Source organism: Sinohyriopsis cumingii, chromosome 5, assembly GCF_028554795.1.
Source record: "Sinohyriopsis cumingii isolate HCF-2022 chromosome 5, ASM2855479v2, whole genome shotgun sequence".
Taxonomy (NCBI): Eukaryota; Metazoa; Mollusca; class Bivalvia; order Unionida; family Unionidae; genus Sinohyriopsis; species Sinohyriopsis cumingii.
The window spans coordinates 26993968-27066056 of record NC_142965.1 but is presented as its reverse complement, the minus strand read 5'-3'; the positions used below and the strand labels follow the sequence as shown (position 1 = coordinate 27066056).

At 38.3% G+C, this 72089-nt stretch overlaps 1 protein-coding gene across 1 annotated transcript; it reads left to right on the top strand.

Annotated features, from left to right (window-relative positions):
• Nucleotides 1-39108: 39108 nt before the first annotated feature.
• Nucleotides 39109-70627, top strand: LOC149798837 (uncharacterized). Its single transcript, XM_089958095.1, has 5 exons — nt 39109-39237; nt 39940-40074; nt 62524-62659; nt 63885-63971; nt 70184-70627. Exons 1-5 carry the CDS (start codon nt 39109-39111, stop codon nt 70354-70356), a joined length of 660 nt encoding a protein of 219 aa, XP_089814221.1. The 3' UTR covers nt 70357-70627.
• Nucleotides 70628-72089: the final 1462 nt, after the last annotated feature.

Genomic DNA, 72089 nt, shown 5'->3' with positions numbered 1-72089 from the left:
TACCGGCATCCACAGTGAAAGTTTCGATAATATTACTTTACCAGCATCACCAACAGGTCTCCACAGAGCGTCGTTATCATTAACTTTTCTTACAAGAACAACCGTGTGTCTAGCTCCAAAAATAACCCTTTTAACATTCCTGCAAAATCCAAAAATGTGCGATAGTGGAATTGTACATGAAAAACCTCTATTATCTCCTGACAACATATTTCTACGCGTTGCAAATCCCAAGTTGAAATTTTCATTAGAACCATGAACCACTGGCCACACAGGAGCATCAGCGGTATCGGCATCGTTTCTTGGTCGTCTTATATTATACGGATTGCTTTCAGGGTGATTGGAGTTATCTTTCACAAACATCATTGTGGGACCTGCTGATCTTGTATAATCATCAGAATATCTCGCTAGACCAATTATTGTTGTAGCAACATCGACATCTTTCTCAATCGATTCAATATTTTTTCCATCAATCATATACGTGGCACTATCAAATAATGCCATGATCCCGTTGTTGACAAAACCAACTTTTACTGCACCTGCGTAATTAGTATCATCCGTTTTTATAATTGTACCTTCTACCTCAATAAAGGCCTCAGCGGGTAAAAAGTATCAACTTGTGTCATGAACTTGCAGTTCAATTCTTCCACGTTGATCTGGTACTCGTGCGTCATAAGAAAAAAACTGATAATCACGTACCGATTCATCTTTAAGGACAGGTGCTTCCATGTCAAATGCTGTGTCGGATACGCGCTTGAACATTTTATTATAATTATTTCGTCTAACACGTTGATTACCGCGTTCGGAAAATTCCACCTCGGGAAGTTCCACTTCCGGATATCAAACTTGAGATATTATTTCCCGATTCACCGAGTCCCTGATCTGCTAACGCCGCTAGTTTTTGATTTGCAGCCTGATTTATTATTTTACTTACGTCTGCGGGCATAATTTCAGTACTTGCCAGTTTCACTGGTGGTTGTCGTTTTCGTCGCAATAATCGTGCTAGTCTATCTTTGATCGCCGAGAATGCCTTACCAGCAACATTGATAATTGCTCCAGGAGCTTTTTCACGAACAATATCGATAGCTTTCATCGATAATTGTTTTGCAATAGGTGCTGCTTTTGGAGCTATCCTTGTGAATAATCCCCGAATGACATCACCAAGTCCATCCCCGTAAATAACACTATAGATTGGTAATCGTGAGTTTACCGCTCTGACCTGTACGGATTTACGATGATTATTATGTATGATCATCTTATTTTATTTACCATTTATCTAATCGCGGTGACTAATCATCAACGAGCTCATCAATAAGCTCTCGGTAAACGCCGATATCCATGATACCACCTTGAAATAGTCGCCGGCAAATATCAGCTGCTTCATTGGTTATTTCTGTTGAGATATTTCCTGCACGTTTCCCCCTATAAGAACTTCCAACCGTGAGACGTCATTGAGGATATTATCAGGACATAAACCAGATCCTGTTTTAGGTTCATCTTGAGGTGTTTTAAATGCTGGTGGTTGCATTGCCGGAGAAAATACTTCAGTGAAGACCGGGGAGTCACTTCTTCGAAATCCATGTGGTGAATCTGTCGGTGTAAATGTCATTTCCGGCGCGGAAATTTTACGTAAAGATGGAGGAAGTTTCCACTGGGAGGGTTATTCTTGTCCTAGTTGTTTTATTCTCTCTTTATAAAGTCTTTTTACTTCTTCATGAAGACTTTTGTATTCTGGACCTCTAGCTTGTTTTTTGTTGTAATATACGCGATATATCCATTTAATGAAATTATCATCATTTACTTTTTCATGACGTGGTTTTAAAATACTAGATTTATTAAATATACCAAATAATATCATCTCAGGTAATTTTTCTCTTTTAGTATTTATAATATCATCAACAACCCCTTCGTTAAATCTTGCAATCAATTCTGAGTTTTCTTCTACTGGTTTGGATTCAGATGTATGTTTTTTTCTCACGTCGGCGACTTCAGTACGAATTTTTTCAATACCTTCAAGTATTTCCTCACCGACAGGTGGAGGCTGAGCTGCAGCTATTTCCCTGGCTATGCCAGGTGGAAGATCTCGTAAAATCTTTTTTGTCTGTTTAGTTCTTCTTGCTATTTTTTCAGTCTGCGCCGCAATTTGTTTTGATACCGGAAGAAGATCTTCTTTGATGGCTGTTGTAACTTTCTCAGTAGCTGCAGTGACGGGCTTAAACAGTTTTTTAGTTTCTTCTTCGTACTCAACTTGTGCTTCTTGCTGCGCTTGTAGATTTTTTCTAAATGAATCTCTAACAGGAAGAAATTTTTTAATTGCTTGTAATCGTTCTCGAGCTATCCTTGCAGTATAAGATTCCGGATATACCATTTTATTATAACATAATGATTTAATTATTATAACAAGGTGATGATAAAATCATTAACATAATGAACAATTGTACGTGGCTGCGTCAAGGAACCACTAACAAATGCAACAAAAAATGTCGTGGAGAATATTGCAAGAAACATAATTATCTTATAAAGAAAAATCTTCATGCTGGTCCACGAAAATGTGTTGGTTGTAACAACGGCGTTAGAGGATTATATCAGATTTGCAAAAATTGCGGTGGAGATCGATACAGAAGTTTGATGATATATTACAAAAAAAGAAAGAACATAAATCCAAAAATAGAAAAACCACCATCAGAACTTGAATATTACTTGAAACATAAAACAGATGAAGATTCCCCATGAAAAGAAAAATATTCATCAAACTTAAAATTTCTTTACAACATGGATAGCAGCAGAGAGGGGCGTCTACGGTTCTGTTTGGGACAAACAATAATCGTAGACGTGGTATTGACCTCTATGAAGGGTCACTATTTTTTTTGGGTCCAAACACAAGGGTGACCACTCCCTTAAGTGGTCTGTTCACCCTCTCTGCTGCTAGAAGGAACAGACACAGAAGATTACACACAGACAGATGCTTCGGAGGAGGAGATGGAGATCACTCCCCTACTTAGAAACAGAACACAATCCACTTCGCCAGCAACCTCACCTATACATACAGATACAGAGACTCTAGAAAACATACAAACCTTCACAAATTCAACAATTAACACAATGGAACTTGAAGAAACTTTACCCAAACAACTAGTGTATGCCATAACACAGACTACATCAACTGTAGAAACAAAATATGCACAACCATGCTTAGCAACACCTGCTAAAAAAACAAGAAGAAAAGAAAAGCCAACACTCTTAGAGCAAACTTGTCTAAGAAAAAACAACCTGACACCCTAAATAAGGATAAACTTAGTACCAAGATTGTTAAAAACATCTTCCAGGGACACAAGAACACGCATATAGAAGAAACATAATCCACTCTTTACCTAAATGTTTATTATGTAATACTGCTACGGATAGGAAAGAACAAATAATATTAGAATGTATACATTTAAATAATGAGAGAACTGAAGTAATAAATCAAATAACCAACAATTTAGGTATTTTCAATCCTCTAAACTTACTATATACAGCATATATTAATGATAAAAAAAAAAACATACCAAATAGTTATTAATTTCATTTACTATGCAATTAATGAAAGAAATAGTAAAATATGGAGCACTGAAGCTGAATAATGTCTGGAAAGCCAACTGGCTAGTTAAACACACCCGATATTAACTTTAATTCTACTTTTACGATAAGAAATTTTCCTCCTGGAGAGCATATAGGCTAATGAAAACACACCAGGAGAGAGAGAAGAAGGTGTTTGTTTGCAAACACGGAATTAATATTATAAAACCAAGTGGCTACCACGTGACCGCTCTATAATGAGAAACAAACTTATGTTGGCACCCCATGACCCCGTTCCAGCAGATACTGGTAAAGAGTTGGAGGTGTCACCCTGTTTTTCGTTTCTAAAAGTCATGGTTTGTGATTTATGTGTCCCCCGTCCTCCCATATGTAGATTCCATATGTGATATTGCTTTATTTGTATTCATTTTGTTTTATATAAACTTTTTAATTTTATTATTTTTTTAATTATATTTTTAATTATTTTTTTTTTCGTTTGTTTGTTTGTTTTTGTTTTTTTACTTATTTATTTATCTATTTTTTCGTCAGGGTTGATCTTTGTTTCGTTTCGCCATATATCTCGAGTTGTCCCTGCATGCGGGTTCTGAGTTGTACCCCGTTCCCACTCGGTAGGCAGGCCGGTTTCCATTCTCAGGTCAATACTTGCAAACACTAGTGCTTGTGATTGTTTTCTTGCCTTGAACCCGACATGTATGAAACTTAGGATCGTACTCGTTTTCCCTTTACGAAAGTTCAGGGTAAAAGTTTCCGCTCCCATCCCCATTTCGTTATCGTTATTATTTTTGAGTGACTTGCCATAGTCATTTAAGTCCGGTGTGGTGCTGTTTGTGTGTGTTGTGTTGTAAACGCATCTGATTTTGTGTATAGACTGGCAATATCTAGATCATATCTTAAGAGTTTTGGGTTAACTATCTAGTTTTCAGTAGTGGCACGGTAGACTTGGTTTTAGTCCCTGGGGTGTAGTTCTATCTGTACTTGGAGAATTGTTTGATTGATATCCGGGCTGGGTTGTAATTAATCATTGGTAGTCATTGTTCCAAGATTCGTGTGAACATAAGCTGGAAAAGATTTGAATGGGATAGTTTGGATTCAGGTTCGTTATATGATGTGTTGTTTAGGAGGTTAATCATATTTAGTTGTAATTTCTTCCTTTTTTTTGTTTGTTTCTCTTATATTAAAAAAATGAAAATAGATGCATTTTTTAAAAAAATTGACTTTTTATTTTTGTTTTATTTTGTGTGGATTTGTGTGTTTGTGTATGCATGTACGCAGTTTACTTTGCTGTTGTGCATACTTATCTGCTTATTGTTGGGTTCCTATAGATAGAAATTATGTGTGTGGGCTGGTTAGGTTATTGTATTGTTGTTTTCGGTGGGATTTTGTACAGACAGGACCTTCATGGACTCTATTTAGACAGTCTCTTCCCTCGACTTTATCAACATTAAAGAGTTTATCCCAACGGAAACCCCAAAACCCCATCCTGCGATCACAAACTAACCAAACCAGGACTGTCTACCATTATATATAAAATTCACAACCACAACCAATTATCAAACAATTACGAAATTAAACAACACAGAAACAGTACACAGAGGAGGCGGTAGGCAAAAGCCCTATTAAGGAGTTTATCCCAATGGAAACACCCCCACCCCCCGTCTGTGACTGTATTAATTTGTGCAGATCCAATCCCTCCACCTATACATGTACGGTAAACCTGACCATACTACAAAACCAACTATTTCATCCCGACTAGTGAATATAGCTATAGGAATATAACAGAAACAGATGTGAGGGCAAGGGTTATATATATACTGGTTTGGTTTTCTCCTTAAACATAAGCCCGATATATATCTGAATAACAATCTCACAAAACAAATTGCACCCCCAAAGGGAAGTTACCGCGTAACAAATGCAATAAAAACATATAGAGATCAACCCGAAATATGGAAAGAAGAAAATAAAGAAAAAATCCAAACCATATTACAAAACACTACACCAAAAACAACCACACAAAATAGAAACAAAACTACTGCACCTACAATGGAGTAAAATCTGGAAAAAATGGGCAGGGATAAAAAATCCCCAAAACCAAAGCAAAATATTAGAATACATACACGATGCATGGTGGACAGGGGAAAAAGCCTACATGAGGAAAATAATAAAATCCATCCCCCCCCCCCCGTTCAATCTGTAAAGAAGGAAGAGACACAAAAAAACACAATACTAGAATGTAAAACACTCGCTCCACAGAGAGAACAAATAAAACAAAAAATCATAGCCACAAATGGACTTTATAATGAAAACAACTTATTATACACAGACGGGATACAAGACAGTACCCTCTACCAAGAGACTATAAATTATATCCTATTGGCAATTAAAACAAGACGGAAAAATACTTGGATCACAGAAAACTAACTTCCAAAACCCAAATAAACATAGCCTCATTAACTATATTACAAACAGACTACCCCCGCAAGGCAAATGCCACTACAGTCACAAATTAGACAAACATCAGCGGGATGCCGTCAAGACGGGGAAACCAAAATTAACGACCCAAACAAAGACTGCATACAGCCAGTAAACAACCCCCCCCCCCCCGAGGGAAAAAGAGTAAATACACCCAGCAAAATGGCGTCTAACAAAATGAGAAAAAAGACAAAATACCCCCATGCCAAAGATAACACAAAGAAATACCTAGCAAAAAGGCAACATGGAGGGAAATACCCAGAAAAACACAAGAAATTTTCAAAAATCGGAAAACAACGAACCACACAAAACACGGTTAAAATGACTCTCATGCAAATGGTACAAAAATACCTAGCAAAAAAGCAGCAAGAAAGTCCTTTTCAAAATGTTTTCAAAAAATCGACAAATAACACAAATGAAAAATATTGCGACTATGCTCCCATGCAAAAGGTACAATACAAACTACCTAGCCACACGGCAGCAAGGAGTTAGATAGACTATTTATTTATTTTATTAATAATCGAAGGAAAACAACAAACCACATAAAACACGGTTAAAATTACTCTCATGCAAATGGTACAAAAATACCTAGCAAAAAAGCAGCAAGAAAGTCTTTTTCAAAATGCTTTCAAAAAAAATCGACAAATAACACAAATGAAAAATATTGCGACTATGCTCCCGTACAAAAGGTACAATACAAACTACCTAGCCATACGGCAGCAGGGAGTTTAGATAGACTATCTACTAGATCCAACACTGAGATTCATTAATTATATAAAACGACAGAAATCACATCAACTCAATTTTATTACGCGAAATACACGAATCGCAATAAACTAACCACCATTTTCTTTTCACATGAACACAACAAACAATCGTTACAAGTCAAATATGCTTCCTTCTCTCTTTACACTCTAAATGTCAATTATTCCAACATTCCTCAGAACGGACGACACAATTCGGGTTAACAGCCACCGGCACCCACGGGCATTTAGATGTACACCATCAACATCCATATATAAGGAGCGGAAGCCTCGAATATTACAGAAGCACACATTGAAGTAACCTTCGAAAACACGGCCCAACTCAGCATTTACTTGACGGATATCAATCGACGAAGGGGAAATGAAGCAATAAAAACTTAAAAACCCCAACCATATGCCCCAATAAACTTATGATCCCCTATACGCACTCACACAAGCAAAACCAAGAACCACTCCAAACTAGTGACAAAACAGATATAACATACCTTTGGAAATTAAAACCAAATTGAACACTAGGAAATAGGAAAACTCGAGAATGGAATTTGAAATACAGTCCTTACAAACTTATCTACATGACAACAATATAGCACAACACAAAGCACCACACAAGGACAAAACTGACTATACCAGGTCACTTCGCGAAAAAAAAAAAAAAAAAGGGGAGAGAAACCACCCCACGGACCTAACGGTCTAGTGGGATGGGAGTACAAACCCAAGTTCCGGGTATGCTTGGACCAACCACGCCCCTCAAGGACAGCCTAAACTTGAGGGAAACGGGGAGGAAAAAACATACTCACAACCAAACAACAGAATTCGATGAACAGAGCAAAGATCAACCCTTTATAAACAGCTTAGAGTAAGAAAATATAACAAACAAGAAAACTCTAGGGGGAAAAAAAAAATTTAAAAATTTAAATTTAAAAAAAAAAAAAAAAAAAAAAAAAACCCACACCACGCATACCAATTATAGCAAATACTACACGTAACCAAAAAAAACATACCAGTAGAAGGGTGCCACATATCTGTGTCCTTCCTAGCTTTCATAGACAGGAACGGAACCAGGCTGTGCCAACACTTGAGGGCTAGAGAATTAACTCTCTTCAAGAGTTTATCCCAAGGGAATCTCAGTCAACACTTCTGTAACTGATACCCCCTGCCCACAAAACACAAAATAAACGAAGACCCACCAGAATATGCAACGCTCGCTAAACAGATATGGCCTGCTGGATAAAGTCGAGGAAAGAGACTGTCTAAATAGAGTCCATGCAGGTCCTGTCTGTACAAAATCCCACCGAAAACAACAATACAATAACCTAACTCCCACACACACACAATCTCTATCTATAGGAATTATCTCATCATATAAGTTTTTATCCTCTATGTTGTCTGTGTACAATACTTGTTTTGTCTGGAAATTCCCTATTGAATTTTTTATTTCCTGTTTAATGGCATCCCTTTGTGTTTTTGTATTTGGACAATATAAAATTAGATGTCGTTTGCTATCGTATTGAGTGTTGCATAAGATACATTGTGGTATGGATGGGATGATTTCCCTAAAGAAGGCTTTTTCTCCTGTCCACCATGCATCATGTAGGTATAGACATAATCTTGTTTGAGTGTTGGTGTTTTTTATTTTACCCCATTTCTCTCAGATTGGTTTCCAGTTTAGGTCTGGGTGTAGATGTTTTATTTGTGTTTTGTGTTGGTTTGTATAAATGTTATGTAAGTATCTGTATGTTTTTTCTTCATGTAAGCTCCATATTTCTTTGTTAGTTCTGTATTCTATGATTGTGTTTTTTATTTTATATGCGATGTTTGGGGGTTTGAGTTTCTTTGTTAGTTTGTTTTTTTATATATATTTCTGGGAAATTGTTTAAGATATATCCAAAGAAATAAACATATATGTTTTTCCATAGTCTTCCGTCCAGGTTTTGTAATTTTTGTATTCTGTTAATGATGTTTGCTGTTTGTTTGATAGCAAGAATAGGGATGGTAAGCCCCCCTTTCTTGTTTTCCCTTTGCAGTGTCTGTTTACTTAGTTTATGTATTTTCCCATTCCATATGAATTGGTATATTACCTTCTCGAATTTCCTAATGTACTGCATATCGAAGTCTATAACACTAAACTCATACCATATGTTACTAAAAAGGTATGTTTTAGCTATGTGGGCTCTATCGATAAGGTTAAAATACAGCGAGCTCGACAAAAGTAATTGTCTTTTTAGTTTGTTTAGTACATTTAGGTAGTTTAAGTGTTTCTCGTTTTCACCAAAAAAAAAAAAAAAAAATGCCGAGTGTTTTAACGTGTTTCTTTATTTTTTCCGGTGGTAAACCTGGAAAGTTTCCACGCCAGTTCCCAAGTAACAAGATTTCGGTTTTCCCATCGTTTGTTTGTGATCCGGATGCTTTTAAATAGTTATAGTATTCTTGCATTAGATGTTTATATGAGGTTATGTCTTTTATAAACTTGGTACAGTCATCCGCGTGCTGTAGCATCTTTATTTCCTCTTTTAGGTTAGGTATATGTATCCCTCTGATGTTTTCATTGCTCTGTATTTTGATTCTTAGCGCTTCGATTCCCATTACATAGAGTAACATGGATAAAGGGCATCCCTGTCTCACCGATCTCTCTATCGGGAATTTGTTTGTAATCGCGCCATTAGTTTGTACTACTGCTGATATGTTGTTGTATAGGATTTCTATCCACTCTTTATAAATCGGTCCAAAATTAAAAAGCTTTGGGATTTCAGTTATGTAATTTTTTTCAACCCTATCGAAGGCCTTTTCTTGATCTATTAGGATCATCGCTCCGGTATCATTTTGGCTCTCAATAAAGTCTATAATGGTTTTGATTGATAAGGTGTTGTCTAGAATATTTTTGTCATCACCTCCGCATGTTTGATTTATATTGATTATATCGTTAAGTGTGGTGGTGTTTCTACTGGCCAGTATTTTACTTAGTACTTTATAATCAATGTTTAGTAGAGTGATTGGTCGCCAATTTGTTAATTCATTTGCATTCCCTTTGTTTTTGTAGATTAGCGTGATTAGTCCTTGTTTCATGCTTTGGGACATTTCTTTTTGTTTGAATATTTCCTTGAAGATCTTACATAATAATGGTGCTAGTAGTTTTTGAAAAGTCTTATAGAATTCAGCGGTTAGGCCGTCTAATCCCGGGGATTTATCCTTGTTTAGTTGGTTGATTGCGTTTATTATTTCTTGTTCCGTGATGGGGTTCTCGCATAGGTCTGTATTCTCTTGGCTTAGTTTCGGAAAGCTTACATTTTCCATGTAATGTGCTATATTTGATGTTGGTATCTTTTGTGATTGGTATAGATTTGCATAAAATTTATGTATATAGTCTAGTATTTCTGTTTTATGTTTTAGGACTTTTTCTCCTTCTTTTAATTCTGTGATGCTTCGTTCCAAACCTTTTCTAATCTCCTCTTTCCTATCTAGGTGTCTCCCTTCTTTGTAAATGTAGTGGAATTTACCTGCTCTGAGTCTATTTCCTACTTCTTCTTTTTCTTTCAGTGTATGTAGGACGCTTTTTGCCGTTTGTATATCTTCGTTTGTGGATTCAGGGTGGTGGATAATATAATGACATTCCCTCTTAATGTACATTTTGTTTTTTGCTATGGAGAGTGCATATGATTGGGAGATTTTCTTAATGTCCTTTTTTTTCTGTTCCCATTCTTCTATTATATTACTGCAGTGTATATCGTGGCTGGTCAAAATATGAGCAATTTCTTGCTGGTATGTTTCCAGCTATAGTAATTGATTGTTTAATTTCCATTGTCCCCTTCCCCACTTGTGTGGGTTTCGGGTTTTTATTACTACAGAAGTAGCATTATGGTCCGCTCGTTTAAAAGGTAGGATTTCGGAGTTTATTATATTTTCCTTGTTTTGGTCATCTACATACATTCTGTCTAGTCTCGAGGCTCCATCGTTTTTATAGTGATATGTAAATTGATTCCCTTTTGGATTTTTGAATCTGTATGAATCTGTTAGTGAGTGTTCCTCTGTCAGCTTGGATACGGTGGGGGCAAGGTCTTTGTCAGATTCAGACATTCCTCCCTTCCGGTCCAGGTCTGATATAGTGCAGTTAAAATCTCCAGCTATCAACATGTGTTCGAGGTTGAATTCTCTTAGGTATTCTTGTAGGGTTTGGTAGTAGTGTCTCCTATGTGTTTTATTTCCTGGTGCATATATGTTAATTATGTGTATGCTGTTAATAAAAATGTGTAATACCCTACCATTTAGTGTGTCGGGTATGTTGTAGTTTTTCCATTTATTATTTTTTATGTTCTTATTTAATATAACAGCTACCCCTGATCTTGGGTTAATTAAATCATTTTGTACTATGAGTGTAGCATCCAAATTGTTTTCCAGGTATTGTATTACGTGAATGTTTATGTCGTGTATTTCCTGTAATAGGATAATGTGATAATTTCTTGCAAAATGTACGAGTTGTTTGGCTTTATCATGGCTTAGTCCATTACAATTTAGAGATAGAATGCGTAGTTCTTGCTCCATTTCCATAGATAAAGTATATAAGGGTTACTGAGTGTTTATTCTGCATTATGAGTTTTGTCAGTGGTTGTGTGTGGTGGCTTGTTAGCGGTTATGGTTTTTGGTTGGTGTTTTAGTTATTGTTTTGTATTTTGCTTGTGTAGTGTTTGGGTGATCCTTGTTTTTGGTGGTTGTTGTATTTATGTGCTTGGTTGATAGTGCTGCTTCTTGTTGTTGGTGCTGCTTCTTGCTCTTATGCGGGCATATGAGTTTTGCTGGTTGTTGCACGCTGATACAATGAGAAACAAACAGACATTCTCTTCTCACATACATGAAGGATACTACGACTGCGGATAAGTCTGTCCGCCGTTGTAGCTTCATTGACCAGTACAAAAGGATTTGACCTACATCATAACAAGCTGTAGTGGGGCTCCAAGAGGGACAGATCATATCTGACTCTTTAACAAGACCCCCCAGGACTCTTCCACATCCAACTCAAGCAAAACAAATATGATTGTGGAGGTGTAGTGGTTGTCTAGGGGTGGGGTTCTTCTTATAGACTTTAACGAATTATGAGAAGTTCCCCTGGTCCTTATTCAGAAGGTTAATTCTGGACACTATATTATTTATTGACTAAATATATTTATGGCTACGAGCCCCCAGTCAGCAATGCCGACAGTTAAATTAAAAGAAATACAAAGATGAAATTTAAACAATAACAATTTAATAAATGAAATTTAAAAGAATTTAAAGTAATCAATGTCTCTCTTTCACCCAATGATCCCTTTGATCATCATTTGAGTTCACAGTGTGAGGAGATTTTTCCCTTCTTGAGTGCTACTCATCTAAATCTCTTCGTTCCCTTGTCTTTCTCTCCTTTCGTGATCTCCACTTCCGCTTCCTCTTCTATAATCCTTGTTCCTTGCCGTTATCTTGACTTCCGGTTCCTCTTCTAGTATCCGGAACCCTTGACGGTATCCCTTGAGGTCACCCGAAATTCACTCGGTATCTCTCACCGTCACCCGAAATTCTCTGAACTTCTCTCGTCCCCCGAAATTCTCTGAAATTCTTTCGTCCCCCGAAAGCTTCCTGTTGAAAGGTATAATGCATTAGCATAGGGTTATAAAAATCTTCCCTCACACTACGTCACTGAACTGAACCATCAGTTTAAGGCGGGACATTTGGGTCGCGCATGCGCACACATCGAAATTCCCATACACCTCCGCCGCTTACAAAAATGGCGCCATAACACAATCACACAAAGGATTCAAATATCTACATACTGAGCCCTATCAGTATATACATACAAAATATTTCAAATATGATTGTACTAAAATATTACTACGATTAGTAATATGACTATCTATATATTTATATATATTTCCTACACAAGCGTACCAAATCCACAATATTCACATTCAAATGGTGATAAACGGCAATCCGTTACTCAATGGCAAAATCTATCATTACGTAAACAAATTTCTTGTCTACCAAAATATAACTACGCAAAGAATTACAATATTAATTCTTATAGCGGCTAGCGAGCAATACAATTCTTCACAAATACAAATCGTCCTTTCAAAAGGGCGTAAACGTAATAATCCACGAAATAATATGCACACATATTACTAGCGAAAGAAGAGAACATTTTCGCCTCACAAATAAGGTGTACATAGTAACATTATGAATAATGATGCAACGAATCAACATCGTAATCAATCGTAAACAAAAGTACTAGCTAAAGTCATGAAAAAAATGCAAAATATTAAGGTCATAATTAACTATTCATACTTCAATACAAGTAAAATGTATACATACGACAAATTCTCTTCAATTAACAGCAGTCGTATCAAGCAGAATCAACGTAACATCAAACTTACCTGATCGAAGCTATTTCATGAATTTCCTAAATTCCGCCAATTTTTACGAATGGCTAACGGAGTGTGTGTCACTGCGACTCTTAAACACCAACTGACGAATTTCAGGCTTGTACAAGTCTTATGCCAGTTTCTCGAATCAAGTCCCACCTACAACGCATCCCGATTGGATGGCGACGGACTCTGGTCATTTGATCGAACTGTCAATCATAAAAATGTCAGTCTGTGTGTCCCTATGTACTGTCCAGCCTACCATTGTCGGCTTCCGGCTCTTTGAAGTTGTCTACGTCACGTGTTCCCATGTACAAAGATTCCCGCCAGATTTCCACTCAAGAGCTCAAACAAAGACTGGGTTACGTAAGAGGATTAGCCAACTTAGGTACTTGGAAAAACAAAGCTTACCTGGCTCCACTTACAGACTTATAAATACATGTATAATACAAGGGGTTGGGGTAAAACATCACATCCCCCCACGCTTGAGAATAAAATCAGGATTTTATTCACTCAACTAAAAAAGCAAAAGGGTTACACGATATAAAGAACAAAATCAGCAAAATGAACTAAATGCTAAACTGAGTATGAACACGAAAATATAACAAATGATCTATATCATTTCGGCGCTTCTACTCATGAAATCTGCGCCTACGTTTTCAGATCCTTTCACGTATCTGATCTGCATCTGGTACTGCTGTAAAAACAGCGACCATCGCATCAATCGACCATTGGACAACTTTGCCTGCGCCAGATAGGCGAGTGGTTGGTGGTCGGTCTCCAATATGAACTTACGTCCATATAGGTATCGCTCGAACCGTGATATGCCGAACACGATTCCGAGACATTCCCTCTCCGATACTGAGTTATTCTTCTCGGCAGCAGACAACTTCCGGCTGCCGTATGCGACAGGAAAAAGCGTCTTGTCATGCTCCTGGAGCAGTACTGCTCCCAGTCCCGTGTCGCATGCATCGGTGCGCAGAACGAATTCTTTATCCAAGTCCGGTAGACGAACAACTGCGTCGGATGTAAGTCTATCCTTTAGCGTTTGGAATGCGTGCTCACACGCATCTGTCCAAACGAACTTACTCGGGGTCCGTTTCTTGGTTAGGTCAGACAACGGGCCCGCAATCGCGCTGAAATTAGCGACATACCTCCGGTAATATCCGGCCAGTCCCAGGAATGACCTCACTTCCGTTTTCGTGGTGGGGCGTGCGGCGTTTCTCAACTGCTCCACCTTCGACTTCTCTGGAGACAGCGTGCCTTGGCTCAGGGTATGTCCTAAATAGTCTAATGTCCTGAAACCAAGGTGACATTTGGAAGGGCGGGCTGTCAAGCCCTCCTGACGTAGCCGCTCCAAAACGTCAGCTAACAGAGCGAGGTGTTCACCCCATGTCTCTGTAGCTAACAAGAGGTCATCCATGAAGTTGTGGACACCCCTATCGCGCAAGGGCTCCAACAACTTCCGCATCATTCTGGTAAAGACGCTGGGCTCGTTTTGTACCCCGAACGGCATCACCAACCATTGGTATGTCCCGTCGGGAGTAGCAAAAGCAAGCTTCGGTCGGTCTTCTTTCCTTACCGGAATTTGCCAATACCCCTTGGACAAATCCAGTTTGGAAAAATATTTCGCTTTCGAGACCGAAGCGAAGATATGTTCGGGGTCAGGTAGCATTTCAACTTGAAATTCTGTCACCTGATTCAGCTTCCGGTAGTCGACGCAGAACCGATGGGTGCCGTCCTTCTTCTGCACTAAGACTACTGGTGAGCTGTACGGAGAGTCGGCAGGTTCGATTACTCCCAGAGCAATCATCTGCTCGATTTCTTCCCTTACAACTTGTCGTTTCGCGTGGGGCAAGGGGTAGGGTTTACGCTGAACTGGTCGGTCGTCCACCATCTTTAACTCGAACTCGACAAGCGTCGTCCTCCCGGGTTTTTCTGTTAGCACGTCGGAATATCCGGCCAGCAAGGTCTCTATCTCGTTCCGCTGCCCTTCAGTTAACATGGGGTCACACTCCACGTCCGACGGAGTCTCGGCCCTCGTTAATGGACAGCTCGGGACAGTGTTAGCACCTTCCGTATCGCCTTCGATATCCTCGGTGACTATCGCTGCGACAACAAAATCGCTGGTGGTCTCCCTTTCCCGGTACCTCTTGAGCAAATTGGCATGGTACAATTTCTCTTTCGTCGGTAGCTGTATCCGGTAGGTTTGACCTCCGACCTTCTTGGTGACGACGTATGGACCCCTCCAGGAAACTTGCAACTTGTTGTGTTCCTGGGGCAACAACAACAACACTTTGTCCCCTACCTCAAACTGACGTGGTTTTGCGCGCTTATTGTAATTTTTCGCCTGTTGCGCCTTAGCTCGTTTGAGATTTTCTTGCGCGAGAGAACAAACCTCTTCCAGTTTGTTGCGCAAGTCCGCGACGTACTGGTAGGTAGTGCGTACTTCCTCTACAGCGTGGTCGTCTGTCCACAGCTGTCTCAGTACGGCGATTGGGCCGCATACGGTTCTCCCGTACAAGAGTTCAAAGGGAGAGAACCCCAAACTCGCTTGCGGTACTTCCCGATATGAAAAAAGCATGGCCGGAATATACCGGTCCCAATCCTTGGGGCGGCCTTCGCACAATTTCTTGAGCGTGTTTTTCAAGGTCCCATTAAACCGTTCGACCAATCCGTTACATTGGGGGTGATACGGTGTAGTCGTGAGGTGTTTAATCGACATGAGACGATTCACCTCCGCCATCACACGACTCATAAATTGTGTTCCTTGATCGGTCAAGATCTCGTCGGGCACTCCGACTCTTGACCAGATCGCAAACAGAGCTTCCGCGACGGTTTCCGTGTCAATGTTACGCAACGCAACGGCCTCCGGATAGCGTGTAGCATAATCGACAACCGTTAAAATATATCGATTTCCGTGCGCAGACGCGGGTTTTATCGGTCCGATTAAATCCATGGCAACACGTCTAAATGGTTCATCGATAAGGGGCGTACTCCCCAAAGGGATGGGTCGCTGATCCGTTTTCGGTGCCATTCTCTGGCATTTGTCACAGGAGAGACAGAACCGTTTTACGTCTCCCTGGACCCCTGGCCAGTAAAACTCTTTTAGAAGACGGTCACGCGTCTTAGCAATTCCCATGTGTCCACCCATGAGACTCTCGTGTGCAAGTTTCAGTACTTCGTAACGCTTTTCCTTTGGCACGACGACTTGCTTGAAGTGTTCGTTGTGTTTCCTGGCGTGGCGATACAAGATTCCCTTCTTGTAGACAAACTTCACCGCGCCGTTCGGAGTTTCCCTTTCTGTTCCCGCTTCTGCGTGTTTGTGCAACTGCGCCAGAGTTGCGTCCTCCTGTTGCAGCTTCCTTAACTCCGCTGGAATAACATTACTAACCGGTGTCGATGTGACTTGGATTGGCTTTTGTTTCGGCTGTCGACTCATGGCCCTGGTTTCAACAGCACTCACTGGCATAGGTGTGCAGGTTTCGGGGTTCGGCTGGGGTAACACATAACGGCAACCCAATATGACGTCATGTGATAGCCCCTCCAAGCAAGCAGCTTCAATTTTCCCCTTCACGTGTGGTGAATCGAGGTCAATGACAGCTACTGGTAATGAGTCACGCGCGCAGTTCGCGTACTGAACTTCTATTACCTCCCCTGTATAGTCCTCCGACTTGACATATTTCTTGTCGACAAGCGCAGTGACGCTGCACCCAGTGTCATACAAGATGGTGGCGCCTTCACCATTGACAGTTGCGGCCGCAAGGTTGGCGAGGATTCGACTCGCTTCCGGCACACATTCCTTCTTAGCTACGACATTCACCTGGGTCTGCCTGCCCTTGGGACAGTCCCTGGCAAAATGCCCCAGGCGCTTGCAATTAAAACATGTCGGCGGCCCTCGCCGACTTGCAAGTCCTGGTTTCGTGGGTGAGGCCTGTCCAGGTCGATAGGCGGCAGCCCTACCTGTAGGTGCCCCTCCGACCTTCCCGTCGCCCTGACGGTTACGGACAGCCGGCTCAACCTCCCCCATACGACGCGACTCAGAGGGTCGGGGTCGGTCAGCAACCCCGGAACCTCCACTCTTCGAGTGCGCCTGCTCGTATCGCTCCGCCATGTTAGCGATCTCTTCGAGCGTCCGGTGTTCTCTTTCTGCTAAGAAAACTGTCAACTCGCGACGGTAAGTACCCAGGACATGTTCCTTGAGTATTACCTCGCGTAGCCCTTCGTACGTGCGTTCGACTTCGGCCATTTTCATCCACCTCTCAAATAAACCTCGAACACGGTTGTGGAATTGAGAGTGGGTCTCTGTTACCTTTTTCACCGAGTCCCGGAAAAGTTTCCGGTAAGTCTCGGCGGTCAGCCGGTAATGGCAGAGAAGCGCCTTCTTGAGGGCAGTGTAGTCATCAGCCTCTTCTGCAGTTAAGCCGTGGTAGACTTCCCGAGCTGCACCTTGCAAAAAGGCTGAGACATTAATGGCCCAGTGCTGTTCAGGGACCTGATGAGCGCGTGCGAGTTTCTCAAACTGGACGAGAAAATCGTCAATAGCCTCCTCCCTATCATTGAAGCGTGACATGTTGATCTGGACTATCCGGTGGTCGATGAAAGGTCGGCCGGTTGTTCCAGAGCTTGTACTGGCGTCGTCCCGTCCGTTGGTCCTAGCTTCAACTCTGACCTTTTCCATCTCCAGAGTGTGAGCGAGTCTGGCTAGCTCTTGGTCCGCTGCTATCTTGGCTAGTTCTCTCTGGGCTTCTCTTTCCGCTGCTTTTTCGGCCTTCCATTCCTTGATCCTTTCTTCTATAAAGGTTGCCAGGCGATCTCCCTCGTATCCAAGATCTTCCGACCCCATGGCGCGGTATTCCTTTATCATTTGTCGTTCGGTAGCCATTATACTAATGTAAAGTGATACCTTGTCTCAAAATTCAAACAATATACAGATATTTGTAATACCCGTTTAAATACTTACCTGTCGACAACAACTAGTTTCGTTCAGGTAAGATATTTGTTCGATATCTGCTTCACACGTACTGCTATGAATGGAAGATCTACAAAGCCTGCACATATGACAATAAAAATACAAGATGAGAAAATCACAAAATTTTCAAATACAAAGAATGGAAAATATCTCACACTGTTCACTAATACTTCTACCAATAACTTTAAGTCCCAAAATAATATATATGTCTAATTCATATCCCGGACGAAGCGCCCACTGTGGGGGTGTAGTGGTTGTCTAGGGGTGGGGTTCTTCTTATAGACTTTAACGAATTATTAGAAGTTCCCCTGGTCCTTATTCAGAAGGTTAATTCTGGACACTATATTATTTATTGACTAAATATATTTATGGCTACGAGCCCCCAGTCAGCAATGCCGACAGTTAAATTAAAAGAAATACAAAGATGAAATTTAAACAATAACAATTTAATAAATGAAATTTAAAAGAATTTAAAGTAATCAATGTCTCTCTTTCACCCAATGATCCCTTTGATCATCATTTGAGTTCACAGTGTGAGGAGATTTTTCCCTTCTTGAGTGCTACTCATCTAAATCTCTTCGTTCCCTTGTCTTTCTCTCCTTTCGTGATCTCCACTTCCGCTTCCTCTTCTATAATCCTTGTTCCTTGCCGTTATCTTGACTTCCGGTTCCTCTTCTAGTATCCGGAACCCTTGACGGTATCCCTTGAGGTCACCCGAAATTCACTCGGTATCTCTCACCGTCACCCGAAATTCTCTGAACTTCTCTCGTCCCCCGAAATTCTCTGAAATTCTTTCGTCCCCCGAAAGCTTCCTGTTGAAAGGTATAATGCATTAGCATAGGGTTATAAAAATCTTCCCTCACACTACGTCACTGAACTGAACCATCAGTTTAAGGCGGGACATTTGGGTCGCGCATGCGCACACATCGAAATTCCCATACACCTCCGCCGCTTACAAAAATGGCGCCATAACACAATCACACAAAGGATTCAAATATCTACATACTGAGCCCTATCAGTATATACATACAAAATATTTCAAATATGATTGTACTAAAATATTATTACGATTAGTAATATGACTATCTATATATTTATATATATTTATATATATTTCCTACACAAGCGTACCAAATCCACAATATTCACATTCAAATGGTGATAAACGGCAATCCGTTACTCAATGGCAAAATCTATCATTACGTAAACAAAATTCTTGTCTACCAAAATATAACTACGCAAAGAATTACAATATTAATTCTTATAGCGGCTAGCGAGCAATACAATTCTTCACAAATACAAATCGTCCTTTCAAAAGGGCGTAAACGTAATAATCCACGAAATAATATGCACACATATTACTAGCGAAAGAAGAGAACATTTTCGCCTCACAAATAAGGTGTACATAGTAACATTATGAATAATGATGCAACGAATCAACATCGTAATCAATCGTAAACAAAAGTACTAGCTAAAGTCATGAAAAAAATGCAAAATATTAAGGTCATAATTAACTATTCATACTTCAATACAAGTAAAATGTATACATACGACAAATTCTCTTCAATTAACAGCAGTCGTATCAAGCAGAATCAACGTAACATCAAACTTACCTGATCGAAGCTATTTCATGAATTTCCTAAATTCCGCCAATTTTTACGAATGGCTAACGGAGTGTGTGTCACTGCGACTCTTAAACACCAACTGACGAATTTCAGGCTTGTACAAGTCTTATGCCAGTTTCTCGAATCAAGTCCCACCTACAACGCATCCCGATTGGATGGCGACGGACTCTGGTCATTTGATCGAACTGTCAATCATAAAAATGTCAGTCTGTGTGTCCCTATGTACTGTCCAGCCTACCATTGTCGGCTTCCGGCTCTTTGAAGTTGTCTACGTCACGTGTTCCCATGTACAAAGATTCCCGCCAGATTTCCACTCAAGAGCTCAAACAAAGACTGGGTTACGTAAGAGGATTAGCCAACTTAGGTACTTGGAAAAACAAAGCTTACCTGGCTCCACTTACAGACTTATAAATACATGTATAATACAAGGGGTTGGGGTAAAACATCACAATGATTGAATACAAAATTTCAATTTATCATCTTATATGAAGAATCTAGTAGAGGGATCAAAACAGGAGATCATCATGATCCCCAAACGGGGCCTGCAGAGATCCCTCTGCTATAATAAATGGAAAAACATTTTCCTGTAATTTAACTTAATTTCAAATTTCAAATTATAAATAAGGGCGGGATGCCATATGAGAGATCATATAAGTGACACCCGAAAGTGACTCATAATTGCTGCCCCTCCTTTATATTTTAAATACATAAATACAAATTATTTAATTTTAGACCATTGTGACTTGAAGATTTATATATAAGTAAAGACGAGGCATGGGATGGAAAATCATACGAGAAAAGATACCCGAAAGGGATTTCATCCACTACCCTCTTCCTTATAATTAATACAATAAAATTGAATATAACCAAAAATAATGGAAATTTCCATTAAGATACTATTGATTTAACCTTAAAATTATAACTTGATAATGAGATATCACAGTTTAATAGAACTTTCAAATTTGGAAAGTAATTAAAATAGATGAACAATGAATGTGACAGAGAGTTCATCTCAGCCTGTTTTTAAAGTTTCTGATGATGGAATCTCTGCCACAGTTGTATAACCATCTTATTCCAAATTCAACTCACTAAAACGTCTCCATATAAATGAAGAAGCCTGATGTAATACCAGCGACGTCCAGACGGATTCAGACGGACTTTTTCCATCTGGACATAGATTCAAGAACCAATTATTCCATTACAAAGAATCCCGCTGTTTGTTGGCAGAAAACGCTCGATTCAGTTCTAAATTGATTTTTCGCGCCATGCGGCAATTTTGCCCACGGGTCATTCCATGAAGATGGGTCCGAAGCAAAATTTTCCCAGTGGTATACACTGAAATCCGTTCTTGAGGAAAATAATACACAATTGAATGCATTTAACATACTAAGACCTATCACATGTATATATGTTCTACGAACGTAAACAATTTGACTCAACCGAAATAGAATCTAATGAATATGTAACACTACATAACGTATACATAACGATTAGACGCACAAAGTACTACGGTACATCAATCAAAACTTAATACATCTCAACTCCCTGTTTGACAAACGGGGAAGGGAGAATTACCCCGAATTAAGATATGCGCACTAAAATGTGCCAATGTTTTGAACTATAAAAAAAAACCTCACCCTTTAAAAAATCCAATAATATACAGTATGCTATGGCATACTATAAAACCCCTTACACCACATACAAACATACAAACATATATACACACTTATTATTCTTATATACTTACTTAAGAAAAGACTGGAACCATTTGATATAGATAAGCCAATATAAAAATACACACGTGAAAAAAAACAAAAATAAAACAACCCCCCCCGCCAAAAAAAACCCCAAACGTATATAATAAAAAAAATAATGATAAAAAAGGAGAAAGGAGAACAAGATAATAAAATAATAATAAATGGGACTAAATGACTCTGGCAAAGTCAACTAAATAAAAACATAATAAAAGGAAAAAAGGGAGAGGAAATTGGCCCATGACATTAACATGTCGCTGGGACAATAGTACGACCCTAAATCGGAAGTCCAAACTTATGGAACTCGGACCTCTAAAAGTCCTAATGGAGTTCGGAAAGTACATAAGATTTTGGATTCATGGGATTAAAAAAAACTTACAAATATGATGATAGAAAAGAAATTAACCCTGCAAAATTTATAATTGACGTTATTGTTTTATCCAATGAACATATACAGATGTATTATGGGAGGACAGGGTCAACCCACACTAAATACACTTTTAGATATAATCAGGGTGTCACTTCTAAGTTCTAACCAGCTCTATGTGCTGGGATGGGGCTAAGATGTGTCAACAATAGTAAGCTTTTCGAACCCGAATACTAATACTTAACGCTATTCAACACAAGACACGACCCAAATGCTTAACACAACTAATTAATCCTATGTCAAATTACAAAACAAGTATTCCTATCAATATCCTAAACAATTCCTACATATAGTCAGCTATCTGTCCATATTTAGCTTCATATAGTATTCTACAATCAGGTTAGAATTACACCACTGCATGCCCTAAAAAGCTTTCATCTGCATTAACTACGTGGTAACCAATTACACAATGAATTGGGAATAATGAATAAAAAAAGAAACCGTGTGAATAAGGAATAAGTATTAAAATGTATGTGAAAATATTTGAATCGGGAATAAGTAACTGGTTACTTATTCCTTATTGAATCGGTAACTGGTTACTTATTCCTTATTGAATCGGGAATAAGGAATAAGGAATAAGTAACCAACTTGATTTCGCTCTGAATTAGTTACACCAACTGTGACACTCTGCACTGATTTTGGACTAATAACTAATTATACTGAGATATATGCTTGATGCGGAGATATTTACATCGCTGACAGTGCGCACGGAGATAATTTCATATAGGCCACAAATCGGATCTGGCTGCCAGAGAATGACGATATATCGTTTGCAAAAGAAATGAGTCGAACAGTTATTGACATTTTTACCCATTGAGACTCATCTGATAACACGCGCCGCTGCACAAGGTTAATTATGTACCAAGCAGAACTTGAATTTATGATAGCAGATATGGCAGTGAAGGGCTTATTAACATCCAGGGAGTGTGGAAACTTACCAAATAGAACTGCAATTGGTACCTCCCTCAGAAACTACGACTATAATTTGCCCCACGGACTCATTGTATACCGTTAGCCCTCGTCGTTATTGCTTTTAGCGCAGTTGTATCCGTGACCTCCTTGTATCAAACACAATATAGACTCATGATTATAAATGAAACATATATCTACAATATAAAAGTGATTGACTTTCAGCGACACGCGAGCAAGCACACGTCAATCATCATCCAGCTTTACCAAATTGTATTCGAGTAGTTATTATTGGTCCGTCTGGATTTGGTAAAGCTCAGTTATTGCACAACCTGATAATGAGATGGTTCAAATGGGACAAACTTTATTTAGTAACGCCATCCGCAAACGGCCAACGATGGTATGATGTCATCGAGGAATTCAACTTAGCTACAAATGATTCCTCGTCATCTGATACAGATGTTGAATTTATCACAAATGAATCCAGCCATAATATTTCCACAAGGCAGACATAAAAACACAGATGTCATTTAGGTTACACATTATGTTAAGATCCCCAAAGTGACCAGAGATAACCATACTTTTTTTTGGTTACCGTTAACAGCGTTGAAAAACATACACTGCAAAATATTGATCAGACTTGGTGTCCCGGCGACATGGAAATTAATAAGTTTAAAACCACTTCTTTACACTTGCTCAGAGATCCCCACATGCATTTATTACAATCAGTTTGCACGATCAAGCAACGTGATATTGCATTGGTCTCGATAAAATCCTCGGCTGAAACATGTGGGGTCTTCTTTTATTAAAGAAATATGTTTACTATACAATGATTACATATCGTTGCGTAACATGAATGACGTTTTGTGATAAAAATGTTAATACAATTATCTCTGAGATTAAGAAATTATAAGAGGACGGTCTAGCTGTTCATCTTGATTTTGAAAACATCAATGGCGATTTTGAGATGATACAGCAGGGACGGGAAGAGGGTAGATATACACTAGCGGGGAAATATAGATCTATCAAATTACTTCAACGCGAAATGGAATGGTCCCTGGTTGTTTTACCCACCGGTGTTAACAATGATAGCGAGATTGTTAAATTTGTTCAGCTGGTGCAATTGACAAAATTAGATCAGAGCTGTCTCGCCGATATGAAACTCGAGCTACTGTAGTTGTACGTGCGAGACAGCTAAAAAGACTTGTGGCGGAATCCCTGGATTCCGAATTCATATCGTGATGTAAACAACACAATGGTGCAGAAAAAAACTGGCTCGAAACGCCTCTACAAAAAGAAAAATATGTTTTATTTTTTCTTATTTTATTGGCGGCGGAATGTGCTATTTGTTTTCTCGGACAATATTATGGTGGGCTGTTAGGAATGCTAGCGTCTAGGGTCTGTCACGTACATACAAATTTACAGTTAATTCTTCCCCGTGAGTGTAAAACAGATGCACAGCTTGGTCTTTCAGACGAAAACGTATTTATGACAATGATGGATTATGACATCTTAAATAAATAGGATTAGCAGGCACTGATACAATGAAATGACGTAGGAGAACATCTGAAGAAAAACTATCAAGGACAGTTCATTGGGTTGCTTGCATCCTCGTCCCCTCCCCCCCCCCCCCCCCCCGCCATCCGCATGCGGTATAGCTTAACCCACTGCGTCAAAGACACGATTTACAGAAATCGTGGACGTGATATTAACTACACCATGCGATAATTGACTACCATCACCTGCCGTATCGTTGTTATGTTGAAGAATATCTGGAGAGTCACTTATTTTCGGAAATATTCGTCAATTATATCATAGAGATATTGCTTCATTTTATCGATGTTCGATCCAGGTAGTTTGAACGTAGGCAGTTAATCTTCCGTGACCCTAATAAAAGCAAAGAAAATGCATTTTATATTGTGTGGTTTCTACTCTCAAAATCTCCCCAAGGCGAATTACTGATTTTATCACAGTATTTTGACAGAATTCAACATCAGACCTCACGTGGTTCAGATGCTGTACTGCTACAATGATTTTCTGTTTAAGATCATCATTCGGATATTCAAGCATATACTGCTCAAGAAGCCTTGTTAGATATTTTAGTGCATTGTTATGTTCCTTCGCTGTTTCAGCGATAACTATTTTATCAGTACAACCCAGTTCACACACTGACCTTAACGTAAATTCTCTTATTATTCTGTCATCTTCATGATTTAAAAACCAATCTCGGGGATCTCTGCTACCACGTGAGACTAATAATTGCTTTCCAGTAGAGAAAAGTTCCAGTCGCACCATATTTGGTGTCCTCTACACTCAGGAGTTTTCATGAGTGTATGTTTGTCTGAAAAAATCAGAATGTTTGTGGTTGTGGTGGTCCAACATAAATTAGCTCTTTCAGCGGCCATCGCAGCACCGTTCTGATAGACGACTTGTATATATATATATATATATATATATATATATATATATATATATATATATATATATATATATATATATATATATATCAACATCGTTATCAGGCGTTGATATCTCATTGGCCGCGCCCACTGTTAGCAAATGTACTTTGATAGCGATCATTGATACTTTTCCTGTTATGGAATTAATTAAACACTGAAGTTCGCCATTGATTTCTTCGATTTGATATGATCCTGCTGGAATGCTGCCTACGCTCAAGTCTGGGATGGTCTGGCCACTTTCATCAAGCTTGGCTTCATGCGTGAGAAACTATGAGTTATCAGCGTCTAATCCACCAAATGATTTTGGTTCTGATTTATGGCCAACTATAATAAAGTTGTAATTGTGACAGTGCGATCTCAAATGCCCGACTGGACCCTATAGGTCTCATTGGCGCTTTTATTGGTGTTGTGCTAGTGATACTCTGTTCCAGTCGCATATTTATTTCTGCGGTCATTATTATCTGTGCAGATTATAAACGTTGTGTTTGAAACGTTGTCCCCCGCAAAGTATCTTCGCTGATGTATATCTTATGATACCGAAAACGAATATCACCATTGCAGTAAATTCACTATCTGATATTACACTTTCGTTGACAGTATCGATGATATATTTATACCTGATTTGTCGCCGCCCACTTTATTTATCTGTGTTGATGTAATTTCTTAATTGATATTTGTTTGCGACAATATTAAAAATATCAGCAACGCCGAAAAAGCAGCGACACAGCGACTTGGACCTTACCGTGGAGTTTATGTTGTCGACGTATTTCATCGTTACAGCGTCATATTCATAATCTGGCTGTCTCAGATTAGCCTATTTTTTGGTTCATGCTGAACTCACCTAGCATTGTATCACCAGTTCTAATAATATATTTGCTGATAGAATTTCTAATCCCGGTGCTTTTGCTGTCCATGTATTTTTTCGTTGCGGAGTCTTCGTCGGATTCAGGTTCTTTCAAGACAACAATTTTATTTTCGCTCACACTGAGTGTATATCGTAGCATCGCTGCTCATCAACTGACGGAGCTACTAGGGGCCCCGAGTGGCCGAGTGGTCTAAAGCGCTCTCCGTTACGGATCACTGCCATCTCACTTCTGTCTGCGTGGGTTCGATTCTCGGATTCGGCTAATGTGGGCATGTGAGAAAGCTTGCCAGTAGCTTCTCGTGGGTCGGTGGTTCTTTCTGAGGTTTTCCCGGGTTCTTCATCCACCATTAATACTGGCCGCCATGTATAGCCTATCGTGTGCTGAAAAATTGCGTTAAACCCTGCTACAACAAAAATGATCCTAATAAACATCAACCTCGTCCTAATCAACCCTGTTGAGAGTCGCAGGATCAGTAATTTCATCTCATGTTGCATATTTTAACAATTCAATATAGACGGGAGCCTAGTTTTAGTAGATCTTTGGTACATGTCTACCACTGATAGATTACAGCATTTATATGGGAAAATATGAACAAGTTTTTCGGATGAATATACTGCACGACCTAGGGAGTGCAGTATATCCATCCGACAAAACGACTTCATATTTTCCAATACAAACGCAGTACCCTTTTTATTGTATGCTCATTTTCTTATTTTACCTAAGGCTTAAGTATATAAACAAAAATACACTACAAGAAACAACGTAAATGAATGTATGCTGTATTCCAAACTAAATATACATGCGCAGATTCATCAGTACACAACAACAACATTATTAAGTCGCACATAACTCGGCCAATACCAATTTGAACTTAGTCGAGCGCAAGACATCACTTTCGAAAGAAAATGGCGTTTTCGTCGACTTAAAATTGAAAATTAGATTCAGAGCATTGCAACAACTTTTCCATTTAGATTGAAATGAATAGATTCTGGTATTTTTGTTGATTCTGCTAAAATTCGTGATAATGACTGCATTTATTCGTGTCAATTCTGCATTAAGTACATCTGATTTCAAAAGCGAGGGAGCAGCATGTTGACGTCTGCAAGAGTGTTTCTGTTCTGTCATTGAATGTTTGAAATCATAATGTGTGAAAATATGAAGTCTTTCAATTGCAATTATCAAAAAGACGCTATGAATATAATGTTTATTTCATTTTGAATGCAGTAAGGAGGATGTAATAGCACTTGGAATATAGTCGAAATTACAGTACAATTTCGAAATGTGTTTTCAAGCTTGAGAAACCATGACATGGCTCATGTAATTCGCATTTGCAGAACTAAGAAAGTACATTTTCAGGAAATTCAGGATGTAAAACAGTAAGTATATTTTTGGCCAGTCTTATTACAAGCTAAAGAAGACAGTCTATGCCTTGTCACGTGCATGTTATTTGTAAATACCCAGCAGTTTTACGAAAGCTGGCGTCTATTGCCCACCTAAATCCGAAACAATGTATTAAAAACGTAGACGCTGAATGTGGCAACGCAGGTAGTTGTGGGAGTCCACGAAAAATATGCTTTAGTTCATTCAGAAACAAATTTAATCAAACAAAACATGAAGCATATACTACGTGAGTGTCATGATTTATTTACAAAGTAGTTCCTAATACACTATTGGGCACATGTGCCTTGCACGTTAGTGCAATATGAAGTACACTTGCGTGCAATATCGTAAAGTACTGCATAATTCTGAAATATAAACTTAATGGAGCACAAAATGATGCTATAATAATATAAATTATTTTCCTGTTTAAAACAACGTGCCATGCATTTGTGCAAGACTTTATGTGGCGGCGCTGATGACCTTGGCACACCATTTAGTTCACCAAGTACTTCTGAACCACATATGGGTGGATATGTGTCGGTAATGTTGATCGGAATGCCATTTAGTCCACTGATATACTTTTTAAAAAATCTCTCGGTGGCACAAGTCTTTATGAATAATAATAAACAGCACCACACGGATCAACCGAGTATGCAACCTTGTGGGTACCGGAACCAGAACGGCCATAGAGATTAATCATACCAATTTCAACACGACCACTGATCATGCATGAAAAGATGTCTGAAGGTTTTGATGTTTAATCGCCGCGCAGCATTACGTAAATCAATATATATGGGAAGTTTCAGCTTAACGTCCCTGGTAGTCGCAAAACTTGATCACACGGCATTCCTAGTAATCTTGGACCCCGTCCTTGGTTTTTATATTTTTAACCCGTGTACATTCGCTCTTTTCAATGACATGCCGCAGCAGTTCCTACGGCACCAAGTGCGGCTGCTTTTGCAACAGCTAGAGCTGTAGCGGCAATCAGAGTTGATATCGAGGCTAGAACTGGAAATATGCCCCCTATCTTCGCATTCACGGAAAGATCAAGTCGCAAGCCAGTCTTTGATTTCTTAGCGTCGTTTTTGAGCTGACATACAATCAACGAGAGTACATTCAGGCTTTGCAACGCCGTTGATTTCAGCACTATCATTTTTTTACAATTATTTTTTTCCGATTTCAGATTTTTAATCTGTCCAGGTGTCAGGGTAACATTGACATATTAATATGACATTATGATATTATGAATAATTTAATTACAATGTGGACGGCATAATCACATTTTTTTCTATGGGTGCATCTGCGACCCTCATTCGTCCACCAACGCCATCAGGCTCCATTGTTTTGCCTGATAATATGACAGCAATGGATCTGTAACCACCAGGACCAGCCGATATCTCATTAACAATATCTCGCAGGTGCATTTATAAATCAAGGTGATCGAATGAGAAATAGTAGTTGTGATACCACGATGAAAAATAGCTCTTATACATTTGCAGACCAGTTTCAACGTTTTGATCAAGCCCCATAAATTTCATCAAACTATCATATACCCGTGCTACGTTGTTTTGTTCGAAAGTCGGTATTATGTCTTCTGATTGTTCCAGGTGTCCGTTTATTCTTAGTGAAACTGTAGACATCCTTAAACCGTAAAACACCATGGGGATTCTTTCTTGACTTTCCAATTTTGCGTTAGCTACATAATTGTCATAACATCCGTGTGCACTTGGGGGCGATCACATCCATAGTTATCTTAGAGAGGACTATTGCACTCGAAAGAGCCATTGCATTTAGAAAGGATTATTGCACTCGAATAAAACCAGTCATGAATGGCATTTGTAAAATAAATTCGTATTTACATCGGCAAGAATTCAGGTGGACAATTATTTGTTTTTGTCGTCTTCGGTGTTATTTGTTTTGTATACCACTTATTTTCCCTTTCATCTTAAAAGTCTGCGTGTCCTAAACGGTTAGCGCATTGTACTCCTAATCGAGACAATAAAGATTTAAATCATGTTAACATAAGATATATATTTTTAACTAAGAAAACGTCGCGCAAAAGTTAGATTGCAAACAACATGAAAGTCCTATCCAACGATTTTCTCTGTTGTTGATTACACTCACGTATCCAGGCAAACAACACTTTGCCGTATCATCGAGCGACTTAATAAACATATCAGACAAGCCATTGACGGAGTATTACGCAGGCGGCTGAGTTGCTCCTTAGCATGGGACAATAGTGGAAAAAAGAAACCCAGGATAATAATGTTTTAATTGAAACTTTTGGTTGGGGGAGAGGAATTTTAGACAGCGGAGCCTTGTAGGGTAAATTCATGCATTCAATGTCCTCGTCAATGACATAATGAACTTTCATCTTTCCTTGCGTCTTAGTTAATCTCAAACTTTGTTACCCGTTATGGTACGATCGTACTCGGCGTCGTCTATCTACCCTCTCCATTGAAGGTCATGGTTGTCAAGCAATTGCTGTGTGGTAAATATTTTCACACGGCATCAATATGAAAGTTTTTGCCTATGGTATTTACTGTGGAAGCAGGAAAATATAATTTATTCACACGTAACAGAGTTAATCCTTTGGGCCAAGCATGTTGATCCTGCTACAACAGAACAAGACTAATGTCAAAGATTGTCTAATCGTCTGAAGGCCTCGGTTCGAAGTAAAGAAACTAAATGCATTATTAGGATTTGATCGTTCAAAATTGCTAATGTCAGTATAGCCTGTACAGGGGAATCCGTGCTGCAACGTTCGATTTCATCCATGTGCACGATGAAGCTCGGATAAGATGTTTCCATTGAAAACACTGGTTTTTGCTTGTATTCACGTTTAACACAAATACACACAGGAGTTGAAATATAACTCGACCCTCTGTAAATCCTGTACGCGGAAACTTTAACATAAGCTTTAGATCATCACAAAAGAGTCCATCATGATCCTCTTTGAGGGCAAAGATAAAATTATCAGAGGATCTCTGCATACACTTTGTCACGTTCATCCTTGATTTTCGCAGTGTCCCCACTGTTGAAGATATCACATCCACCACCGTGAAACCACACGTTTCCGTTTTTATCCCGTTATTGGAACCTTTGCTTGAACCTTTGGATCCTACGGATATTATTTTCGCCATGAATCTGGACGCGAGTGTTGTCAAGTCTTTGCAGACGAATGTTTGCCGCAGTACACCGCATAAATGACAGTGGGAAAAGTTAATAATGTCCTCGACGATCTTGAGGATAATTATAATGAAGTTAATAAAATAATATACAGGATCATCATCGATTGCCGTTTCGCGTAAAATTCTCACTGGCAACAATTTTCGCCATGAATCAGGACGCGTGTTGTCACGTCTTTGCAGACGAATGTTTTGAAAGAAGCTTCCTGTTTGTGCACCTTGAATTCTGGGACTTGGACTCATCGATGGGCACATGAGATAGACTCAGCTGCGATAGTTGCTGAGATATGATGTAGAATCCAACCTCGCTGCCGTTGTACCAACTGCTTCATTGTCAATGAGACTGCGTTTTAGAAATTTTGTGCGATTTTATGAAAGATGCACTGTAGGAGCTCAATCAAATTTACCATACCTTCGACATGACATGGGAGAGGAAACATGGAGAGCAGAAACCATCATTTTAGTGTATGGATGCAGACATTGTACCTACCTTAAAGTAAAAATGACCCCAGTGTTTACTGAATAAACCAAATGGGGATATAATTTTTGAGACATGCTTTTTTCAAGTATATGCCTGTATATGGCAAATGAGGTGCTTAATACTGTCCGAAACAGTACATAGAGATGATTTTTGTTGGGTTGTTGGGTAATGGAGAGTCCTAGCTACAAACAATTTTTATTACGGAGGAAAACCTCAAATGTGTTTTGTAATTGATTATTGCCATGAATGTTTGAGAGATATTTGAAGAACGGATGAAACATCGAAATGCATTTTAGAAACCGGTTAAAGGTGAACTACCATCTATATGAATGTAAGCCTTTAAATGGATATGGTCTTTTTGTCTGAAATATTAACAAAGTTCGAACCATTTTGGAAGAAGGAAAATAATGAAATATTGCTTCTCTACAATAGCTCCTAACTTGAATGAAAAAGATAGAACTATTCGTCATATCCTGATGCTAATTGCCTTGAAAGGTGTTCGTTATGTATGTATCCTGTTGTACAACTATACATCATATCCATCCAAGTGTTTGATACAGTGTTTCGCCGGTTGATTTTAGACTTTCTCGTTGGACGTTGTCAGTTAAACCTCAAATATTTCTCGACACCTCTTATCAGGATCACTTCGTTTATTTACAAAGGATTGCCCGAGAAGTTACAAATGAAGAAAATATTTTCTTTTATCTCAGTCAGTCCTACAGTCACTGATATTTTAGGAAAAAAAACAACAGCATTCGTTTATGAGGCACATCGAACGTGATATTTCCTATAAGTTGTCTAGATCATCCGTAAGTGACACAGGGAAACAAATTAGTACTATGTTTACTTAACGCAAATTTGTAACATTGAAGCCATCATAAGAATTTAATAAATTCTAACGTAATGTATTTTGTTTATGAATTTATTACTCTTTGATTAAATAAAGAATAAATTCTGGATACATGTTTTATACAATATGAACAATTCACCCTTGAATGTAATGATCAGTGCAGACAACACCATACCAAATACGCACACTGTCAATCGGTTGATGTAGATGTATTTTGAGCTTTAATGATACCATTTTCAGAAGGATGTACCAATATACTGACTTAAGAAAGGACATTAAAAATCATCATATCCTAAGAAAACACCGCCATATGCATCATGCAGGCTTGATATAATTTATCTCATTTTATAAAATCACATTTCTTCTAAAAGCAAAACCTCTAAAAATAAAAAATTGATACAAGCTGTACATGAAAGTGAATGTATGTGTTAACTCACTATTTGAAAACAATAATAACGGTAAATATGTCTATCACAGAATATGTACATACGCCACCCAGTGAGACCTTACTCCAATAAGGCAAGGACTGGAATGTTTAAGCTTCTCTTATTGACGAGAAACTGAATCTAGGAACGTTGGATCTCATGCCAGCTCAAATGATTAATATTGTAATAGTATATTCGCTATGTAAACAAGCGTCTATTGTGAAAATAAGCAGTATGTGTTGTAGACCCATTGTCACATCAAACGTTTATAAGGTTATAATGTTATTCGCTGGATTATTATTATTATCAATCGTATGTCTGCTCTCATCGATGTATACAGGGAATAACAGCTTGTTTAAAACAACCTATCTATTTTGTTTTGTCTGTAGATGTTTTTCCATCTCCTGTTACATGATTGGATCTTATTTTGGTAGCTTGTTTTTAAGTATCTAGTTCATTTTCATGGACTCAAACCGTTATTGTGGAGGATTTGAAACAAGGTTGACCACTTTAGACGACATTGTGAAAGCATGTTGGCTTCACTAAAGCTTTCTCAAATGTGTGAAATTCATATCATTACCAACGACAATTTCAATCAGAAAGACGTTTTTTTTTCCACATATCTGTTATGTTTAATTTTTAAGCGATTCATGATTTGTTTCGACTCTATGGTGTTATGTATATTTGATTTACTTTATATTTCATTTAATTTAATTGTTTGTTTGTTAGTTTTAAAATTATTTTTTTATTTCCATTACATGTTATGGTAATGTAATTTTGTTTACTGGAATTTCACATTTTCCAGAAATTAGTTTGACCAGACTGTTTCATAGTAAATACCTAAAAAAACTTTGTATCTGAAAGTTGACCTAGTTCCTGCCCTTGACTGAAAATCAGTAAACAACTTTTTTATTGTGTGATTTATACAGTGAGGGATATTTATAGTTAAATTGAGGCTGTACTGGTGTACGTAACTTTACACATGTAAATAGCCTCTATTTCGAAATTCTGGTTTTACCAGAATTGAGCAGTGGTCATGTTTAATATCGATGTTTTGAGAAATAGTCTCAGTTTGGGCTTTTAAACACTTGATGTCAAGGCATTCATTTTGTTGTGACCAGGTTCAATTAAATTTTCTTCAAATGACTTGGATTTATAAAGGTTTATTCGTTTCCCTGGAGAATATTTAAGTGCTCATACAAAATTCTTTCACAAAGACATTTATTTAAATTTTATTTGGAAATTCAAACACCGGAATATTATATTTTGTGGTACAACAAAGAAATGTAGACACATCAGTCGTATACAGGCTACAGTATTCCTCATCGCTGTCCATATCGGATTTTCGTCGGGACTCGAACTCAAAATATTTAGAACCTAAGCTCTTAACTATGGTTTAAAACTAATAAAAAAAGAAGCCAAACCAATATCTTTAGTAAAGTCAAAAAGATAAAATGCATTTCTCTAAGTTAAAACGTAAAAATATTAGATGAATGTACAGTATTGTGAATTAAATCCGATATAAACATAAAAGTTATATCACCAATCCCAACTTAGAGAGTGTTCCGAATGAATTCAGGTATTGAATGTGTTGATTTACCACGGTCTTGTATGAACTGAAGGCCAAGAGTCTTAATGAATCACAATGATATAATCCAGCATGCAGCTGAGTGAATTCATAACAGACCTAAAATAATGATTCAGAAATGATAGAACGTATTCCAGAGACCTAAATACATACACATAGATAACGATTGCTTCATTGCCGGATGGATGAAGTCAAGCAGCATGTCAACAAGTTCATAAAATATAATGCTACATGGAAGAGTAAAAGAACTTGTGTGGCCTCAGTTGTTTTTTGGTAAGAAAGAAACGTTCCAGATTCATAGTATACGTGGGCTGCTGAACGACAAAACAATTAATACTGATACCATATATGATACCATATATCTTGAGTGGAGGAGGCTTTGAATGCTCCACATAGGTCCCAAAATATCAGCGTCATAAACTTGATTCAAGTGTATTAAGAAGGTATGATAGACACGGAAGACGCCCACAAAATGTCATTGAGAACTGCAACAGGCCGCTCGCCTATGCTGATAGACTTTTGTAACAGTCCCGCATAAGTGAATGCATACCTGTTTTTGCGAAGTTAATTTTGATCTGCGTTTACAAGGGTAAAGCTGAGGTATAGTCTGCACCCACTAATAATATTTTGTAGCTGGAAATTGAGTTTAGTCTCCTCAAAATAATTTACTAGCTATCAAACGAAACAATTGTCACTTTTCAGAAAAGAAGTACTGTTTATAAACATGTTGTGTTGAAAAATAACGGAAGCACAGATAATGACGAAATAAAAACAGTCAGGATTTGGGAACTTGCGCAAATGCAGTAATTCTTTTGGTCATTTTTTATGCTTTATCATTATTACAGTTGATATATCAAACTTTCACCAAGACTGCTTCATCTTTACAAGCGTTACTAACAAAAATGGAGATGAAAATAGGATGGGGAAATAATACAAGAGATAATAAATTTTCATTTCAAGAGAAGCAATCACCAAAAAAAGTAAGAGAGTGCCTGATTCATGCACCAATAATAATAAATGTCGGAGAGAGATGCAAGTTTTGAGGACCGTGCAGAAGCAGCTCTTTCAGAAAATCAATCCCCTGATCAAAAGGTTATCGATTATGCGCCCGTAGCAGTGATACCAACATACAATAAAATGGAAAACAACAATTCTATGAAAGTGGATTTGTTAGCTTTAAGGTAGACAGTTACCTGAAATTTCAATGACTATGGTATTGTAGCATATTGCAGATTATATTAACAGTAATCCCATGTGTTACGTGGGAACGGCCGTTCCTGAAAATGTTGCTATGTAATATAGAGGGGTATAGTCAAATGAAAAGGATGACACAGAATAAGCTAATAACAGGTCAGAAGGACAAACCAAATAATGAAGGGTTATAGTTGGTTAACATTTTAAACGTTAAAGAAAAAAGCAAGGAGTCATAAATTCTACAAGAATAATCCAAGGACTGTTCAATCAACATTTCCAGATACGACTTTGTTTGCCGAGTTGTTGCGAAAAAGATACAATACCTGACCATAGTTTGAGACATACACTGGTTCAAAGAAGTTCGTAAACCAGCTGTAATAAAGAGGCCGAGATATCGATGAATATTATCAATAAATGGCAAGAAACAGTAGGGTCAGAAATCCGGAGTTAGGGGATCATACACAATCTTACACTAGATTCTGTGAAAACTCAAATACTGGAGTCCTTGTATAAGTTATCTGGTTATCATGAAAAGGAGATCCTTGTTCGTCATGTCAAGAAAATATAACTCGCCTTCTATTGAACAAAATGAAAGAAAAAGGCAAGGCAATATAAAAGACTATCAAATGTATTCCACAACTGCTCCAGGATATGGTACTAAAATATATTGCGTTGCTTGAAACTGGTATTGATAATATTGGCTTGTTGGTTCATTCTATTTTTATATTTTGCAAGGCAAACAACGACGGAGATGAATGATTCTATAATAATACATTTTTTAAGATGCATCATCTTTTTGGTTAACAATGAATTATTCTCAATGACGATATAAACTATATTTGCATGATAACCGTGAATTTTTGCGTAAATGACGAGATAATGTCTAATGTGTTTAATTTATTACGTTCATATTCAAGTTGTTTTCGCAATAATATCTAACTTAAACAATAAACACAATATGTACGAATTTATGAAACTGTAATGTTCGCTAAAGCTGATATGAGTTGATGAAATTATAATCTTCAAAAATATATATGACTTGTGAGATTAAACTTTTTATGTATCAGATAAGAAAATATTAAAAGGTATTGCTGATAAACATATGCAAACTTACGAAACTCTACTGTTCACGCATGAGATTGGAATATATGAACTGTTAAGAAACATTAATAAAACTGCACCAAGTACTGGATTTAATGTTATGATAAAAAAAACTCTTATAACTAACAATCTCAATCTGGCACAACTTTTAGAAATCAAGTTTCTAATAAGATTGATAAGACGACCTCATCGTTTACTACGTGTATCTATTGCTAAAACAAAGGATACGTTATTTCTGATTGCTGCAAACTGAAAAATAAGCAGCAGAATCAAGACAGACCTATTCCAAATATTCTTATTTCTAAGAGGTCAATGTTACGGCCACGTATAGAAAGTAATACATTTGTTGGGTCTAATAAACCCCAGTCTGAATTTTTTTATTAATAATTATGAAGCATTCATGTCTAAGGGTTCTATAACACTCATGGGTGATTCGGCTACTCTTATGCCTACTAAAATTTTAAATGACACAGGAGCTTCTTATAGTTTTTTCTTATGTTACGTGTTTAGGCTCGAACAAACAGTAACAAAAGAATGAGTGAAAACAACAAGCTTTGAAAAATATAACAAATATTTTATTTCCCATTAAAAACTCTGTCAAAATGAAAATATAAGAACTTACCGTTTCAGGAATCGAATCCAAAAATAATCCAAGAATAATCTTCGAATTAAATTTTAGACGTCCCAATAATGAAATCTTCTAAGGAATTCAAGTTCGAGTCCCGACGAAGAATACAAGATGGAAGGCGATGACGTATACTGTATCATTTGTGGTGTTGGAATATCTACAGTTCTGTGTTATTCACAAACAGTAATCCGGTGTTTGAATTAATGAAATGTCTTTGTACAAGAATTCTGTATGAGCACTCAAATATTTCCAGGAAAACGAATTAAACCTTTTAAATCCAAATGCTTCGAATAAACATTAAAATATAATTCCCAAACAGACACAACAAAAGAAATATCTTTACGTCCCAGTGTTTAGAAGCCCAACTGACAAAAGTCTCATAAACAATAATTATACCGTAACTCGAAACGCAAAACAAATTCCCGGATAAGGGCCAACTTTCCATAACCTTCGAGAAGTATTTATGTATAAAAATACGTAGCCCCAGTATGACTTTGACAAGAACCAATCATTTTACTCTTAGAATAGGATAAAAATAAAATATTGTTCGCTTGTCTCAGTGATTTCTGAAATCAAGATCGAGAACTAGGTCAACTTTATATGCTTGCAACTGAAGAGTCAAGGCCAAACTTTTTCTTAAAAAATATTAAGTTCCTAGTAAACAGTATCACATTATTTTGAAATTTACTAAAATTAAAAATTAAAATGATCTTAAAACATACAACCAATTAAACTTAATTCAAATATAAATTAAATCCAATATACGTACGATTTAATTATCAGTTAGTTTGCCTTTTTCTGAGAAGTCTTCTTTTAATGAGAGTGTTCGTATTCAGGGCGTAGAGTGCGGCTTTGCTAATGTTCCTCTCCATTTTGTAAATTTGTCATCACACTTAGTCTCAGGACCCGTGACCGTCGGATCAGTGTCTTCTTTACCCATTGAGGGCATTCGTTTATTAATATGCAATAAACTAGCTGGTGATAAGGTTGTAATAAATCCACTTGTACCTGACAAGCTTTATTTAGATCACAAAATCGATCATATTGAATAATAAATCCCTGATTTATACCCAGCTAGTGCAGTTACTTGAGCTATGGCAAAATTAGCTCTTAAAAGCCATTCTGATCAGGAAAGTATTCCTTTAGCTGAAACCTGTATTGGTGAGGCTTTTGACGAGGTCAATTTCACTCTTTGTTTGGATCAATCAAAGGGTATTGATCACAGTGATCCTATTTAAACTACTTATTCTCTTTATTCTAATCAGGGTGACAAACGACTATCACAGGGAAAAAATCTTGAGATCTCCTGTTTGTTTGAAAAGGCAATTGGTGAAACTGAAGCCACATAAGTACTGTTTGTTAATTCATTAAAAATGGGATTCTTATGAGAAAATGGAGACCACCTGTGATGCCAGGTAGTGATGAGACGTCCGTGAACTATCAAATTGTAATTCCAAAGTCGTACAGACAGGAAATTCTTAGTCAGGCCCATGAAACTCCTCTGGCTTTACATTTGGATCCATAAGACGTATCACAAGATCGTGAATCAATAAAAGTATTGATTGTAAGTACTATAGATCCTGTGACACTTTTCAAATGGTATAAAAACCCGATCACAATAATCCGACGGTTTATCTGAAACCCATTCCTGCATTCGAAGAACCATTTAGCAGAATAATGGTATAATGTGTACGTCAACGAGATTCCCAGAGGAAATTTCTTTGAGGAATATTAAAACTAAAACTAAAAGTAAAGCTTTGATAAAGTTTCTTTTTTACTCAGTTGGGTCGTCCCAAATGCCTAATCTTATCAAGTATCAAATGTTATGTCTGCAATTTTCCATCAAGGTATGTACGAATTAGGCATCCAATAATTCCGTAAGATCTTTATTCTCATTTTCGTTTTGCATTCTAGGGAAATACATTATTTGTTGAATTTCAAAAGCTTGTCGCCTTTCTCAGTTTTCTACTGTTTATCTGAAGAGCACAGACTCGCAACACTGTTTAAGTTCTTAATGCTTAACTTTCACTGCCAGGTATCATAATTGGGAAAGGAACACACTCTTCAACGACATGGAGGACAAACTACAGAAAAAGTTCGATGCCATAGCTGAGTGGCAGAAACGGTATTGCAAAGCTGATATCACTTCTGATGAAGTCAAATGTATATATAACGAATGGGCAGAGGTCGGATACGACAAGGTAACATTGTACACTATTCCATTGTTGTCGTCGTTCGTACGGTAGTATATTTAGTATAAGTAGTGGTAGTTGTTTTAAAAATAATAATATTATCTGTTGTTACTGTGCTTTATTCACTGACATAATGAATGGTTGTAGTATTTATGACCAAGAGCTGGAAATAGCAACGTACAGAGGTGATGTAGAAAACCATCAAACATTAGGCATGCACAATACTAAGAAACCTACAAGACACAGCAAATGGAAAGATCGCAGAGACATTTACGACTTATCAACTTTGAATACTGCACAATCTTATATAGTTTGAATGTAAGTCTACCAAAAATATTGGACACACAGCTCAATAACGAAATTTGTCTGGAATGAGACTATATGGGTATTATCTCCTTTCCTAAATATCGGGAAGACATGCTCTAGCTTCCATTGTGAGGGGAACACATTAGCTTCAAGTAGTTTAATGAAAAATACATATGAAAAGGCACGTAACTTTGTTCAGCTATATTATCGTCCAGGACATGTTATTGCTTCTGCAATTTCTTATTTATTTATAATAATAGGTTGGTTTCTAACTTCAATTACCGTAATTGTTTATCATTTTATTGCTCAACGTCCATCAGAGCTAAAAAAGAAAGAATTCAGCTCACACATATTCTAATCACTTGTTATAAAGATCATGTTATCAGATCATTATTCATATAACAGATGCTGTCCAGTGAAATATGGGGATGCCCCAAAATAGTAGCTGATACACTGGAAGAGGTCTACGGAAGTGACGATGTGAAAATGCATCTGAAAATATTGGATATCGGAGCTGGATCCGGACAATGTGGAATAGAGGTGAACCCTATCTCCGAAAAAACAACTATCTGTTTCTGAAAGAATAAGTTCAAAAATCAATACTTTGTCTTTAACAGTAAATGTCTCAATTTAATCTGCTTTTGAACAAGTCGGATCAAAATCAATATGACTATATGTACTGCGTTTCTTCTATTTAATTAGCCTCAGTGTTTTGGAAGCCCTTTGCAAGATGTTTTAAATATAATTCAAGGTTTTCTTAGTGTCTTCGAACAAACTGTGCAGCCAATTTCAATGAAACTATGGAATGTTTTTTTATCAAATGTGTTTTCAGATAGCTACCTTCAAAACATAGTTTTCCCAGAAACTAGTTATCAAAAGTCGTTTACATTTTGTTAAAGGAACATTACATAACATTTAATTCACCCCCCAGAGTAAACCTATCTTTCACAACTTAATTTTTTGCCGTCTAGTTATGCTTATAGTAATTATTGGTTTACTGAACTTTGCCTCACTTTAGTGTCAAATGTCTTATATTGCGAATTTAAAGATACCAAACACTGCAGCACACCGCGATTTGTTTTCATTGCGTACAATTCTACTGTGCAAAAGCCGCTGACATTTTGTCTTGATAGCTTTGTTATAGACAAGTTACAACAGACTTTACACCCGTATCCGGCTGGTGAAAATATTTGGTTTACTCCGCTTTTATTTTTCGTCTTCTGATATAAGATTTTAGTTTCCTTATCACAGAAGTTCTCAAAATGAACATTGAAAAGTCGTTTGAATATATTTGAATATGCTGATAGTTATAAATATTTAGTTCTAAAACAAAACAGCAGACTATAAAGATTGTCCAAACTGTTAGAGGCAAATGTCTAATGGGATGAAAGAGAGTCAATCACCTATTCGAGTGAACTTGACAGTGGTGTTTTATTGGTTTAATGCCAGAGATGACGTCAGTTCGAAATTATCAACTCCAAAGATGAGGCCAATATTAAAAACAAATTACCGTAATTGCTTGAAAGACCTCACGGGTCAGTTCTTTTGCCACTGGATACATTTAAATGTAAACTTTCGGGTTATAAACTCTAATGAATAAACCAGATCGTGTGATTTTATTGAATTCGATGCACACTGTAAATACAATTCTAATTTCCCCATTGACCTTAAACATTGAAACAGAGCGTTTGCTATGACAGATCATAGAAGCTATGAAAGATCTTATATGATGATCAGTTTTCAAGCTGAAAATTTACACAATAGGAATTTTGCTAGCAAACGTATTCGCGGTTGTAACAAGTGGATTTCCCCCAGAGCAGTGTGTTGAAAAACTCAAAATGATATTTTTACAACAATGCACTGACAACAGATAATGACGTTAGTGGAACTTCACTACTGACGTTAGATTATGGCATAAAACTGCATGACACCTCAGAAAAAAGTTTTCGTGTTTGATTCGTATCAAACACATTTTACTGTCGTTTCCTTTTATAATAAATGTAAGTTCGCACAGGACTTAATTCATTCAGGTAGGTCCAGTCCCAAATCATACAAACATGCTCCAAGATGACATTCATTTTACATAAAAATGGGCTTATCTGACAACTAAGTTTAAGTAACATATATAAAGTGCAAAACATTTCAAATATTTTAAAGTAACTATAATTACGCGGGCACTGCGGGTAGAGGGCTGAAGAGGAATAAGAGGATTTTATTTGGTTTGAGTCATTATTATCCATTTCATTTTACTGATTTAGTACTTAGAATACAATGTTAAGTACTAAACAAATCTAAATCTGCGCACCTATTTCTGGCCATTTGAAAATATTGCACATTTTGGGTCTCTATATGCGTAACCTCTCAATATTGAATCAAATATTACACAATAAATTGTGAATTGAAAACTAGACCGAAAAGATTACATATTTGAGTATTAGCGCTGGAACAATAGAAAAATAGTTTTCTACATCTTCATTACCATCATATTATGCACATCAGAGTGTTAACTCAGTTCAGTTTGTTTAGTCAGATATTAGGGCCCTAGATGCATATCCAACTATATGTTGTATATTAAAGTAGCAGTTCCGAACAGTATAATATGTAAGTGTGCCGGTATTTGATACAAATGTTTGTAAAATAGACTTTCTTAAATAAATTAATTGGAAGCATTTTGGAAGCCTTCTGAAAGAAAACAAACTTGATGGTTCAGGACGCGGACCCCCCAAGCATCATCATCAACAACTACGAACTTGAGCTGGTCAGTCAGTTTATGTACCTCGGCTCCAACATCACTAGCAACCTCTTGCTGGATGCTTAGCTCAACAAGCGGATCTGAAAAGCATCAACAACTCTCTCCAGGTTGACGCGGAGAGTGTGGAACAACAGCATTCTGACCCATAACACTGAGATTACCATGTACCGTGCGTGCGTCCTAAGCACTCCCCCGTACGCCAGTGAAACCTGGACTCCTCACAAGAGAAAAGACTGAGCGCCTTTTACATGCGATGCCTCTGACGCATACTCGGGATCACCTGGAGAAATCGAGTAACAAACAACGAGGTGGTCGAGAGCGCCAATCACCAGATGTATAATTTTACTAGTTTGTGTTTCATGACAGGGAGTAAACTATTGTTCCCTACCATATAGTATGTACGTTGTCCATTACGGAGACTCGGAGTCTTTCTCTAACACATAACGAGCAAACAAATTCCAAATTGTAATGTAAAAGTCAGCATACAAGTCAAATACTATTCTACTCCATCTGTTATGTCACGTGTAACTTGCACTCAGCAAAACGTTATAGACCATCGTTAACTTCTTAACTCTTACCTAATCACTCGAGGTAATGATAGAATTTTATGCCATCCAGCATCTCTCTCTCTCTCTCTCTCTCTCTCTCTCTCTGTCTCTCTCTCTCTCTCTCTCTCTCTCTCTCTCTCATGTTCGAATGTAAGACCATACGCAGGTGACGTCTACTTGCCAATGGAAACTGTATGGTACTTGGGAATACCCTTAGGCATTTAGTTTATCAATTTTATCAGTAATTTTAATTCTGATTGGACATTTTGCATTATCATTTCTGTGCTCAAATCACTGTGAGTGCCAGTGCCTTCGCATATTCGTCAGTGTCAATCTAGTTATTATTCTATTTGACGCGAATATCCTTTTCTTCAATAAGATCGGAAAATGGTAGGGTTTGAACTTGGAGTTCTCATTGGGTTTCTCACTCGATTCTTGCTGTGGCGAAGTCATCCTTCTTGTTGGTGGCTATCCTCTTACAAACAATTTGTTATACCGACATGTCCATACCACGAAGTGAAGTGATTTGGAAGACGCACTCGCTTCTGGTATACGATTTGATAGACTTTTTTCAAGGGTCGAATGAGGATTTGGTGAGTGTGTAAACGTACAATCTTGTGCAGTTGGTAGGTGGTCACTTTAAAGTTCCCATCCTCTCCAGATTGCAAGGTTTCTTTCAATACCCAAAAGTTCACCACTCGACTGGTGCGATAATTGAGAGTCAGTTCTATCACTTTACACTCCGTGTGCATTTCTCCTTGTATGTCCCGGTATTCGTAGCCGTAATTTTTACGACCGCCACTAGCGAAAGTTAAAATCTCGTCGGGGTACTCGTCTGTCCAGGCTCCTAAACGGTCTCCTTCGATGTCAGGGTGTTGCTGACCCGGGCGATCGATGTAAATGCAACTGTCCGTGTCAAAGTACAGGACGCGATCCCTAGCAGTTCTAAAGCTTCGTACAATTTTAAGCGAGCATGGGCTGTCACGTAAGCCACAATGATGACATTTCCAAATTCGTCGGCTTGTACAAAGTCCAGATCTTCTTCGTAATTGACTAAGATCAAATCCTCATGAACGACGTCCATGTGTTTCATGTATTAGGTTTTGTCGTGAATCGTCTGGAAGTACCGGAAAGGTTCTGTCAAATATTCAGTCTTAGGTAAACACGGCCGTTGTGCCATTTTACCCCACAAGCAATTTAAGATCACTTTAGCAAACGATCGCCTGCCTTCGTTTCTCTCGATGTGGTCTAAAGTGATGCCTTCTTGTTCCCAGTATTTCTCTTTGAATATCTTTTGGTCTTCGGGAGTGTGACACCAAAAAGGATAGCCACTTTCTTCTTGTTGCAGTTTCAGAAAGGCATCCACGTAGTCTGCAAAAATGTCTTTCTTAGTTTGGTCACCCTTGTTGTATTTCTGTGTCTTGGGAAAGTGGTAAATTTCGTACACTTCTAACAGTTGGTATCCCAAGTCCAGAGTTTTAAACAATTACACGCTGACCCACGTTCCCGTCAAGGCGCGTTCCTGGGTGTGCTGACAAGGTTAGTCTTGGTTACACGTTTCGGCACAAGTACGGCACAAGGGAAACATCAGTTTGCCTTGGCAATGGTGGGGTAACACGGGATGGTACAAGTCCATGGGAAGCAAAACTTTGCACTTGATCAAGCCTTCGTATTTTCGAACGTGGTCCAGGTCGATGTGTTCTGTCAGCAATTGTGGGTGCCCAGTAGGAAAGCGACAATATTTGCACACGTAGGGATACAGTGAACACACGTCCAAGTATTTGATTTCTTCTCCTTTCTCTTCGTCATCGAGGTACAGCAAACATGTGGCATTTGTCCCTCCTCCGTACAAACTATCCCTCGGGTTCAGGGGGTCCATCAACTTGTAACTTTCTACGATACGTTTAAACTCGGGATAGGTTTTCCCACATTTCCACCACTTGGTATCCTTGGTGTTCTAACTTTAAGCTTCGCTGACAAGTGGCCTGGCACAAGTCTTCTATGGTTCGTTGTAAGAAACTGATTTTTAGTGCCACGTTCAGGGTAACAGACGGGACATCCTTGAAATAAGCAACCGTTAAACTCGTACACGATCTTGGGGTTTTCTAAATCCCAGCCATCTACCGGTGGTCTTTTCGCTTCGTCCGTTGCGGGCGTGCTGAAACCGTTTGTCTTCCATGTCGCACAAGTAATGTAACCAGCGTATGGTTTTGACCGAGTATTGACGTTTGACAAAGTTGGTCGTTTGAGGGCTGATGACAGCCAGGGTGTTTTGGGGCATGAATCGTTGACGGTACACTAAGGAGCATGCTTTGACAATGGTGCAGGCTTCTTTCAAAGGATCGACCCCTCCGTGTTCCATGAATAGTTCTCGAAATTTTCCACAGCAACGCCGTAAAATGTCTACGTCGGAACGACAATTCTTTAACATTTCTTCCTGAAAGTCGAAATGGTCTGAGGCGTGATCCTGATAACAAGCGTAGAAAGCTTCTCATTGTTCGGTACGCATGTTGTCGGGGTGATAATCGTCAGCCTCCGGCAAATGGGGTAGAACAGCATGTTGAGTGGCTTCGTTATTGAAAAAGTACGGAAAGTAGCCTTTGGCCATTTCTGTCATTCCGAACGTTTTAGGCAAAACCGAATTTGTCAAACGTTTGATCGAACATAAACATAATGAGATCGATCGTTCACCTCAACGAATCATGTGGTGTTACAAAGAGGGGCAATCGGCGCACAGCCACTTGCGAGAAAGTCACGGCGATTCCATCGTGTTTGTGGAAGGAATTCCTAACGAAGACGACGGAATCGTGTCTGACCACGTCAAACCCATCTGGTCATTTTCGACGACATGTTAGGAGAAGACGAAGAAGAAATTAAACTTTGGTTTACGCACAAAGGACATCATCGCAATGCCAGTGTCAATTACATTGCTCAAAATTTGTTTCAACAAAGTAATGCCCATCGCACCATCAGTCTCAATGCTCATTACGTGGTCTTGTTTAAAAGCCCTAGAGATAAATCGCAAGTGCAAGTCTTAGCCAAACAGTTAGGAACGCCTTAGCTAACTCAGGCGTACGACGATGTCACTCAAACTCCAGACGCCTATTTACTCGTCGATTTGAAACCCACTACCCCCGATTATTTGCGATTTCGTACCCATTTGTTTCACCACTGGTATCAAGACGGAGGGCCTGTCCTGTACATGTCTCCGTCCTCGTCTTAACCAAAAAAGTCTATAAAAACCTCCGACACCTTTCGTCTGTCTCACACAGCGTCAACATGACGTCCCTTCAGTCTCATCTTCCCGTCAAATTGATTCGTACCTTGTATGGCATCAGTCGCGAGAAAAATCCACAAATACGCGATCGTGTCTAATAAGCCAGTCTCAAAGAAGGCTTACGATGGTTCACGGTGACAGCACGTCAGTTATTGCAAGACATCATTCAGATTCATGAAACAAAACGATTTTTTGATAGAAACAAAGTAGCTTTGACACAAATGGCCGATCTCCGCATTGACACTCAAACCAAAAAGCAAATCAATTTGAAACCTGAAGAGAGCGGTACTCTAGGATGTGTCATCGGTCTCTCCCTCTTAAAATGGGATCCTAATGTTCCCAAAGAAAAAAGCCACTCCCAAAAAAGGTAAACCAAGTCCCAAGAAGAAAAAGAGCAACGGTGTCAAGACCAGGTCACAACTCCAGAAAAAGAAAAGCCCACAGAAAAAGAAAAGTCCCCAGAGAAAGAAAAGCCCACAGAAAACAGCTTCTACTCGCAAGAGAGGCTCTTCGGCCAGGACGCAACCTTACATTCGCAAACCACGACCGACAACGACGGTGACCGCATCTCCGGTAACCTCAGTTTCATCCACTTCTCCGTTGATAACACCAAGGAAACCCGTGTCTCCAAGAACTTCTCCTCCAATGGTAACACCCTCCTCCTCTTTAGCTGCAGTGGCAGCTGCTCACAAAGTACCTGCTGCCAAAATCAAAGTCCAAGAGAGGTCGGGTATGCTACAGAGTTTACTGGATTTGTCCAAGCAAAAACTAACTCGATTTAGTCCGTTGCGAACCCCTCCACGACGCGTGATGCCTGTCATCAAGTTGATACGACGTAAAGACAATCAATGGCGACGCGTTCCAGTATAAAAAAGGTCTGAGACAAAGCATGGGTATCAGTGTTTTTGTACTCCTGAAGGCCCAAAGATGTCACCCCTAGAAAACATCCCTCTTCTAAACCCAAAAGAAAGAAAAAGAAATGGCTGCATCCTCGTTTAGTCAAACATGGGGACATGTTGTCTGTCCTGTCCAAAGCTTCTCCAACCATGCGACAAAAACTCATTCAAACGGCCTCCAAAGATGTCATGGATACTGTGTGCGAATGTTGTTTGAACGTCTTGAAAGGCACGATCCCTTTGTCGAAACACCAGAAACAAGGCTTAGGCAAACATCGTAACGTTCTTCGCCAAATGGTTCAAAAGAAAATCCCCATTCGTCAAAAGAAGAAGATGTTGGTCAAACGTGGAGGAATTTTCCCACTATTGTTAGGATCTTTGCTGAAAGGTGTATTGGGAACCATGCCGGGAGGACTCGTGGGATCAAGAATAAAAGGATTTCTGGAGCTCAAAGATCTCCGACGTGACCCTTGTTATCGAATGGAAGGACAAAAACTAAATTTAGTGCCTTACAAACGATGGAATACCATCGTTGGCAAGAAAAACGAACCCCGCATGTGCCTCCCAATCCCAATTTGACCAAAATGTCCCAGTTACAACAGGAATTGCAGTCGTTGATGGATCGCCACGATTTGTCCGAAACAGAAAATTCGCAAAAGTACGGTGAACTCTTGCAACGACTGCAACTCTTTCACCAGAAAGCTTTAGATGAAAAAGCTCTACCCACTCTGAAAGATTTTAAAACCTTGATGAAAAATCCATCCATCATACCACCACCAACAACAACATCCCCAGTGGTCATGAAAGACGCCACCCCACAAAACCTGAGGAAGAAGAGATACGAGAAGTTTTTCAAACACCGTCAGCAGCTCCCATTTCTAGTAAGATTGCAGCGTCCTTGTTGACCTCTTCCCCCACACCCCAACGAGAAGAAATGACAGCTTGGGTTTAAAAGACAGAAGTGAAAGAGAATGAAGAGAAACCAGAAGTGAAAAAAGAAAAGAAGACCAAAGTCATTCCATTACCACCTCCACCACTAGCTTCTACTTCTACTCCCGTGGCCTATCGGACACGTAAATCCGTTTCCAAGCCACCCTTTCGCCCCGTCCAAAGTAGCATCAGCGAAGAGTGGGTGACTTATTAACCAGAAAATGGAAAAGTGTTAGCCAACATTTACTACTATCCATCCCATCCTGCCAGTTACGGAGGAGTTCAGAAATTGTATCGTGCTGCCAAATTTCTGCTGAAAAGTCTCCGTTTACCTCAAGTGCAACGGTGGGTACAAGAACAAGCTAACTACACTTTACACAAACCCATTCGACGAATGTTTTCCAGAAGTCTCACCCAAGTGGAAGGCATCGATCATCAATGGCAAGGCGATTTAGCCTATGTCTCTCATTTAGCCACTTACAATCGTGACTACAAATATTTGTTTTGTGTCATCGATGTCTTTTCCAAATATGCCTAGATCGTGCCCTTGACTTCCAAATCGAGCAGCGAATTAGTGCGAGCCCTGCAACAGGTGTTGAACAAAGCGGTCGTCACCCCATTCGATGACAAACTGAAAAGGCATCGAATTTCTAAGAAAAGCTTTCCAAAAAGAATTAATGAAACGTGACATTCATTTTTTTTAACCATCGAGACTCCAGAAACCAAAGCCATCATCGTGGAACGTTTTCAACGCACTTTGAAAGAACTCATGTGGAAATATTTTACGCATCACCACACTCTCAAGTACAGCGACATCTCACCGTACCTGGTTCAAGCGTACAACCAACCTTACCATCGAAGCATTGGACATGCCCCCCCCCCCCCCCCCGATGTGACTCCCGACAACGAAGTGCTGGTTTCTGATCGCCTGTTTGGTACGTCCCAGACGGTGGCTGCCCATAAGAAAAGTGAAGTGTTATCCGTATGAGATTGGGTACAAACCAAACGCACTTTTGACAAAGGTTACTTACCTAACTGGACCACCGAATTGGAATACATGAACGGAGAAGTGTTAAAAGGAACGTTTTATTTGCCTGAGTTACTCCGTGTCACACAAAAGAAGACGATGTGTACGACATCGAAAGCATTCTCGAACGCAGAACCCGAAAAGTGGGCAAACGACGTATCAAAGAAGCCAAAGTACGTTGGAAAGGATATCCACCCAGTTTTGATTCTTGGATCGACGCTTCGCAAGTCATCGACTATAAAAAGAAGTGACCATCATGCCCTTTCACACAGACTCAGCTACCGCTATCACTGCAGCGACCACTCCTTCGCCCAGTTCTTCTCCGCACGATCTACAAAAGCAACCCTTGTGGGTCTGGTGTGGAGAACGTGTGCCTAAAACGCAAATCGTCTTTTTCTGACAAATCTTTGTGGTATATTGTGTCATCGGTGCAGCCATTGCCAATTTGAGTTTGCAACAAAGAGACAAACAATTGTGGAATATTTTATAGTTGCATCGGTTACCTTCTTCCCAATCCATCCCTGAAATTCTCTTCGAAAGGCAACAACCGGAATCTTGCGCCCAGTGTCAGTCACCATTCCAACAACGACAACAACAGCCACATTTTGTGCGGAGACACTCCTCTGATTTCCAGTAACCCATCGGACAGCCACAGAACTCTGGAATTATGAACCACCATAACCAATTTTACTTAACCTTAACCAGCGACAGTTCCATGAGGTGTTTCCCAACAACACTTTTTGCTGTTACACGGCCAAATTACCTGAGGCCATTCAATTAGATCACGAAGCCAATTGGGAAGTGGCTTTGGAGGAAATCATTCACCCGACACAAGTCCTCAATGTCATTCCAAATCAAATTTTTTTTTCAGTGGAAGTTCATGACGAGAAAAGGCAAAAGTACTTGGATACCAATGTAAAATATGATAAGAAAACATATAACTCAGAAACTCAAAAGTCGACCTATCACTTGTTTATTCCCCCAGGCTATTATTTTAGCGGACACCATTTGGTGAGTACCATTGCTTCCAGGTTTAATGTCATGTTTCTTAAAGTTCTGGAGAATGTCAGAAAAAGTGTCACCCTTGAGTACCATCAAGTAGCTAGTCGCCTCCTGATGAAATTTCCTGAGGGGAGCTAATTGTTGTCCGTTTTATTTTTTCCTGAATTGTTCGACATGTTGGACGGGGACATGGAGATGAGGATGGCACTGATCAATAAAAAAGAATTACCAGTCATTTCCGACAATGATTCTTTTGCCAAGTTATTTCGTTCCCCAGTAGAACTGAACCAAGGACTGAATTTGATATTTGTGTACTTCGATGTGGTGGAGTATAACATGGTGGGAAACACCTCCGTACCGTGACTGCGTGTCATTCCTTTCCAAATGGATTCTGCCACGAACGCTGACTAGGAAGGTGGAAACACTTATCACGTTCACCGCGAATTTGTACATCCTCACTATTTTTCCGTCAGCAAGTCTTATCATTGCTATAAAAAGAGATTTGGGACAAAATTTTCGATTCACCATAGGGAAAGTCACGGTGAAACTCCATTTTCGAAAACGGTTCTCTTACGATTCGTAAGTCATGTATCCAGTGTACCGTGGTGTCTCCCGACAGCGAGGACATAGTTTAGGAGATATGCTGAAATCGGCCTTTCGTTGAGTAGCTCCGGTGTTGAAATCAATGGTGACACGCGGACTGCATGCCTTGAAAGATGCCGCATTGACGCAAGGTAAAGAGTTTCTCCAAAATGTCATCATCGAGAAACAAAACCCTAAAGAAGCATTCTTAAGAGCAGGCAAAAATATCTTGCTGCAAAAGGGCAAAGACAGTGTGGGCCGCCGAGAAACGCCTATCAATACTCTGAATTTCTCCGAGTCAGGCATTCCTGCTTCCCTGACGCCACAGCAAGGACAAGGTAAAAAAGAGGACGAAGAAAACAACCCTTCAGATGACTTCATTCACCTACAGCTAGAAAGACTACGAATAGAAGAACTGTTCGAGACTTAGACGTTTTTGATTATAAAAAAGACACACAGATAAAAAAACATGATGCACCGAGAGTCTTGCGCCTATTCCAAGTCGGAACTGGATATGTTTGCCATGCCCCCCACCATGATGATGATGCAAGAATCCCAATGGGTCGAATTTCATCCCGTCTCCTCTTTGACGGATTCCGATAACATTGAGTTTGAAATCAAAGGACAGCCCGAAGATTACATCGATGTGAATAGCAGTTTTATATACTTGAAAGTGAAAGTGATCGACATGACCACAGATGGTCCCGATCTAAAGGCCGATTTTATGCATTCCTTGTTCAGCGATGTGGACTTGTATTGGAATAAAAAACTCATCAGCAGCAGCATGGATACTTACCCTTACTGAGCGTACCTGGAAAATCTCTTAACATACGGAACAGAGGCTAAAAACACTCATCTCGATGGCAGCGTGGTATGGAAACCTGACAAGGCAAACAAATTCACCGAACTAGATGAAGACAATAAGGGATTTACTGAACGTCAAAGGCAAAAATGGCTAAAAGCCGTAATTTAGAACTAATGGATCGTTTACATTTGGACGTGTGGTTGCAAGAAAAGTATTTGCTGAACGGGGTGGATGTTCGCCTGAGACTGAATCGTAGCAGTGCCACTTTCCATTTGATGACTGCAACTCCCGATTACAAAACCATTATCCAAGAAACCAGACTCTACGTGCGACGTGTGGAAGTGTTACCTAAAGTGGGAAACGATATCAGTCACACTTTGAGCAGAACGACTGCCAAGTATCCGATCCGAAGCGTGGAAGTGAAAACGTTCACCATCCCCGCTCACCATCAATCCATGATCGAAGATCATCTGTTTCAAGGCCAGTTACCCAAGCGGTTGATCCTTGGTATCGTCAAAAACTCAGCCTTTAACGTAGCCTACAAGGAAAATCCTTTCGAGTTTCATCATTACAACGTGTCCAAGATCGAAGTCAGTCGCGATGGTAAGACCTTGTGTACCAGGCCTTTCGAACCTAAGTTTGGTAACGCGAAGAATTACTTGATATCGTACTTGTCCCTGCACTAAGCTACCGGCCAGTTAGGAACCAACAGCAGTCACGGTATTACGTACGACAATTACGCAGGAGGTTATGCATTGTGGGCTTTTGAATTCACTCCAGACCAAAGCAGCGACGAGAGACATTTCCACCCTCTAAAATCAGGTCAGCTTCGAGTTTGCACACCGACCTCCAGATCACACGGTGAACGTGATCCTGTATGCCGAATTCGATAATACCATAGAAATCAACAGTTTGAGAGAAGTCATTCTAGACTATTAGAAGCCATGGAAGACTGTTAACCTTCGTTACATAGTGCAGAATCTTTGGACATGGAATGTGAGGAGACCATGGAAGGATAACCCCAAGACAAAGACCAAATAGACCTAGTAATTAAGTCCAGATGGCCAGAAGAAGAACAACATTTAGTCTCCTGTTTTACCAAACACTTGGCCGAAAAAATTACGGAATTGATCAAGAAAGATTCTATGGATGTAAAAACGACCATCCCAGCCAAATTCAACACGATAAATGTCTGATGCTGAGTCAAGAAGAAACATTGGACGAGTATCTGGACAAAGCTTGTGGTCTTATCCCGGAAGAAGCCGTGTTTCATCAGTGGTATAAAGGCTTGCGTGAACATTCTTGGCCCCCATTAACGGCTCTGGAGATCCGTCACATTGAAACTCTCTTGGACCAGGGTACGATGTCGGAGCTAATAACCGTTTACTTGTCAGACTTTTTCCAGGAGAAAGTCAGGATCGAATTCATCACTTATCATTGCCAGTGAAGAAAAAAAAAACAATGCAAAAAATGGATACATGGGAACTTTATTACCTTTAGAACCACAGTCCGTACACTGCTTCTTGGAAACCTGTCGTGTGTGCAAAAGATGAACTACCTCATCGCAAACCTCAAGACCATCAAGCTTATGTGATAAACACGGACGACAGTCATATCCCAGGAACCCACTGGGTATCCGTCTACTTTCCTCATGAAGGATGTGTGAAGTATTTTGATTCGTATGGATTGCCCCCTTTGGAAGACGATATCATTGACTTTATGAGAAGAAATGCTCAGAAAACACGATTCAATAATGTGAAATTACAAGGCACAGATTCATTGGTGTGTGGACAATATTGTATTGTCTGCATCAACGCAGTCTGGGATATTCTTTAGAACATTTAGTGACTTATTTTGATCGTCATTATTCTAGAAATGATGAGAAAGTACATCGATGGTTTTATGACCATTATGGTTATCTTTTGTCTCTCGAGAGGAAACGTAGTGTACATCAATGGCCCAATGACTTCCAACAGTGGAAATCTCAATTTAATTCACAACGTTATCAACCTTGTCCAAAATAGATAGTTTGTTGAGAAAATGTTTGTTAGTTTATTGATTGTTAATTTTTAAAAATTTGTTAATTGTTAGTTGTGAGTTATTTGAATAAAGAATGTTGTGTTTTGAAAAAATGCGTTTGTCGTTTGTTTTCCATGGGTATCATGAACCATGCTCTTTGACTTCTCTCTATCTCTCACATCAAACTATTTTAGCGTTCCGACTCGAAACCGTGTAGGGATGTTTTCCTTCGCGCCCGCGCTTTTACCATAAAAGCGGGGCAGTTTCCAGTCTGACCATCCATTGTCGACTCATCCTCCTACGAAGATGTGCTCAAGATTAGCCAAGCTAAACGAAGCCGTGTCGACACCAAAGAGTTCTCTTTCTCTTTCCGAAGAAGCAGACCATATCCTGTGGGAAAGCCTGTCGCCAGGCGAGTTCGCAATCTTAGATCATAAAATATTGCCATAGCTCCTCGTTCACAAAAAAACTGCCCTTTTCAGGGCTACCCAATACTCTAGAAAAGAAATAATCATTCCATTGCCTATGATATGCTAGAAAAAATTAGAAGTGCGTATATAAGCACATAATTTGTTTATCTTGGTTAGAAAGTGTGACTCTAAGTCCTTTGTTTCCGTCGCTTGTCAAAAATTTTAAAATATTGATTGTCATTACAAAAAAGTGCGTGACTGTTTCTTTATTGGTGATAATATGGATAATGTAAGTTTGGGTATCAGGGGATGTTTTCCTTCACGTCCGTGCTTAACGTATTTAAAGGAAACACTCGTCAGTCTGGCTACCCATTGTCAACGAGACAACTTAAAGAAGATGAGTAGCAGAATCGCCAAACTGATCGAATATCATATGCATCTGGAGTATGCACGAAGACTGTTCGATGAGCTGGCCATGGAGGCGATAGAAGAGGAAGCCAGGATAAAGGAGGAGGAGGAGGAGAAGAGGAAAAAGAAAGAAGAGGAGGAAAAGAAGATTACCATTTTGCCTCACCTTATCATAAGACAAAAAGGTGAAGTAATGCCCATGGAAAGGACGCCTCCACAGGTAGCACCAGCACCAGCAAGACAGCCACAACCACATCCACAGCCACAACAACAACAACAACCAGTAGAGCGCCCACAGGAGGCAATGAGACCAGTTCATCCTCGAGTGTGGCAAAAAAGGCAAAGAAGACAGAGGGAACAATAAGTGTTCACCATTCCCCAAACGGAGGAGTGGGATAGTGAAGCCACTCAACCCGCCTCTGCGCTCCCAGCCACAAGGGTATATTGGGAAGGAGATTGTAGCAGACGATCCATGTGCGGTGCTCGGCCTGGAAGATGCAGGCATTAACCAGGTGCATTTGAAGTTTTAAAAAAACAGCCCTTTTCAGGGCTAACCAAAGTTCTAGAAAAGAGACTATTCAAGTTGCCAATTGTATGAGTGTGGAGTAGTGTGATTATAAACACTCACTTCTTTAATAATGTGTGTGTGTGTGTGTCTGTGCATGTGTGTGTATGAGCTCACGTACGTTTGTGTGGGTATTAGATTATTGGGTTTTGTAAGCGCTCACGTACGTTTGTGTAGATAGGAGTGTGTATGTCTTTTAACCGTCCCTTCTGTGTGGATGACATGTTTGGGTTTTGTTTTTGCTTCGTCGCGTGTGTGGATAGTATATTCGGGTTTGATTTTGCTACTTCGCGTGTGTGGATAATAAATTTTGGTTATGTTTTTTGCTTATTCGCGTGTGTGGATAGTAGATTTAGGGTTTGATTTAGCTTATTAGCGTGTGTGGATAGTAGATTTTGGGTTTAATTTTGATTATTCGCGTGTGTGGATAGTATAGAAAAGGTTTGTTGTTTTCCTTCTCGTGTGTGAATAGTAGATTTTGGGTTTGTGTTTTGCTCCTTCCGGGTGTGGATATTATATTTTGGTTATGTTTTTTGCTTATTCGCGTGAGTGAATAGTAGCTTTGGGGTTTGATTTAGCTTATTAGCGTTTGTGGATAGCAGATTTTGGGTTTAATGTTGCGTTTTCGCGTGTGTGGATAATATAGAAATGGTTTTTTTTTTCCTTCCCGTGTGTGGATAATATATTTGGGTTTGTTTTTCGCTCCTTCCCGTTTGTGGATAGTATATTGGGGTTTGTTTTGCTTCCTCGCGTGTGCGGCTAGTATAATTGTGGTTAGTTATCTGTCTGCTTATCTGTGTGTGATAGTAGATAATATGAGAAGAAAAATAAGGGATGTTTTCCTTCACGTCCGTGCGTTATACTTAAAAAACTCAAAGCGTTCGCCATTCGCGCCATTCAAGGGTATAACCGAAAAAACAAGATGGCAGCAGCTTCAGACCTGTTCAATAACTTGAAGGAGAGTTACTATTGGATGATAGATGCTGAATATGAAGTGGAAAGAATTGAACGAGAATGGAGGATAAGAAACAGCCTGAACTTTGCTAACAAACTAAAAGTAGCCAGGGAGAAGATAGATTAGATAATAGAAGAAGAAGTGAAGAAGTTGAGAGGGTTGATTAATCCACCCTATGTCAGAGTGGGAACGTTAAAACAAGCTCTGGATAACGTTATCGAAGTAAGGTGTTTTTTGGAAGGTATGGTGCAATGGTCAGAGTGGCCATTTGTCAAAAGAGGTCTGGACAAGCTCAAGAAAACTGAAGAACTTTTGAGAAAGGTGGTAGAGTCAAGAAGATAAAAGAAAAATGGAGTAAAGAAAGAAAGGACAAGGAAAGCTTAAAGAAGAAAGAGGCCTTTGACCAACTGAATAAAGACTGGATCAGGATACAAGAGAAATTTAAAGCCATGGGCCATCCCGAATGAATGTCAGAGAGAGAGAGGGAGAGAGAGAGATAAAGAAGAAGAAGAAGAAAGGAATGATGGAGAAAGTCAGAAGATGGTTAAAGAATTTAAGAAAATAGAAGAACCCAAAGACCCTTTTCAGGGCCTCTCATATGCTTCGAGAAGAAATGACTTTCTTGCCTGCCACCCCCCCCCCCATGTTTTTAAAAATGTTGTATAAGTATAAAGTAAGTTTCTCCCTTGTCCCTATACAGGCCCAAGGTTTCTGTAATGTACTTTTCCTATTGTCCCTATAGATGTCTCAGTGTACTTTGTCCCTATACAGGCCCAAGGGGGTCTGTAATGTATTTTCCCATTGTCCCTATACGTTTTGTCCCTATACATGCCGGGGCATGGGGGTTGCCATGTTAATTCCCATTGTCCTACAGCTACCCCATTATACTACTACAACATACTAGGAAATTTGAAAAAATACAAGCAGATAGTAAAATAGTAGATGACAAGAAAACATCTCATCATTAAGATCTATAACGAAATCATGTACAATCACACACTTATCAATTACAAAAACAATCACAACACATTTTAATTTACAGAACATATTTTCAGGATCTATTCCATATTGCAATTTCATGGCGTATTGAAATTTAGATATATCGGCGATATGAAACTAACGTTTAATGCTTAAATGACAAATCTCCGCTGAAGAATCTAATTCCTTTCGAAGTAATGCAGTTATCTTTTCAGTTCATTTTTCAAACATCGCAGGTTGTTATCGGCAGACTGAAGTAAATTTCCAGGTACTCTTTCAGAACAAACTATTTGTGTCTTCGATAAATCGTAATTCCTTCTCCGACAGTAGCTTGTCCATTTTCTTTGCTATGTAAACAATCAAACAACGGCAGGAAGTGGTGACGACTTTCAAAAACAAAATCTTGGCAATCAAGTTCGAATAGAAATTAATAAAACAGTACTTTCTTCTAATGATTGATGAAGATCGCAACGTCCTATAATCAACAACACCGTACAAAATACGGCGAAATTGATCTGAAACACCTTTCAGACATTCTTGATACAAAGGAAGCTCAAACTTTGTAAGCAAATACGGTGCAGAATAAAGACATTAAAGGCAAGAAAAAGCAGTAAATCTTTAGGAAATGCTTTTTAGTGGCACAAGATAGCTATCCGCTTGACCTATCCGTTATCATCAGAAAAAAGAAATTTGGTACCCAAGGAAATGTGCATGCGAACAATAAACTAAACAATAAGCATTTCAGTAAACATGAAATTGAAACAGAGATTATAATGCACAATTATCATGACGAAAAGGTTATAGAAGAGGTTATATAGTTCCATGGAAATCTAGAATTAATTGATGGGAAAGAAAATAATAAATAGTTAAAAGATGACTAAAATGTCTAAAGCATAAATCATGTATTACAAGAATGTTTGGAACGAATAGAAATTATTAACTTACCTGTAACACAGTTGGATAGCAGTTTCAGATATTTAAATAACTAAATCTAAAGGCTTGTGAATACATTGCATTAGGTGAAATGTTAAATGTTTATTTAAAACAAAGTGTAACAATAATAGCAATTCTTACCGCGCTTTATCATATTAACAGTTGCTCTATATATGGCAAATTTACAGCAAGGTGAAGTTATTTCGATTTCCTCATACACTGAATATTACAACCAGAGAGTATTAAGTACTATTTGTATAATTTAGCAGCAATAGCAGCATCATCTATGCCTGGAATAATCAGAATTGTGTTACTTCGCTGCGCACGACCACTGGCGGAAATCCAACTAAAATAACATTTGTTTGCTTCGTGATGAATATTGTCACTTTTTGACAATTCTGAACTGGACTTTCTCAACACTTCTCAATTAGACATCCCATGTGTTCTGCGATTAGCATGTATAGTTCCAATTATTTTAAGAGAAAAACAATTGATTCTAAGACTGTCATTATCATAGTCCTTCCCTTCTACATATTTGTTACTCAACTTGTCTTCTCTTTTGTCCTCGACAGTTTCTCGTGTGTCATGTGTATCTCTATTTTCCGTAATTTCTGAAATATGATTCTATTTAATTTTCGACAATTATATGAGATCAAAGACACAACCTCACTTCTAACAGAATAGAACAATTTCATTTTAATGGTGTCTTGTGTTGTTTGAATTTCGCAAAGAGATTTTAAAAACATTAAAAATAACAACATTTCTTACCTTTTATGATATTATACGCAGCAAATTTACAGTAAGGTGATGTTATATCGATTTCCACCTACAACTAAGATTACAAATTTAAACAAAAATTGGTAATGTTTGTATGGCTTGGCCGCATTGACCAGCATCAGATTTGCCTCTAATAATCAGTATTGTGTTACTTCACTGCATATGACCAGTGGCCAAACTATGAACATCTTATTTTATTTGTCCTGACGTTGGTCGGTTTCTTATTTGCACATTGGCAACATGTAAAACTGAACTTGAACCAAGTAACTAACAGTAATCTGATTCGTCGTAACGGCATGTTTACGCTTTCCTTGTGATCTATCTACAGTGTTCATAATATTAATGATACATAGTTGCATTCGCCAGTCGACACTAGGCTTATATGTTAAAATTGTCGGTCACGAGGTACACATACTGTAGTGTATTTAATGCTTTGTTGTCTTTGTTTCTTAAACCTATTATAATGTTCTAAAAGTCGATTATTAATTATTAAATATAAAAATATTCCCCCCTCTCACTCTGTCTCTCTATCTCTCTCATTCCCTCTCTCTCTCTCTCTCTCTCTCTCTCTCTCTCTCTGGATTATCGTAGCTAGATACGGGCGAAAGTTCACGAAAATATAAGCTCTGGAGATTTTCGCTTGTATCATACGACGATGTATCTGGACCAGTTGAATGATAGTTACGTTTAGTCAAACCGTTCCAAAGGGGGAGAGAGACAGAGAGATAGACAGACAGAGAGAAAGAGAGCAGTGGTGTCACTAGGAGGGTGCAGACCGTACCGGGTGACACAATCAGAGGGTAACACAAAAATAGCTGTTTATACAATTTTCGAATCTTTGTGCGGGAAGGAGGTCCATGGCGTAGCCACCGTAAGTTACGGCACTGGGTGACACCAACCCTAGTGCGCCAGAGAGAGAGAGAGAGAGAGAGAGAGAGAGAGAGAGAGAGAGAGAGAAAGAGAGAGAGAGAGATACTTTTATAATCTTTAGAAATGTTAATTCAAGCAGAATAATGACTATGATGAACTGTCAATATTTTAAAATATTTTAATTACGTCTTGTTGCTTCGTCATTTCGCTTAGTTTCTATTCCACGCTAATTTCTCTACGGCATTACATGAATGCCTGACAGTTCAGGTTAAGTGTACAAGAAAATAACCGTGGTTGTCGTGCACTATATTCTTCATAAAGAAAACATATTTCATGTTTAAATAATGAGTGTGTCTTATATTGATTTAAATAATTCTGAATAAAAATAGAAACTCAGAAAGAAAACAATCAACTTATCAATTTGCATATGTGATTATGAACAACAAGAACAATCGTAGAACTACATTTTGTAGCGGACACACTCGCAGGGATGTGAGGAGTTCATTCGCTCGGCCAATACACAGTTACCCGGAGCATATCGTAACTCTATTCAAAGTATATATTATGAATTATTCAACGTATGTAAAGAATAATGCAATATAATTCATCTAGAATGTGAATGTGTCAGCATATACTTGAAATGACTGACCACAGTATGGAGATGAAATAAATTTGTATTCAGAGACAGCATGTCCTTAAAATTCATAGGTTTAGCTTGCCTGTGTCTCCCAGCATGTCTTAAACGTGTAACATAAGCATGGAAAATATCACATTTACCTAAATTTAATTGTCAAATTTATATCCCAGAGTTGATCAATGAACTTCCAGATGGTTTCCAAATCATCTTTCCAGGTGATTTTGTGGATTATAATATCATCCAAAGCTTTACAATTCTGTATATCCTGGGGCTACAAAGGCTTAAATCTAGTTTGTTATTTCCGTAAGTGGAGATTGCCCGAATGCCTTCAAAAGGTTAAACGTGTTTACATATTTTGCATTTCCAATTTTGTCAATGCAGTCATCGATTTAGGGATTGGAAAGGTGTCTGTCTTGGCGACCCTGTTTCCTTTTCATTAATCAGTAGAGATACAGAAAGTATTATCTGGTTTGGGTACTGGAATACATGGGTCATTCCAGTTACTTTCGAAGGAGTCATTCTTCAGCTAAAAATGAATCTCGTTCGTTTTGGAGTGACTTCATCATATAAAGATGTTGTTTCACAGGTGTAAAATAAATAAATTCAACGTCATGATATATTTTATGTGTTCGTGTTTGAACATCTGGAAACAAATGCTCATATTTGCTTAATAGTTGTCTTCTCTTGTGGCATCATATACGAATGTTTCTGGTGCAGAATGTATAATGTTTCATAATTTCGAAGATTGGTTACACCAAAGCGCTGCATTCAGGTTTCACATCTTCGTTTAAATTGTCATTATGTGGGATAGGTACAACTAAATTGACTGAATTACTTACAGATCTGTATCAACATATTCCATTAACCTGTGACCATTGTTTCTATTTGGCTCCGAGGAATGTTAATAATGTAATTTAAGTTACTAACATTCTTTGCAACTTTATAAGAACAATGCTACTTGACCTGAATGCAATTTACAACTAATTCCTAACAGCAAACAACAACAAATGAACACCCTTGTTCCAATCTTGTTCTGTGCCAAAACAATAAAACCAAATCATATTCTTCAACGTATGATGACTTCTTTCCAAAGAATATCATATTCATACACAGCATGCTGGAGAAACTTACAGACATAAAATATCCAAGAAGATCAGGTTGGACAGACGTGGGAAGGCCACAATATGTGAACAACTTTTCCAAAGCTTTCAATATGGTCATAGTCTTAATATTCTGCAAAGGGATTACCTCTAAAAATTTTGTGGAGGCATACATTACCGTCGACAAGTATATGTTGCAGAACGTGGTTTTTGGTAATGGTGTGACACAATCTACCATTATTCTACTAAATGGTTTGTCAAATACATGAAAAAACTGAAAGGGAGTCTTACCAATCCTATCAATTGACACATGTGACAAGATCTACAGTATTTAAAAAAACATCACTTATAACATTCGGTCAACAAAATGATTTGAGATCTTGCGATAAGTCTCTCTGATTCCTAAATGACCGAACAAATGAGTTTCATGTGATAGACTAAGAATTGCCAATGAAAACCCCTTTGCTCACAACATGACAACTTGTTACTTGGGTGGCTTTATTTTCCTTAATAGCCCCTAGAAATAAACAGATCTCAGTGTTTTGTTCCTGTACAACAGCCAGTGAACACTGTAGATCTGGTCACAATAACAATTCTCTCCGCCATTTGTGTTGCAAAACAATTTTAATTTATTTCGTTTCGTTTTGGACTTTTCTCAAATAATATCATTGTATATAATATGCTCAAAGTTGTATAATATTAAATATGCTAATTATATGATGAATTTCAGCACGGTATCGTCTGGTTAAGGATAATTTCTTTTTTACATATGCAATATTATTTATGTATCATGCTGACAGCAATAACATACTGATGTTCAAGAATGAAATTTGGTAAATTTTTATCATCACTGTATAGGAGAAAAACTAAAATTTCAACAGCTCACACATTTTTGATCACTTATTGCAAAGTAACATGATTTAAACTCAAAGTGGAGGTCATATATTTTCCTTTCTTTTGTAAAATGAAATCGTTATTGCATATAGTTATATTAAAGTCGAAGTTTTTACCGTTCTGTGGGAGGCTAAAGTATTAAAATAATTGTTTCCGTTGCTCCATTTGTCGAACTCATAAATCTTGCATTTGTTCATATGATACTGATGATCTGAGTTTTTATTTCTTAATGTCTTTGCATTAAGCCATCCGTATGCCTTTATCTCCCCCGCCTAAATCTGCTATAAACTACGCTTTATCATCGAGATAAATCTTGACCTTTTTGTTGGAATCCATCTTCAAGAAATATTCGTAATAGTGAATGTAAAACTCTCTCGTGCCCGAATAATATTGGAATCGTTGTAAACACCGAGACTACTTTGTTTTCTTAACATGATCACACAAATCTTAAAAGATCAAACTCGACTAGTCTCACATAGGCTATCAATAACACCAAATATGTCATTAGTATCTCTGTTATAAATCTCAGTAATTTGAGTCCTTTGCCAGCTGTTCATGAAAACAGACATGCAGATATTTTGTTAATTAAGAGCATCATTACAATAATTTATATTTTTTCTGAAGTTGAAAAAGAACGGCTTCAAACACATTGATGGATTGGAACCAGCAGAAAACATGCTCGCGAAAGCAAAAGAGAAAAATGTGTACGAAACTTACATCAACACCGCCATCACAGACAAGGCTTTGGACATGGATGATGGTAATCCCCATATTTTCTTTGAAAACATTTCACAATACATTTTAAAACAGTTTGCATTATATAGCATAATGTTAACTGTCATTGATATTTCTTGAAATGTACACACCTATTCTTCTAATAATGTAATAATTAAACCTGTTTCAGAGCAAGAGTTAGTAACTAATACACTGTTTAAAACTTATTCAGAGGAAGGTACAATTTACATCTACCGAACAAAGACTAAACAAGAGAGCCAGGAGTAATTCGTCACTACTAAATCTTGTTTAATGGGGAAATAAACAAAACCCAATACAAACACAAGAGATAAAAAAAAGACAAACTTACTAGACGGTCGTACTTATCTATGGTATCCTGCCATCAACTCAACGATGCTGTACCCATAACAAAATTCAATGAAGGGAATGTAATAGAGAAGTGGGATTATCTTTAGATTTTGTCGTTAAATAAATTTTTATGTTTTGCAGTGACAGCCATATTTAATTTCAGTCACGAAGACAAGCCTGTCAAGAGAGTTTATTGTGTGACGAAACAGTGATTAATTTATTCCCCGTTTATCAATTTAATTATGTGATATTCAAGTAAATTTAAGAGTATAAGTTTATAATTTAAACTTTTTCGAAACATAAATATATACATCAAATCATTATATAGCATTTTAGGAAATATTGAGTTACTGTGTACATAGAAGATTAATGTCTGATTTTATTTAAAAATCTTTTTAAAGTTTTTAACTTAATTTGGATATTTTGTCGAGACACGTTCAGGAAAAAGACATAGGATGCATATTCTTTCTTGCATACTAATCTTTCTCAACTTCTCATGTTTGTCCCTGAAATGGGGAAATCAGTCCGCTTCAAATATCTGAACTTTATTTGTACAGAACCAACCGCTATTGCTTCAATTGAGGGCCAGGAAACTTATTATTTTGTACGCTAAAAGTCGTGCAGCTGATTCAGGATTAGATCAAGTAGCAAAATGACCTGTCTATTTTACGAGCTTACCTGGTTCTGGGGTATTGTTTGGCCCGTTATGAAACTGTACATTGATACGAAGCATAGTTGAACAATAAATAAATAAATATATAAATAAAAAAATAAATAAATAAATAAATGAAATAGAAAAACAAACATTCAAAGAAATATTTTAGAGATTCCATAACGGTTTCCTCTGAAGGGTAAGAACTTTACATTTAGCACCGTTTATAATCGGATCACATTTTTTTAAGGAACTTATGATGTAGTCACAGCAAGCGGTGTTGCAGGGAACTTTTGCAGTAAAGCGCTACGGGAGATGACAAGAATCGTTAAGTCAGGTAAATTGAAGTTGGACGGATTCCAAAGAAAGAAATACAGTTTACTGTATTAAACATTTTCCGATTTATTAAATCTTCATTGGTGTTTCCTTGTAACAACTAGTGTAAATTGCTTGGTTTGGTTGTATGTTTGAGTATGGGTGTGTTTGTTCTCTATGTGCTAAATCAACACAGTAAATCATAGTAAATCGACAACAAGCACAAGCATGAAACAACATATATGATGGTTTTGCACAATAAATAGCATATATATATATATATATATATATATATATATATATATATATATATATATATATATATACCGATGCCACGTAATGCGCTGGCGAAACAGTTGGTCTCAGAAAACGAATGAATGATCAAAAGAGCCACATTCTCAACAAAACAAACCACAATAACTCAACCGAGATTCAATTGAATCACTTAACAGTCTGTGTAATAACGATGGAACGATACTGCATACTGCGCTTGGAATTTCGTGGAGAATGTTGCCTAAAGAAATGTGTATAACCGTCCAAATGCATTCTTATTAAACTTGAGTCAAGCATTGTTTATCATCACAATTATTTGGGATACTATCTCCTTCGTTAAATACTGCATAAGGTTTTATATAAATTATACAGTCATTATTATTATTATTATTATTATTATTATTATTTGTAAAATAGTATTAGTAGCATTAATATTAGTGGTATTAGTAGTTGTAGTAGTTGTTGTGATAATACCATAGTTAAGTCGTTCTCATGACATATTCCCATTACTACGACAATGAAACTATGTGGATATTAAATATTAATGATGGCGCTGATATTCGTCAACTATGAGTTCCATCCTTTGCTGTTAAATTATAACGCTGTGGTTCTCTGTACTAGAGGTACAATTTCACCTGAATGCACCGCGGAGGAGACATGTTGTGTGCCCATTATAAGACCGTTTTTATTCTATAATATTTCATCCTACACTTTTAATTATTTTGTATATACTTTGGCTGTCATTCTTAGGTGTTGTATTCCAGATTTTCTCTTGGAATTAGAGTTTAGTATTTGTCTCGTTGATATGAGTGTGTGTGTGTGTGTGTGTGTGTGTGTGTGTGTGTGTGTGTTTGAGAGAGACAGAAAGACAGACAGAGAAAAAAAAAAGATAAAATGGAACGCTGCCTTATTCCATATCAAGGCTTATTTACGATAGATACGAGTAATCATTTCATTTCAACGGTACATACGCACCGAACATCTCCTTAGTAATATGAGTAAAATAAATTACTGAGAGACAGCCGACCTGATTGTCTGCGGAGGATTCCAACTAGCAACCAAAAGATTTAGAGACCAGTAAAGTAATCACTGATAATAAAATATTGTGTACAGTCTAAGTTACCCAAAATAATGAAGTGAACATTATACTCGACTCATAATGTTTGCAAATTCTATTAAATGCACGACCTTCCTTTGATACCGCTCTTAATATACAAGTGCTTTTGCCGTATTTTATTAATGTTTTCGGCTTTTAGGCTAAATATATTATACTTAAAAATTCCAGTAGCAAGTATTTTATTTCCAATTGATGTACATTAGAGGCAAACATAGTTAAGATCCGTCTGTCTGACTGAGACGATGGGTATTGTACACAGTAGCCCATGGTGATGACTTGCTTGTTAGTTTAACTGTAACTACTCTGGTGGGTATAAAGTCATAAACTTAAATGACAGATTAGGCCGTGGTAGACTGGATAGCACACTATGTCCTGCATTGGAACTAACTTTGTGCCAAAAGCTTTGTCACGATGGTGTTCTAAAACACAAAGCTTGCAGCTCCAGTTGTCGCTGCTGCCTATCGGTATCTCTTATTCACTGACGTCGATGTTTAAATATGTCATGTTTTGCTTGCATTCATCTTAATGCGACTTTTTGGGAGTCCAGTTGGTCTCTTATTATATTAAGCAAATGTCATAGTAAGCATGGTCGTCACTGTCTAAGCATGACCAGGATGCTTTGTAGACTGGACTGGGCAAGGACGCTGGTGCTGGTGACCTATTTCTGTTAGTGTATTGCCAACGATACAACGATAGCTGCAGAGATGGAAGCTGTTGAGTATCTTCTCTTGGCTCTTGTGTGTAGTCACTGTCTTGCTGCCACAGCAAAATACTGGGAACATGGGCCTAACGAATCCATCTCGTGGTCTTTTGGAACGTTTGTTGAGTCCCAGGAACATTTTGGTGGCCTGCTGTAAGGGTTGCTATTATCTCCAATGTGGATATTGATCCCTTCCTCAAGTGAGAGGTCGTCAGTCATGACTACTTTTCTATTGATGTTGTTGTTGAGTGAGAACATGGAACATTGATGAGAGAGTAAGTCTATGTTGTTCTGCAACTGGGTAGCTAGTGCTGTATCGTCTGCGAACAGAACTTGTCAGATCAAAACATGCCGCATTTCGGCCTTAGCTTTCAATTTATAGCGATTGACAAATTTACGTCGGCACTCATGTATGAGCAGATAGTTGCCATTTATGCGCAAATGGCGAGGTTGAGAAGTAAGGTAGACAACATTGTCTAAGCGTTTTGAGGCCAGAACGTAGCCCTTTTGCACTACTCACTTTATCTTGATGCTATCAGAGGCAACTGATCTTTCCCGAATACCTTGAAGACGTCTGTACTGTTGACCGTATCGACCTGTTGTGATCGCAAAAAGGCAATATAGAGTGATTTCTGGAACATGATATCCACTGCTCAAATTCCCACTCAGAATTTACCTTGTGCTCTGGAAGCACTCTGTTCTCGAGTGCTTGATGCCTCCTGAATATAACTCTGACAACGGTCTCTCCCTACTGTTGAGGAATTCGATAATACTGTAGCTGTTACTGTCTCCACAGTCGCTTTTATTCTTATACATCACGGTGATGCTAACGTTCGAATATCTAGAAGAGGTTAAGATCTGCTGGCGCTTTGTCGATTTCCTTCATGCCGGCTAATACAACACTGGCCGTGCGTCAAGCGAGATATCCGTTTCGCTTCAAAATAGATCCAGGTGGTATTCAACCCAACGATACCTCCACTTTCTCCTTTAAGTGATCAATTCATCAGTCTACGCGGCTGATGATGCTGGGGCATCTTCTTTATTCCTTTGTAAATGGCACTGATGTGTGCTGTACCTGGGATCCTCTGCACCGCTCGATTTGCCAGCTTGAGATCCAAAAGTGTGCTTGTGATGGATTTAGAATGCGCTCTAGTTAAGCTTCATTCTACGTATCTGATTAGTTCACAGGCAACGTATTTCTCGAACCAGTCTTTGTTTTGAGTCCAGGTTGTCCTAAATGTGGTGACGGCTCACTTGTAGATGCTTGAGTCAATGGCATCCCAAACATCATTAACTTCCCATTGAAGGCCATCCTCAGGATTGGACTTCTCAATGGTCTTTGAAACTGCAGACATTTGCTATATAAGTTCATGCTGCGTATTTTTATGCAAGCGAAGAATCCATGTAACTTTCTGTGCTGTACTCAAACTTTGAGGCTTACAAGTGAATGGTCGGTGTCGCAGTCTGTATTAATCTAGTTGGCGCCAGTGACCAGATTTTGGGTATCGCCATGGTACGTTGTGCTTATGTTTGCCCTTAAGGAATGTGTTGTAAGTGCAACGCAAGATCTGGGCGCACAGTTCATATAGCCTCTGTTAGCTCTTGTTAAATTTGCCGACACCTTGGTGTCTTAGGCATACTGTACTTATTCTCTGGTCTGAACAGCCTCTGGCAACAAAGTTGGCTGTAAAGATCAGTTTCTGGCCCTTCGGTGCGCATTTGAGACTGTCATATAAAGAGTCATAGTATTCAGGGGATCACTACAAAGTTAGTTTATTCTCTCATGAAACGTCTCAAGCTGATGGCGACTTTGATACAGTTGTTAAGTGTTTGAAGAATTCAGCAACGAGTGGCTCAAGCTACGTGCTATTTTTTCAAAATACGTTACTGCGCATTTATACGGATTAGTTAATGACAGCAATATGGCGACCTGTCGACCCTATGTAAACAAGTTTCTACGCGTGAGAAAATGGAAAAATAAAATCATTTGATATTAGTACGGTCTTATCACATTTAATCGATGGATGTCATATGAAAATAACAATAAGTAATTCATTTTTTTTATACCGATATCTTTTATCTTTCATCAGTTCTGATTTTGAAAGGTTCTATGGTAGACAACAGTACGACAGATTACAATGATGGGTACAGACTACCGCACATTTCAAACAAAGTGGGTAGTGACGGAGGAGAATTTTTAATTAATGATTTTCTTGGAATTGATCTTTTCTTTCGTGGAAGAATGGCCAGTGTTGCTGTTACTATTGCAATGATGCGCTACATGGAAATCTTCTTATGGAATAGTTTGTAGACTGATGAATGAACCACACTGTGCAGGCATTTATACTTGTTTACAACTTTGGATTCAGCTGGCGCTATTTTGAATTCTTTGAAAAATTTTGAGGAACCCAGGTCTGATATAACACATTTCTAGTTTTTGCGGTCTTTGTCATAGCTCTTGAGAGAATTTGGAATTTTCATTTTCATAGTCATTGATATGTATAGTCAGTATACCAGGAACCGTGTTTTCTGTCACTGTTTGTTCCACACTGCATTGCGAATTTTATCCTATATGTACCTTAGTCAATTTTAGGTCACCGTCAATAAATGTAGCAAACAGTAGCTAATTCGTTTCACACGAATAATTAAAAACTAATTAGGTACTTTAAGTGGCATCTAATGGCACTGACCTGAAAATTTACAGAGTTAAGCCTTCGGATAAGATAAAGTTCACCATGCTGCGGTGGAACTATAGCTTCTAGCATACTAACAAACAGCTCGACTTCGTGTGCGTGTGTATCTGTCTCTCTTAAAATGACTGAGTTATATATATCTATCTATCTATCTATCTATATATATATATATATATATATATATATATATATATATATATATATATATATATATGTGTGTGTGTGTGTGTGTGTGTGTGTGTGTGTTGTTGCAGTTTGAATTTAGAACAACTCCGTCATGTCTAGCAGAAAACAAGGGTGTCTTCTTTTGAAATGTAGTTCTTAGCGCTTGGAAGCCATGACTGAGACAACCTGACTGAGATAACCAGACTGAGATAAGAACAGTAAGCTTAGCAAAAGAGCTAGAGAAAATCTGCTCGTATGTTACTTCCTGGAAAATACACAAGTCACACACAGTGCTTGCCGCACTCTTGCCGCGCCAATCGAAAGTTTAAGTGATCTCACCTACTGAGCCTCCGGTAGCTGGTCTTCGTTCATGGGCAGCAGCGAAGTTGATAGCGTATGCAGTCTCCTGTCAACACATGGTCCTGAATTTGCTTTTCTTTGTGTTGGGCCACTCTTGATGTCTCTTTGTCAAGGGAAATCTCTTCAGTCAAATACAAGTAGTGAGGAGGTAGAACGAAGCCCGCCATTACATTACAGACTGGAAACGGCTCAGAATGGTGGGCGCTAACTCAACGGCAAGATGAAATGAACCTTTCCACCGTCGGACGCAAAATATTGCGTTGATACTATAACCACAACAATCTAGACCTATAACCAGATCACTGATGCCTCCAACGGTATTATCCCCTTTTTGGAAGGAGAAGGGGTGAACTGTCCTCTTAATGGCTTACTGCTTCACCCAGGCAAGCAATACAGGATTAAACTTGCATAGAGTCTGAGTCCCTCTGTACAATTGGCAGGCTGAGTCCTCATGAAAGGCACGTGCCATTGTGTCTCGGTCGCATGTGCTTGTAGGAACGTGCATAAAGAATACCCAGCTCCTTAATGGGACTACAATCCAGTTTTCATTTTTGGATGGGTGATCCCGCTTAGTCTTTGGCATTCCCGAGTCAATCCTTTAACTTCATATCTGACTATAATTTTCCATTAATAATACAGTATGATATTGTTTGGTTATGGCGCACAATATACTGGATACCCTCTATTTAAAAAAAGTATTCCAAAGTGGTATGTGCTGACAAAGCTGTATTTATCAATGGTTACGCATTTATGCGTATAAAATTGAAACAAATTTTAAACTTCGAGCACATAAACGAATGAGTGTGTTTAAAGTATTAAAACAACATTTGTAAACAATAGTTAGAGACGACCAATCTGATTTTTGTTATTGTTCTTGCATTGAACAGTGAACGGAAGCATTATTTATCACTGTTTTCTTCCTTCAGGTGGCACCATTGTCATGGTAACTAACTATGAGAAGAGAGCATTCAATGGCGATCTTGAAGAAACCTTGAAGTCTCTTGAAAACGAGCATAAGATTGTATTACTGAAAAGAGAAGTTAAAGATGGATACCTGTACAAGCAGAGAGGTGATGTGATGGTATACAAAGTACTGTAGACGAGGATATGAATGGTTCCTGATTATTACTAGCAATCCGCGACACAACGGCGTGGTATATATAATTCACTCTATGAAAACGGTCTGTATTGTGGCTGAACAATTATAAGTTAGGAAAGATGGATATATCATTTTGAGTTTTGTTACATCCAATTCGAAACATGATGCATATTCAACCACTATCCAGAGGTTTCAAACACAAATGTTGATAATATTATTTGTATAATTAAGAATATGCAAATATAAAGATTATACTTTTACTTTTATCTTTTCTTGCGAACAGATATTATTCAATTGTGTGTAAGGTACAGAATAGCTGCAATGTAATACCAATATGTTTGTGTAACATTGTAATAAAATGATATATCACACTCGTCTGTATTCTCTGTCTGAATGCTCCCTATGAAATATTATGTACCAAAGAGAAAACAATATGCATAGAGAAAATGGGCCGCATTTACACATATAGTTTAACATAATACACGATTAGTGGACAGACAATGAACAATAGGAATTTTTGTCATTTCCAAAGCTTAGAATGATCATTTTCTGCATTCTTTACTTTCAAAATATCTCTTGCTACGGAAGCGGCGGATATTACATATACACAGTCATAACTGCATATGTGTCGATCATTTTGGTTCGTTTGCTTGTCTGCATTGCGTTTCTTGTAAATGCAGATTTCACAAAAGTAGAGACGTTCGTTGAAATCGTTTCATTGTGATGCTCTGAATGAAACATATACTTCATAAAAATTGATTGCACTTGTTTATTTAAAATATATCGATGAGCCTGATTAATATGATACTGAGGCAGTCATTCGAAATAGTTGCAATAATTATAAATTTTATGATGCAAGTAACACATTAAGTCCAGAGATACATATATGGAGATAACTGGAGTAGGCGGTAACTAGATAAATTTGAAAAACAAATTGAAGCCGAAAAGTGCAAATCTACATTTTAACTATCCAAAGCATTTTCGGCTTTCACTGAGTCGTTTTCGCTGCCAAACTTACTCTGAGATCTAAAAGTTATAGTTACAACAGTTATATGACACAGCCCTTTAGTCCCAAAAGAGAACTTTCAAACGCACCAGGATAAGTTTACATTGCGTTAAGCATTAACTTGAATACCACCATTCCAAACATCAATTTATGTTGCGAATAACATTTTTGAATGAAATGACTTATTTATTTACTGCAAATGAACTTTGCAAAATTATACGCATCACACTTGTTCTCTGGCGAAGACCAGAGCGTCTGTTTAGACTTTAAGTTTGCTACTCATTGAATGTAAGTAACACCCATTTTAAGGGAACATATTACGTTGCAATTGAAGCTAATCGGCTAAATTAATATAGTGATACTTTAAAAAGTGTGAAGACTATAGACGTTTTCAACCAAAGAGGTATCGTATCAACCCTTTTATACTTTTCCTGAAGGTTAGCTGCACTGAAAACTTTACAAGTTGGAAAAAAGAGTCTGGCAGGTCCGAGCCGCTTTTGTGGTCAACAAACGCAAACACACAAAACATGTGGAAATCTTCACTGGAAATTCGATCTTGATAAATGACTAAGAAGCAACCAAGTTTGCGAATCCCGAAAGGTTTGAAAATGTCATCATTGCGTCGTACGTGAGAGACAATACTCGTTTAAAATTGTAATAAGCCTTATAACTAAAAGGATATTGATTCCATACCATTGACCCAAACATTCAAGTGAACGGTTTATGT

Coding starts and splice junctions, on each gene's coding strand:
- LOC149798837 (XM_089958095.1), top strand. CDS start 39,109: ATGGAGGACAAACTACAGAAAAAGTTCGATGCCATAGCTGAGTGGCAG. Junction 40,075..62,523: donor CCGGACAATGTGGAATAGAG/GTGAACCCTATC, acceptor TTTTTTCTGAAG/TTGAAAAAGAACGGCTTCAA. Junction 63,972..70,183: donor GACAAGAATCGTTAAGTCAG/GTAAATTGAAGT, acceptor TTCTTCCTTCAG/GTGGCACCATTGTCATGGTA.